The following is a 67,100-nucleotide window of genomic DNA, read 5'->3' as shown; positions in this document are numbered from 1 at the left end:
ACGCCTCCTTCCTGCACAGCACATCCCTGGCAGTGACATTTTTATCCCTCGCTTAAGTGACGTGACCTTTCGATGGCACATGTTCTTAGGTCACCTGCAGAACTTTTGATGATGATGATGATTACTACTGTTATTTATTTGACCATCATTATGATGTAGTATTTATTGGAAGAGCACTGCTGAAAGCATACACATGTCCCTTGCTCCCAGGGGCTGGTAAATGAAATTACTTTAGCTGTTGTAGCACCTGGCATGCTGCCCACCTTGCCCATAGGATAGCTTCAGAGAGGTGAGCAGACAGATCTGTATTGTGGCCATGGAGCAAGGTACATGAGCAGCAGCAAGAGTTGCAGCCTGGCAAGAGCTGCCAGTGGGGTCAAAGGCAGCAGGTTTCCAGTGAGCTTGGTGGGGTGCTGCTGACGGTAATGATGCTTTGTGGTCCACACTGGTTCCTTTCTCCCCTTGAAGATGTGGATGGCATCCCGTAGCCTAGCAGCTTGTCCTAGACAGAGAATAGTGATGTAAATCAGGCACTTTGCTGAGTGATCCTGCTGAAAGCTTATTTTTTTACACTTGAGAGAGAAAGCCTGAGGCTTTCCCCTGGTACCTTATTGGGCTTGGTGTTCTCTGGGACAGTGAACCCAGTCTGCACCCCCAGCACTTCAGCAGTAACCCAGGTTGCTGAGCCAAACAGGGCTGTGTGCTGGGAATTCAGCATCGTGGTGGGCAGCATCAGCAGGCATCAGCTCATACCTGTGGGGCAAGCTCTTCAGAAAAGAGCAGGCAGGCCTGGATCCTGCAGCCACTCTGGAAAGCTGTGGACCCTGTTCAGCAGCAATGGTGCCAGCAGCTGTGTGGGTGGGTGCTGGGGAGCCCACAGGTGTCCTGCACTGGGACATAGGGAATGTGTTATCAGCACCAGTCCCTCCTGAGACGGCCTGGGGCTGCCACATGTGCTTCCATTCACCCCTAAACACCAAGCCTGGAGGTGCTCCTGCTGGCACCCAGCCCTTCCTGAGAAAACCACCTTTTGCCCCGCTGAGCAGCAGCTGGAGCGCAGCATTGCTCGGGCTTTCCGCGGCTGCTGCCGCAGAGCAAGGGACCAAGGACCAGTCTGGGGGTGTTACGGTGAGTCCTCTTCCAGCGTCCTCACCCCGGTTCTACCTCCGAGTCTCAGCGGGTCCTGGCTGTGTTTACAGGGAAGCTGTGGTTGTTTTCCTATTTATTGTCACAACTGGAGCCCTCTTGGCTGTCACCGGAGTGAATGGCTGCAGGGCTCCCTGCCGCGGCCAGCGGAGCGTCGTCCTTGCCAAATAAAGTGCCAAGAGGAACCTCCCCTGACAGTCTGCTGCTTCTGCCTCTTAGGTCTAACTTGCATCACCTGCAAAGCACGCCCAAGCAAACTGCTAGCATTGGGTGGCTTGAGGGGCACCTGCGTTGAAAGTTGCAGTGTCAAGGAAGGGGAAGCAGCTGCTTTACTGAAGGGAACTCAACAGTTCACAGCAGGAGTGGCAGGACAAAGGCAATGGGTGGAAGCTGAGACAAGGGAGGTTCTTCTGCCCCTGTGCTCAGCGCTGCTCAGGCCACCCCTGGAGTGCTGTGTCCAGTTCTGGGCTCCTCCATTCAAGAGAGATGCTGAGGTGCTGGAAGGTGTCCAGAGAAGGGCAGCAAGGCTGGAGAGGGGCCTGGAGCACAGCCCTGTGAGGAGAGGCTGAGGGAGCTGGGGGTGTGCAGCCTGCAGCAGAGGAGGCTCAGGGCAGAGCTCATTGATGTCTGCAGCTCCCTGAAGGGAGGCTGTAGCCAGGTGGGGTTAGGCTCTGCTGCCAGGCAAGCAGCAACAGAAGAAGGGGACACAGCCTCAAGCTGTGCCAGGGCAGGTCTAGGCTGGATGTTAGGAGGAAGTTGTTGGCAGAGAGAGTGATTGGCATTGGAATGGGCTGCCCAGGGAGGTGGTGGAGTCACTGTGGCTGGAGGTGTTGAAGCCAAGCCTGGCTGGGGCACTTAGTGCCGTGGTCTGGTTGGTTAGGCAGGGCTGGGTGCTAGGTTGGGCTGGATGAGCTTGGAGGTCTCTTTCAGCCTGGCTGATTCTGTGATAGGAAGTTTCATGGAAACATGAAGAGGAATTTTTTCCCTGTGAGGGTGACAGAGCCCTGGAAGAGGCTGCCCAGGGGTGTGTGTGGAATCTCCCTCTCTGGAGATACTCAAGACCCACCTAGATGTGTTCCTGTGTGATCTGCTATAGATGATCCTGCTCTGGCAGGGCCTTTGGACTGGATAATCTTTCGAGGTCCCATCCAGCCCCTGACATTCTGTGATTCTGTGAATGAAAGCAGGAGTTAAGTTCTGAATACATAACTATATAACCTGGAAAGATTTCAGGTTAGGTTGAACAGGGCACTGAGCAACCTGCTCCAGTTGAAGATGTCCCGGCTCACTGCAGGGGTGCTGTACTAAATGACTTTTAAAGGCTTCTCCCCACCCCAACCAGTCTGTGACTCCATGATACAAGTTTCTAACAGCACTGCCAGGGTGTTTGATGCTGTTTGCATCCCTTGCCATTTGCTGAGTACTTCGCAAGAGTGCAGTTCCCAATACCTGTGTGGTAAGCCCCTTGTGTCCTAAAAGCATGGCAGGCTTCAAGCAAGGGCTGTTGATTGTCAGGGCTGCTTTTGGCTCCCTGCCATCAACACCATTCGATTTCTATCAACAGCTCAGCTGATGACTGAATTCTTTTACAAGGCGGAAAGTATCTGGTATTAGAGGGGTGGCAGAAAAGCCCCCACCTCTGCTGCAGCATGTGCTACCTTCAGGGGCTGGGCAGTCCTCCTGGCCCCTGAGGGATGCTCTGGGAGAGCAGAGGGAGAGTGTGTGGCATGTGTGCACCCCCAGGGACCACAAGAGGGCTGCCTGCAGCACCAGCAGGGGAGGGCAGCTCAGAGATGACAGCGCTCCGACTAGACGCCGAGCTGAGCAGGTTTGTAAGTAGCCTCCTTTCTATCAATGACGTGTCTTGGAAGAGAACGCCAACTGCCCTGCGTCAGCCAGGAGAACGGGAGCCGACTGCTGAGGAGCACTTAGCATCACAGGTGCCTGTAGCTCAGGAGCACTCAGCTCCCCAGGGGTTAGCACAAGACAGCCTCTGCCACCGAGAAGCCTTTCAGAAGCCACTGTATCTGCAACAACATCTCCCATCTCTCCCAGCACAGCCCTGCAGAATGCAAGGATCATTGTTCATTGTGAAATACACCCACTTTGCTCCATCCCTGCTCCCTAGGGGGGAAACTTTCCTCCCACCCACCTAACTGGAGGCAGAGAGTTTCAACTCCACTGAATCTGTTATTTGCTAGACAGAGCACTGGAAGAGGCTGCCCAGGGTGTGTGTGGAATCTCCCTCTCTGGAAATGCTCAAGAGCTGCCTGGGTGTGTTCTAGTGTGATCTGGTACAGGTGATCTTGCTCTGGCAGGGGAGTTGGACTGAATGAGCTTTGGAGGTCTCTTCCTGCTCCTAACCTTCTGTGGTTCTGTGAAACTGATGTTGAGCATTCTTTAGGAGGCAGTTTGGGGCTGTATCTGTCTTGATGCATCATGCATGGTAACAGATGGCCCAGCTGGCAGTGCTCAGCCTTCACCACTGAGACCAGTGTCCCATTCCCACTGTAGCTTCATCTCTACAAGTCTGGGATGCTTCACAAGGACAAAGCTTGGTCATCAAAACCTCTGCAACTGCTGGCAAAGCCCAGTGCTAACAGATCAAAAGCTTTAAAGCCTTTTGTGGGGGTTGGAACCCAATTCATAGAATCACAGAATCAGTCAGGGTTGGAAGGCACCACAAGGAGCAGCCAGTTCCAACCCCACTGCCATGCCCAGGGACACCCTACCCTAGAGCAGGTTGCTCACAGCCTCAGCCAGCCTGGCCTCAAACACCTCCAGCCATGGGGCCTCAAACACCTCCCTGGGCAGCCCATGCCAGCCTCTCACCACTCTCATGGTGAAAAATTTCCTCCTCTCATCCCCTCTGACTCTCCCCACCTCCAGCTTTGCTCCATTCCCCCCAGTCCTGTCACTTCCTGACAGCCTCAAAAGTCCCTCCCCAGCTTTTTTGTAGCCCCCTTCAGATCCTGGCAGGCCACAAGAAGGTCCCCTGGGAGCTTCCTCTGCTCCAGACTGAGCAGCCCCAACTCTTCCAGTCTGTCCTCATAGGAGAGGTGCTCCAATCCACAAAACCACGTTGAGAAAGAGGAGCCAAAGCTTCCCGGTCCCGCCCGCGGGCACAGCCACTTGTGGTTGCCTCCAGCAAACCACAAGCCAAGTTTCCCAGGGAGGAGGCTGTGAATTTGGAAGCAGCAGAGCTTTGAGCTCGAGGGAGCACAGGCAGGGGCTGCTGCTCGCCCCCCTTCCCAGCCCTCGCACATACTTGCTCCGGGGCCAGGTTTCCATGAGCGGGGACGCAGGCTGCATTAGCTTGGTGGAAAACCTCACCCGCTCTCCTCCGCCCTGCAGCCCGGCGCCTTCCCAGCAGTGGCTCGGGGGGGCGGCATCGTTACTCAGCTCCTCTGGCCGGGGGGCCCTGCTCTGGCAGGAGCAAGCAGCCTGTAGGGCGGCCTTGGGGCACGAGTGAGCCCACAAAGGCATGTATTTGGGCAGGAGAATGTGGGCGCAGATGAGTGGGTGCCGAGCTCGCTGGGATGTGCGCCACAGCAGGTACAAACAGGCTGGAAGGAGCCTGGAAGCGAGGAATCTTTTGTTGGTTGTTTAGTTTTGACCAGGGCCTCTTGTGACAGCACACGGGGTGATGCTTTGAAAGTAAAAGAGGGAGATTCAGGTGAGGTAGAAGGAAGAAAAGTTTTATGGTGAGGGTGATAGAGCACTGGCACAAGGTGCCCAGAGAGAGTGGTAGATGCCCCAGAGCCATTCCAGATCAGGTTGGATAGGGCTCTGAGCAGCCTGACCTGGTTGAAGATGCCCCTGCTGACTGCAGGGGGTTGGACTAGATGACCTTTAAAGGTCCAACCCACATCAGTCTGTGATAACAACACACATGTGCAGGCAAATTCATAGCCATGTGTGTACATCCATGACTGACTTCTTTTAACGCCAGACTACAAATGAATGCTATCAGCTGTAGTGTGAATGTGTTTGAAGGAGGCTGCCCAGCAAAGGGGATGCCCTGAGCCATTCTGAACACTACAAGCCCCTTGCCCAGCATTCTGCCTGCCCCTGTGCCAGCTGGTGGGGAGGGCACAGTGCTCCATGCTCTATAGCTTTCACTGCATGGCTTTTGCTTGAATAAAGTATGAGAGATCTTGTGAGATGTGTTCCCAGGACCAGGGCACCACTTGTCCCCTTGTGCTCCGCACTGGAGAGGCTGCACCTCGAGCACTAGGTTCAGCTTAGGGCTCCTCACTCCAGGAAGGTCACTGAGGTGCTGGAGCATGCCCAGAGAAGGCCAAACAAGCTGGTGAAGGGTTGTGAGTATAAGTCCTGTGAGGAGAGGCTAAGTGAAGTAGGGCTGTGGAGAAAAGGAGGCTGAGGGGAGACCTCATTGCTTTCCACAGCTCCCTGAAAAGAGGCTGAAGTGAGGTGGGGGTCAGCATCTTCTCCCCAGTAATAAGTGACAGGAAAAGAGGAGGTGGCCTCAGGTTGCACCAGGAGAGGTTTAGGTTGGATATCAAGAAAACTTCCTTTCACCCAAAGGGTCATTGGGCCCTGGCACAGGCTGCCCAGGGAAGTGGTGGAGTCACCACTCCTGCAGGGGTTCAAAAGACATTTGATGAGGTGCTGAGGGTCATGGTCTAACAGTCGTGTACAGGCAGATGTTTGGCTATGGTGGGACTCTGTGACCCTGAGGTCTTTTCCAAGCAGACAATCCTGTGATTACACAGGGCTCATGTCCCTCTTTCAGTACAGGCACTTCAACCCAAAGCTGCCAGCCTGGTCCATCTCTGTGCAGCATTTCTGACCTTTGAGGTGCCTTGGGAACTGACAAAAACCCAATGCCAATATTCATGCTTTCTGACACTGAGGGCAATGCCAGGCTCTGGAGCCCTCCTGCCTCCCCAGGGCTGGGCTGATGGTGCTGGAGGGCAACTCTGACATGGTGCAACTGCATCCTGGGCTTACTCGGTGGGGAGAAGCTGGGGATGAGAAACAGGTGGAGCAATGCTGCTGGGTCTTGGGAACAAGCCTTATAAGAAGCAGCTGAGGGAGCTGGGGTTGTTTAGTCTGAAGAAAAGGAGGCTGAGAGGAGACCTTCTTGCTCTCCACAGCTACATACATGAAAGACGGTTGGAGTCAGGTAGTGTTGGTCTCTTCTTAATTTGCAACTGATAAGACAAGAGCAAATGGCCTCAAGTTACGCCAGGGGAGGTTTAGGGTGAGCATGAGGGAAAACTTCTACACCTAAAGTGTTATCAAAGACTGGAACAGGCTGCCCAGGGAAGGGGTTGAATCCCCACCCATGGATGTATTTAAGAGCTGGCTGCATACGGTGCTCAAGGCTCTGGTGCGGTAGCGGCTCTGGCGGAGTTAGGTAATGGTTGGACTTGCTGATCTTAAAGGTGTGTTACAGCTGTAGTGCTTCTGTGAAGTGCTGCTGCTGCTTGGCAGCATTAGGAGCCAGGTCTCCACCCAGGTCCTTGTGTGAGCCCTTGTAGCTAATCCAGGACGTTTTCGGCAGGCCTGCTCCGCTGCGTGCCCAGCGCTCGGGATGCGGTGCCTCCCTCGGTGGGCTCCCTCGCTTGCCTGCCGCCCTCGCTGCTCCTTCCAGCCCCCTTCTGCTGGAAGCTGTGCTGCTCTTTTTTCTGTTCGTGGTGCTGAGGCTCGAGCAGCAGGCTAAAAAGATGGCAAATGTAAAAATACTCCGTGGTGAAGTGAAACGTGGGTGATGCTCCTGAGTGGATGGCATCACCTGTCAGGGCTTAAGTCCCGTCCTTCTGGGGAGGATTTTCCAGGGCTGTGTTCCAGCATGGCCAAGCACATAAACCCTGGGATATTCCCATTTGGAAAGATAACAGGGAAGCAAGTGCAGGGAACATGAAGGAAAAAAGGCACCCTGCTATTCATAGCTACTTTAAAAGTGATTTTGTCTTTGGCAGGCAGCTTTTGTTGCCGTGTTTTAGCTCATGTTTATTTGTGGCTAGTGGATGCTCACAGCATCCGGGGCGTGGATGCTCAGGGACGTTACCTCAGGGGCAAGGTTCCCAAATAGATGTAGGTCCATCAGGGTGGAGGAAAAGGAAGATTTGCCTGATTCTGCCCTCCACTTCCCTGCTGGCTGTGTCTCAGGAGCTCACCTCCTGAGTCTCTGTGTGAGTGGAGGCAAATAAGGACTCTGCAGAACTGCAAATGCAGGAGGAAATACATAGCTCAGAGGCTACAGGGATGGCTGTGGAGAGGAGCTCTGTGACTCCCATGCTCTAGAAAACCCTTGAGGCTCTTCTGTTCCCCATAAACTGCCTGCCACAGGGACTAGAGATTTTTAACTGATGACTCTATGGAGAGCAATTTCGATCAGGGATGAGAGATGAGGACGATGTTAGCAGCAAATCTTTCTTTGCTGAGGTCCAGGCACAAGGCACTTCTCCGTTTCTACTTGCTTGCTGCAGACACTTCATTCTTACCGTCCTGGGACTGGGGGTCCTATCATCCAAGAGCTAGGGTCCCTATCACCCTGGGGCTGGGGTTCCTACCATCCTAGGGGTTTTTATCTTCCCACCACAAGACAACAAACTGCTATAATTACACCAGGGAGCCGAAGAAGGCTTTTGCTTTCGGGTGGCTGAGTGACAGGGCACTGTAATGCTGACTCTGTATCTTTTTTACTGGATGACTTTATTGTCCTGAGCCTGTGCTGTGTCCCTGCTCTCTTTGTTTGTCTCTCTTCCAGCCTGCAAATGGATAGTTAAGCACCAGCAATCAAAGCCCAGCTCCGGTTAAAGTGGGGCTTGATGCCGTTGAGTTCCACAGATTTCTGTGAATTCAAATGGCATCTCCAGAGTCATTTGAAGTCATTCCTTGAGTTCTCACAGGTTTTGTCCCTGGAGGACTGTGTCAAGGTTATGCGGTCCTCGAAGTAAAGACTATCAACAAAGTAACGCGGGGAGAAGCTAATGCCAGCAAAAGGCAGATCGCCTCCTGGCCAGGTGGATGGGAGGAGAAGTGAGAGTGCCTGAAGGTAACCTAAGGTGAGCTAAGACTAATTAGCATGGTAAAAGAGCACCCCTGGGAGGACAACCCTAGATGCCAAGGTAATGAACCAGCCACTAATCGCAGCAGGCACTGAAGGTTACACCTGTTAAGTAACCAAAGGGGACAGATGAACCAAGTTGTGAAACTCTTCCTTTGTTGTAACCTGTGCAAAGCTTTACAGCCTCTCTGAGCCCGAGATTCACAGAATCTCAACTTGGGTTGGAAAGGACCTTTAAGATCATTGAGTCCAACCAATAACTAACTCTGCCAAGCCTGATACCAAACCATGTCCCTCAGCAACACATCTCTGCCTCTTTTAAACACCTCCAGGGATGGGGATTCAACCACCTCCCTGGGCAGCCTGTTTCAGTCTTTGCGAACTCTTTTTGTGAGGAAGCCTTTTCTAATATCCCTTCTACACCTCTCCTAGTGCCACTTGATGCTATTTCCTCTCCTCCTGTCACTTGTTACTAAGAAGGGTGCTGGGTCGAGCCCCTGCCTGGCACCCTCTTCTGTACAGGGCTGCCTTAAAGGTTAGGGGGTGAATTTTGACTCCTTGTGCTCATTGTCTCCTGTGCACCAAGTACAAACCTAAATCACGACTGAGGAAACCCAAAAGTCTCCTGTGGCAACACAAACTCCATCCAGAGTTCACGGGTGTGCTGCACGCTGTGCAAAGCAGGTTGCTCGCTGGGGCAGCTGGCTACAGAGGTGACTCCTGGACAGACAGAGCTATTGTGACAGCTGGCATGCAGATGTCAGCAAGCAACACAGGCACAGGTAAGGACTTGGCTACACGTGGAAAACATGCAGGAATGCAGCCAGGCACCCCTTCTAGGGGAGCTGTTCTGCATCCACAGCCCTGTATTTGCACCCAGCCACGTCTCCAGGCACAGATGTGGATGCCCACGTTGTGCGTGTACCAACCCTTCCCCCCCCCGGAAAGCCAGGTGTGGGTTCAGTGCTGTGATCACAGCCCCATTTCAGGCGTGAGCTGGATCCTGCAGCTGGCACAGTTTGCTGGGGAGTTTGTGTGGTCTCTGCACGCTGGAGAGCTCATGGCACAAGCCAGGGCAGTGGTGGGAACTGGGCAGCCTGGGCTCCCGACGTGTTCCCTGCATGCAGACTGCAGGCAGACGGGAAGGGCTGGCTCCCCCGGGCAGCAGCACGGCATCACACAGCCACGGAGTTGGTCTGGTTGGAAGAGCCCTCTAAGATCGTTGAGTTCAACCAGCAACCAAGCACCAGCATGGCCATGAAATCATGTCCTAAAGTGCCACCTGCACAATTCTTCTGAAAACCTCCACACACACACACCCCACCCCCGGCAGCCTGTCCCAGTGCCTCACCATTCTTTCTGTGAAGAAACTTGTCCTAATCTCCAACCCAAACCTCCCCTGGCACCACTTGAGGCCATTTCCTCTTGTCCTATCACTTGACACCAGAGAGAAGAGACCAACGCCCACCATGCCTACCCAGGAGGAAGCTGGTGCCAGGGCAGTGGGCAGCTTGCCACTGTGGGTGTGGTTAAGGGCACGCCAGCTGTGGCACAAACAGCCCTGGAGCTCAGTGGTTCCTGGGGAACGTCAAGCAGCAAGCAGGGTCACCTTCCTCCTGTGGCTGGATTTACCACAAGGTGAGAAAAAGCTTAAACCAAGCCAGTGCTCCAAACCCCAGATCCCTGCTCCCCCCTCAACACCAGCACTGGTGCATTTGATGTCTCTGTGGTGCCAGCTCCTGCAACACTGCTGACCATGGTTGAAACTGCTGAAGTTGTTTGTCTCTGGAGGCTTTCAAGGCTGATCTGGACTTGTTCCTATGTGATCTGCTTTAGGTGATCCTGCTCCAGCAGGAGGTTGGGACTCAATGATCTTCAGATACCTAGGATAAGGTAGAGGCGTGGAAGCAGGGGGAAGGGTGTTTGGGAGCCCCTCCTGGGCACTCTGGTTGCTGGGAGGGCTGTTGTGTTTCTGCATTACCTTTCTCACTTGTCTGTTTCTGTCTATAGCTGTAGATGTTGCAAATACCTGCTTGGATCTTGTGCTGAGCTGTGAATGCAAAGCTCCATTCTAATTCCCAGCTGGGCTGAGCCTGGTCTGGGTGATTTTCACAAGAGCGGGGGGACAGGTAACACCCAAACCATCACATCTGTCCCTGGACGTGTTCAAGACAAGACTGGATGGGGCATTTAGTGCCATGGTCTGGTTGAGTGGCTGGGAGCTAGGTTGGACTGGCTGAGCTTGGAGGTCTCTCCCACCCTGGTTTATTCTATGATTCTCACCTCGGGCTGATGCCTGCGCTGCAGCTCCTGGGCAAAGGTCACTGGGCTGGGATGAATATTTCCTAGGGTAGGTGCCTGTGGCTCTGCTGCCTGGTGAAGAAGACACACAGCCCCTGCCTTCCCCCTCCCTGGGCTTCTGCCTTCCTGATGGGAACCCCACCGTGCCCAGGGGGTGCTATGCTGCTTTTCCATAAAGGAAAGCAACGTTTTGGGTTATCTTAATGGTGTGGCAAAAGGCACAGAAGTTACTAGAAGGAAATGAAATGCATTTAACTCGGTGAAAGAAGGTACTAATTTCCTGCTGGGTGGGGGCAGAAACAACACATATAATGGTTCTTGGCTTTCCAGAAGGTGAATTCAGCTGAATTTGTACTTTGGCTTTTGCACCTTAAGACTTCTTTGTCCCTTTCCTGATTTGCTTAGACAATTTATTCCCAGTCCAGCTGATCAGGCAGTGGCTCCTAAAAGCACTGGTCACTTGAACTGGGCTTTGCTGTCAGGAAAATGGGTATTGGAATTCCAGCTTTTCCAGATAATAGATATGGACAGATCAGATCCCACCTGATTAACATCTTACTGTCATGGAAAGCTTAGGAAAGGCTTCTGGTCAGGCAGAGTCTCCTAAGTGCCTGTGGAAGCAGGAGGAGTTAAGATTGGCTTTCTGTCTCATTCCAGGCATTGGATCAGGGGCTTTCTGGGACAGTGTGTGTGGCTGCCACCCAAAACTGAAGGGCAATGCCTGTTTCTGCCTACCCACTGCCTTCTCCACCTGGAAACATTGCTGGAGTTTGGCTTATTAGGTAACTTATAGCAGATCTGAGATAACACCCTGGATTCTTGCCCATGCTGTCAGCCAGGTGCCCCAGGGGACACCTGCCTGGCTTGTGATTAGTGCTGAGTTGGGCAAGCAAACCTGATGAGTATTTGGGCAGTGCTACAGTCATGGTTCTTGCCAAGCTGGCACTGGCTTCTTGGCTGGCACTGGCATTGCTGTCCTTACCTGTCCCTCACATAGACCTGCAGGACACTAAATGCAAATGGGAAGTCTAAGAAACCAAGATTTTCTGTTTGTTGATTAGGTGAAGACATTGAAGCTCTTGAAGCAGCAGCCTGTCTTTCCCAGCCTGTTTCATCAGCCAAACCCAGAGCATCCCCCACAATGAAGGCATTGAGCACTGCACCTCTCCCATCCTTCAGTGGCCTGAAGTGAGGAACATCAGAGGTACTCTCTCTGACCGTCATGGAACCCAAAGCCCCTGCTCAGCAGGAGTCCTCCATCCCTTCCAGCATGGAGACAGCAGAAGACCTTGCCTCCAAGTTAAACATTGCTCTGAGGAACAGCAACAGAAAAGCTGTGCTGGAGCTGCTGGAGAAAGGGGCAGACGTGAACTCCAAAGCAGAATATGGCTGGACACCACTGCAGAGCGCTGTGCAAGCTGGGGATGAAGACCTGGTCCGACTTCTGCTGGATAAGGGCGCTTGTCCGCGCGCCAGGAAGGACAACGGCGGCACTGCGTTTACTGAGGCAGCCATGGTGGGCAAGGTGACTATACTGGAGCTCCTCCTTGATCAGGGGTTGAACATTGATGACCATGATGATAATGGCTTCACGGCATTCATGGAGGCTGCTTGGTACGGGAACGAAGAAGCTTTGAGGTTCCTGTTTCGCAGAGGAGCAAATGTGAACTTGAGGAGGGAAGTGAATGAGGAGAAGGCAAGACTGCATAAGGGAGGTGAGACGGCGCTGATGGATGCTAGTAAAAGGGGACACCTCTCAGTTGTGAAGGCTCTTGTGCAAGAGATGGGGGCTGATGTAAACATCTGTGACAACAAGGACAGGAATGCCTTGATCCACGCCCTCAAGGAGGGTTGTGCCCAGTCAGCTGTCCCCATAGGTCATTTCCTGCTGGACCACGGTGCCAATGTGAAGAGCAAAGATGAATGTGGAAAAACTGCCCTCATCCTCGCTGCCGAAATGAAGAGCTTGGATTTGGTGGAAGCCTTGCTGAAGAAGGGCAACATAGACATCGATGACGCAGATGAGGAGGGCAACACGGCCCTGATGGTGGCCGTAGAGAAAAACGCTTACGAAATAGCCAAGGTGCTGTGCGAAAAGGGAGCGAGGACTGACGTTGGGAACCTCATTGCGGTTGCCAACAGGAACCGTGCCCACGAGATGGGGCGGCTCCTGCGGCGCCACAACGCCAGCTTCGCGCCGGACACCCTGCCCGACTGGCAGCCCAGCAGCGCGCGCTGGAGCCAGCAGCTGAAACACCTCCACAGCACCTACCGCCCCATGGTCGGCAAGCTGAAGACGTTTCCCTACATCAAGCAGAGAATCCTGAACACTTCCCAGGGTGGCATCTACCTGGGGCTGCACGGCGGGGTGGAGGTGGCAGTAAGAATGAGGCGCGGTGAGGCGGCCAAGGAGGAGAAAAGGTTCCTCGAAAGCTGTGGTGGCTGCAAACATCTACTGAAGCTCTTCCAGTTCGAGAAGCACAAGGACGACATGTATCTGTGCTTCCCTCTCTGGGAGAGAAGCCTTGAAGAAGGCCTGCAAGAACCAGCAGACCAAAAGGGTCACAAAGATACTCTGAGGATGATCTTCCAGGCAGTGGCGGAGCTGCACTCCCTTGGATTTGCTCACCAGGATCTACATCCCAGGAACTTCTTGATAGGTTATTCCTGGCTTGCTCAGTGCTTTCATTTTCCTCTCCTGCTGCCTGTAGTTCAGAGATGTCTCATAGCTGTCTGTTTAGACCCCTTCATGCATTATGGGATGACTGTGGCTTTAGCTCTCCTCTTGGAGTAAGGATAGATATGTTCACAGGACTGAACAGAGCAACTTTACATCTCTCATTAGCCCTGCCCTCCTGTCTGGTTGCACTCAATAACCCTGAAGTTCTTTCCCAACCAAAATGATGTGCCCAGAGAAGGGCAGCAAGGCTGGGGAGGGGTCTGGAACACAGTCTGTGAGGAGAGGATGAGGGAGCTGGGGGTGTGCAGCCTGCAGAAGAGGAGGCTCAGGGTAGACCTCATTGCTGTCTACAGCTACCTGAAGGGAGGTTGTAGCCTCAAGTTATGCCAAGGCAGGTTCAGGCTGGCTGTTAGGAGGAAGTTGTTGGCAGAAAGAGTGATTGGCATTGGAATGGGCTGCCCAGGGAGGTGGTGGAGTCACCATCCCTGGAGGTGTTGGAGCCAAGCCTGGATGAGGCACTGAGTGCCATGGTCTGGCTGATTGGACAGGGCTGGGTTCTAGATTGGGCTGGATGAGCTTGGAGCTCTCTTCCAACCTGGTTGATTCTATGACTTTGGGGCTTTGCAGAAAGATCAACCCACAGCAGATCGCTTCCAAGAGTCACGCTCTAAAGAAGGGGCTGTTCAGAAGTCAGTATCAGACTGTATCAAGCTTTTCCATCATTTTTTGTTAACAGTTTCTCTTGTTTCCACAGACTTAGATGGCAAAATATACTTGGCAGACTTTGATAACAGCAGAAAGTTGATTGATGGCCAAGAGGACCTCATAAACTCAGATTTAGAGGTAACTCCCCTGAGAATCAATGTCCAGTTTAAAATTTCAGGCTCTCTCTGGTACTTTCTACTGCTGTCAATCCTAGGGGGGAGCCTCCCTGCATCCTTAACTAGAATAAGGTTGGGGGGAAGCCCCTATGAAAATAGCTGCTGTGTAAGAATGATATGCATGCGAGGCTGAGGGTAGCCACAGCCAGGCTCTGAGCATGACTTTGAAGCTGTGTGCCCAGAGACAGAGGAGACAGCCACAACAAAGCTTGTGTTTGTGTTTGCACATCCACACACACCTACAGGAACGTGCTCACTGAGACCTGGGCAGAGAGGATAGGTGGGCAAAGGGAAACCTAATGAGGCTCCACAACAAGAAGTGTAGAGTCCCGCACCTGGGGAGGAGCCACACTGTGCACCAGTACAGATTAGAGGTTGACCTGCTGGAAATTAGCTTCATGGAGAAGGACCCTGGGGCTCCTTGATCTGTTGGAGTGTAGGAGAGCCCTGCAGAGGGACCTGGCCAGGCTGCATGGGTGGGCAGAGGCCAATGGGATGAGATTGAACAAGGCCAAGTGCAGGGTTCTACACTTTGGCCACAACAACCCCAAGCAGCACTACAGGCTGGGGACAGAATGGCTGAGAGCAGCCAAGTAGAGAGGGGCCTTGGGGTGCTGGGAGAGAGGAGTTGAAGATGAGGCAGCAGTGTGCCCAGGTGGGCAGCAGAGCCAATGGCATCCTGGCCTGGCTCAGGAACCTGGACCTGGCTTCAGGTAGTTGTAGACCTCATTGCTGGCTACAACTACCTGAAGGGAGGCTGTAGACAGGTGGGGTTGGGCTCTGCTGCCAGGCAAGCAGCAACAGAACAAGGGGACACAGTCTGGAGCTGTGCTAGGGCAGGTCTAGGCTGGATGTTAGGAGGAAGCTCTTGGCAGAGAGAGTGATTGGCATTGGAATGGGCTGCCCAGGGAGGTGGTGGAGTGGCTGTGCCTGGAGGTGTTGAAGCCAAGCCTGGCTGGGGCACTTAGTGCCATGGTCTGGTTGGTTAGGCAGGGCTGGGTGCTAGGTTGGCCTGGGTGAGCTTGGAGGTCTCTGCAGCCTGCTTGATTCGATGATTCTGGTGGAGAGTAAATGATCTGTGGAACAGCAATGTGCCCTTGTGGCCAAGAAGGCCAATGGTATCCTGGAGTACATTAATAAGACTGTAGCCAGCAAGATAAGAGAGGTTCTCCTTCCCCTCTACTCTGCCCTGGTGAGACCACATTTGGAATATTGTCTCCAGTTTTGTGCTGCTCAGTTGAAGAGTGATGGGAATATACTACAGTGTCCAACAGAGAGCTAGGAGGATAAGGGACTGGAAGATCTGTCTTAGGAGGAAAGGCTGAGAGACCTGGGGCTGTTTAGTCTGGAAAAGAGAAGACTGAGGAGATTTTATTCATGTTTACAAATACCTGAGGGGTGAGTGTCAAAAAGATAGGGACACTCTCTTTCCAGTGTCTTCCTGTGAGTGGATATAAACTGCAACACAGCAAAACCTTCTTTCCTGTACTGGTGCTGGAGCACTGGGACAGGCTGCCCCGAGGAGCTGTGGCTCCTTCTCTAGAGACATTCCAGACCCTCCTGGACGTGTTCCAGTGTGATCCTGCTTTGGCAGCAGGGTTGGACACAGTGATCTCCAGAGGCCCCTTGCAGCCCCTGCTGTTCTGTGATCCTGCCTGAGTGCCCAGAGGCAGAGTAGCTGCCTTCTCCCCTCTGGCAAGGAGGTGCCACGCACCTGGCACACAAGCAGCGATGCCTTTCCTTGCAGGCTCTCGGCCAGCTCGTGCTGTATGTTTTAACGGGGGGTAGGAAACCCCTCGAGCAGGTCAGCACTGAGGATTTGGCTCCTGATTCCCTAGACTATGAGGAGGCTCTGGACCTTGTGAGAAGCCTGGTCTGTCCTGATGAACGAGGCTTGGAAGGTTTGAGTAACCATCCCTATTTCTGGAACAAACAGTGGTAAGTCCTGGGGGCATGAAGGAAAAGTCCTCACTGTGGGATTTGCCTGTGCTGCTGGGAGCAGTGATGCTGAGGGGCCTGGAGCACCTCCCTTTTGAGGAGAGGCTGAGAGACCTTGGGCCTGCTTTAGGGTAGGGTGTTCCTGCCTGTGGCAGGGGGATTGGAACTAGATGATCCTTGTGGTCCCTTCCAACCCTGACTGATGCTATGATTCCACGGCTCTCTCGACTGGGAAAGGGAAAACTGAGTGGGGATCCTACAAATGCACATAACTACCTAAGAGTGGGGGCATGAGGATGGGGCTGGGCTCTGCTCAGTGGTGCCCAGTGGCAGGGCAAGGGGCAATGGACACAATCTGGTTTCATTTTAACTTAAGGAGAAACTCCTTTACTTTGAGTGTGGGGATGCTGGACCAGGCTGCCCAGAGAGGCTGTGCAGTTTCCTCCTCTGGAGACTTTCAAAAGCCAGTTGGATGCATTCCTGTGCAGCCTGCTCTAGATGGAGCTGCTCTAGCAGGGGGTTGGACTGGATCTCCAGAGATTCCTTCCAGCCCCTACCATTGTGGGATTCTGTCCTGGTGCAGCTAATGAAGCTCCTCGTTCCACAGCAGGCTTGATTTCCTGAAGAGAGTGTGGAACAACATCAAGATCCTCCCTGACAGAAGAGCTGTCTCCCAAGCTCTCAGTGCCGCTGAGCCTGTTCCTTACCCACAGTGGACCACACAGGTAATCTTCTTTTTTTTGCGCTGGGGCAAGGGCATTTAGGCAGAAGTTGTTCCCAGGTGTTTCACAGACCCTGTTTAAATCCATAACTCAGAAAAGAAGCCCCCCCAAACACAGGCAACTGGGGGGAAACAATTAAATCTAAACCATGTAGTCAAAATCCTCCAGACTGAAGACATTGCTCCTAAAGGGAGCTTTGTTGCCTGGGGTGGTAGTAAGGGATGGTCAGAGAATCATGGAATCATTAAGGTTGGAAAGGATGTCTAAGGTCATCAAGTCCAATCACTACCCCAACACCACCATGCCCACAAACCCATGTTCCACAGTGCCATGCCTACATGTTCTTGAACACCTCTGGGGATGGGGACTCCACCATTTCCCTGGCCAGCCTGCTTCAGCCATTGCAGAATCAGCTGCTGAGCCTCCAAATGCCTTTGTTGGTGAGCCCCTGAGCCAAGCCCTGGTTAGCAGCCAAGTTCTGGCTAAAGGTGTTTGTTAGGTTGGCTCAATGGCAGCGAAGTCAGGCTTGCTTTTGCTGGCAACACCCTGCAAAGGTGTGCTAGCTTGAGCCTAGCTGGGATATTCTGGTGGGGAGAATGAGATGCTACGCTTTGAAAAGGAAACAGTGCTGATGTCTGCTGCACTCACAGGCTTGCTGAGATGGATAAGAACAAGAACACAAACATAGATGACAGTCTCTCTCTGGGCTCTGGCTGCCTCCCTTCTCTCTCTAACCTGCTGTCTGTGTAACTAACCCCGCTGCTTCCTAACCCCCCTGGCCCATTCTCCAAACTCACCTTGAACGTAAGGCAAAGTCTGGGATAAGGTAGAGGGGTGGAAGGGAGGTGTTAGGGTGGTTGGGAGCTCCTCCTGGGCACTCTGGTTGCTGGGAGGGCTGCTGTGTTTCTGCATTACTTTTCTCACTTGTCTGTTTCTGTCTATAGCTGTGGAGGTTGTAAATACCTGCTTGGATCTTGTGCTGAGCTGTGAATACAAAGCTCCATTCTAGTTTCCAGCTGGGCTGAGTCTAGTCTGGGTGATTCTCTTGGGGGGAGTCAGGTAACACCCAAACCATCACAAAAGGCATGCTGCCTCCTTTGAGATCTGACTCTTGTGCTTCAACATGGCAGCCTGTGTGGTCTTCTGAACAGTGGAACAGTTGGGCCAAGCCTCCTGAGTCACTCCTTCCCTACAGGCATGCAGGAAAAATCTGTTGTGCCATGTTAGCAGTCCTGATACGAGTGCCACACCTTGGCCATGAAGGGGAAGAAACACTTGGCAGAATCAAGGGGTCTGCTTGGTGCATGTCACAGAACCATAGAATCAACCAGGCTGGAAGAGAGCTCCAAGCTCACCCAGCCCTGGCCAATCAACCAGACCATGGCACTAAGTGCCCCAGCCAGGCTTGGCTTCAACACCTCCAGCCACAGCGACTCCACCACCTCCCTGGGCAGCCCATTCCAATGCCAATCACTCTCTCTGCCAACAACTTCCTCCTAACATCCAGCCTAGACCTGCCCTGGCACAGCTTGAGACTGTGTCCCCTTGTTCTGTTGCAGACTGAGCTCTGCCCACGCTGGGAAATGCGCTGTCAGGGGTCGCAGGATCCACCCATGCAAGACGCCAGCCCTGCAGAGTGGAGGCAGATGTGCTGCTTTTGTGGTGTGTGCTAAGCAGAGATTGATGTCTGTGCTTTCTCTTTTTCCCCAGATTGACCAAGGTGTTCTGAATGACATGAAGCATCCTCCCAGAGCAAAGCCGATCCACTACAGCAACAGCATCATCGACCTGCTGAGGTTCATCAGGAACCTGGATGAACATGCCAATAATAAGTGCGTGTTCATGTCCTCACCCCTGGCACTACTGCACTGCAGGGAGCACCCGGGCATTTGCAAGCACCAGTGAGACTGAGAGTAACATCTTCTTCAGGTGGTTCTCCAGAAGGGAGAGAACCAGGAGGTGGGAGAGAGTCTGTTAGAGATCATCTCGTGACAGGGGCTGCCTCCTCGGGGAGCACAATGGTGCATGGAAGATTGTGTGTCACAGCAGCAAGGGGTCTGGAGGCAGACCTCAAGATCACCTTCCTAAGGGGAAGAAAAATGAAGTTAGCTCACAGGATTAGGCCTCAGATTTTGAAGCCAGATCTGATTTCCAGCTCATCTCCCACAAGTGAATCACAGAATGGCAGGGGCTGGAAGGGACCCCTGGAGAGCAGCTTGTCCAACCTCCTGCCAAAGCAGCTTCACCTAGGGCAGGTCACACAGGGCCACATCCAGGTGTGCTTCAAAAGTCCCCAGAGAAAGAGACTCCACAACCTCTCTGGGCAGCCTGTTCAGTGCTCTGTCACCCTCACAGCAAAGAAGTCTTTCCTCATGTTGAAGTGGAACTTCCTGTGCTCCAGCTTGTGTCCATTGCTCCTTGTCCTGTCACTCGGTGCCAGTGAAAAGAGACTGCTCTTATCTTTTTGACAGCCATCCATCCTCAGCCAGAACATCCTCCCCCAGAGCTGTCACTCCAGAGGGACAGCAGCAGCTTCAGAGACTCGGTGACAGCTCCCTCTCCATCCTAGCTCTCGCAGGGCAAACCCACGGGTGGAGAGGTGTGCATGACAGCTAAGGCAGGACATGGCTCTGCAGCAGAAGACACCATAAACTTCTGGGCCATTGCTTTTGCTGCAGGCTGGTACTTGTTGCCAAAACACCAGGATGGGGTTTAGGTCACTCTTAAACATTTGTATCATCTTTTATACCTTCCAAAGCCTCCTTGTCTACCTTGCTAGCATTTCTTAAGTGCTGATGCTGACTGCACTGCAGTGCTTTGAGATATGGATCAGGCAGCACTGCTCCTGTTAGGAGCTCCTGACTCCTAAAGAGCTGCCAGAGCCTCCAACTCTCTACAGTTGTGGGTGCTTACAGGTAAGGTTAGAGGTGGTGTTGACTCCCAGTGATGGTTTCACTGATGCTGGTGCCTGGCACTGCCCTGCAGTGAAGATGCAGGTGGGATTAGGTAGATGGAAGTGTTGGAGGAGTTGTGAAAAACCCAGATTCAGCAGCCTGGGGAGGTACAGAACAGCTGCAGCTCAAGGATTTCTAGGAAACCTTCCTGCGTTTTCAGAAGGCTTCTGGAATGTTTTTGTCTCTAGAAGGGAGGAAGCAATGTACCTGGGACACTCAACTCCTTGGACAAGCTTTACAAATCCATTTGGGCTTTGTTGTCTTTCAGGATCACCAAGATAACAGGAGACCATGCTGAGTATTTCCTGAAGCTCTTCCCAGCTCTCACCATGTATATCTACAACTCTCTGCGCCAGCATCCCAGCTGCAGGCACTGGACAGAACCATAGAGCTGTGGCTGTTGGAAAAGACCTCTAAGGTCGTGGAGTACAACCAACAGCTAACTACCAATTCTGGTGCTAACTCAGGACCTTTGCAGACCTTCATGACTCTTCTCTGCAGGGAATCACTCATCTTCTCCTGCCCATTGCATCCTTCTCGTGCCCAGAACGCAGGAGGACACCCAGAGGTGTGTGTCCAGGTCTCAGCAGTGTGTTGAGGAGGGGTGCTATGGGCACTGTGATGGCTCCATACCATAGCAGGACGTTTCTGCTCTTGCACAAGCTGAGGTGAGGCTCCTCCAGCCTACAGTAAAACGCCACAGCAATGACCTGTGTGACCTTTGCATCTTCTTGAATTGCTCTGTTGTTTTGCTAAACAGCTGTGACTTGGCAGTTGTCAAAGGCTGTGGAAAGGCCTTCCTGAAAGTGGACAGCACTCAAAGATGTCCAAAGCAGAGCAAGGATTAAACCCACAGGGAGTGACTTGCATCCCTGGGGCAAACAGGCTGCTGGGAAGAATTTCCAGGGGAAGCTTGTGTGGACTACAAGGCCCTATCCTGCTTTGAGATGCCAGAGATGAAACCTGATCCATGCATGGCATCTGCAAAACTTACTGCTCACAGAGTATCAGGCCATGAGCAGTGGGGAGGCTGCAGGACTGGGACCAGGCTGCCCCTCCTCCTGGCAGGGCTTGGGAGGATGGATGAGTGCTCCTCCAGGCTGCCCCTCCTCCTGGCAGGGCTTGGGAGGATGGAAAGGCCACGCAGGATGGAAAAGCAGGGGCAAGGACAGCTGGGCAGTAGGGCAGCTGGGTGGTATGGCAGTGCCTGATGCCACAGCCTCACAATAACAGTGTTCTGGGCAGCCAAGGGCAAAGCCAGCTGCCAGGGTTAGTGCTGCTCGACGAGCTGCTGCCTTCCAGCGCCAGTGCCCATGGGTGAGGTGCTGCCTGCCTTTGTCTCTCTCAGGCCTGCAGACCGTGCCTGATGCCCAAGGGCACGCTGATTTGGCCCTCCTGCTGCCGTGTCTGTACTCTGCTGTGCCTCTGCCTCTTGCCTCTGCCCCTGCTGGGTGACCCCATGGGCGGCTGGCTCCAGCCAGAGTGCTGGGATCAGGTGCTCTGCATCCTGTCGCTTGCGTGCTGTGGTGTGATGCTTACGTGCACAGGGATGGCCTCGGGTCAGTGTGGCTTGCCTGCTGCGCTGAGGCAAGAACCAAAAAGGTTCACAGAAGCAGTGGAGTGAAGATGACTTTTAGCTATGGTTTTGCTGTGTTGAGTTTAAGGCACATCTGTGAAGCATTCTAGGGACCAGGCTCAGCTGGGCTCAGAGGCTAAAGAGTTAGTGCAAAGCGTGCAAAAATGCAGCTAGTTTTTGGGGCTGGGAGCATCAAGTTATAGCACAAGGGCAATGTTGAGGTGCTGGTCATGGTTCAGGTTGTGGGAGCAGCATCAGCTTCCAGAGTCCTTCATTTATGGCTTTGGGTTGATTTGCTGACCCTCTGGAAGTGGAGTGTTGAGAATCACTGAATCAGTCAGGCTGGAAAAGGCCTTCAAGTTCATCCTATCACCTAACATAATCTAATCAATTCAATCATGGCACCAAGTGCCACATCCAGTCTCTTTTTAAGCACTTCCAGGGATGGTGACACCACCACCTCTCTGGGCAGCCCATTCCAATGACCAATCACTCCTCCTGTGAAGAACTTCCTCCTAATATCCAGGCTAAACTTCCCCTGTTGCAGCTTGAGATTGTGTCCCCTTGTTCTGTCACTGGGTGCCTGGGAGAAGAGACCAACCCCTGGCTGGCCACAACCTCCTTTCAGCTAGTTGTAAACAGTGGTGAGGTCCCCCCTGAACCTCCTCTCCAGGATGATCGTAAGTGACACATATGAAACGTGTTGTTGTCTGCCTTAAATGCACCTGTGCTATTCCCAGGATGCAGTCCTTTGGGAACTGAGGGTTAAAAAGTAACTGAAAATAGGTTCAAATGGGAGCTATGGCAGGAGGGATGTGATTAAAGTTCATGGCCTTTTCTGTGGCTTTGTGGGGACCTGAAGGGCTTTGATCTGTTTTGGTTCCTGCTCTGTCAACAGTCCTGGCTTTTGGAAAAAATCATGCTGAAGCCCTGAGTCAGGCAGGAGCTGATCTGGGCTGGAAAATCAGGCCCTGGCCAGACAGGCACCACCTCACCACCCAGGCACAGCTGAGCAGGAAACCAGGTGTGCTCTCTTTAGCCTCCCCACTCTCAGGAGGGGTTTCCTTTGTGTGCAGGGACAAAGAGCTGGGCTGAGGCTGTAGGGCATACTGAGCAGAGCAGTTCCAGACCTCGGTAAGAAGCACAGGTCTGTGCAGCAGGGCTGGAGAAGCTTCTAGGCTTGAGTGGTCTTTGAGGAGCTCCATATGAAGTATTTTCTGTGAGTACTTTGTGGCTTTAAGCACCTTCCAGACCTGTGGGGAAGGCCCTTGGCGGCGGTGTGCTGCACACCCACTGCGGGTTGTTGCACTGCCGCTGGCCCCCAGCTATGGGCACTGCAATCTCTCCCAGGTATGTGCGAGGAAGCAGACTGTTAGGTGGCCAAGGGTATGTCCTTGGGCAGAAACGAGCCACAGTATGTCCCTGCTGTAGCTGCAGAGGTGCAGGCTGCTGTGCTGTCACCAAGCAAACGTCAGGATGCTGCGAGCTGCTTTATTTTTAGGTCTTTGTGCTGATCAAGTGCAAGCTTTGCAGTGTGCCTGAGCTGCTCAGCTTCCCTGGAGCACATCCCCATCCTGCTTAGCATAGCTGGGTTTGGAGTGTCTGCTGTGCCTTAGAGGTTGCCTTCTGGCCCTTGGTGCCTTCAGAGAAAGGAGAGGTGTTGCATCAGTGGTTGCTGCTGATGGAGGCAGGGTCTGGGTGATGGGAGATGAGCAATAAGGACGTGTGCTCCTGGTTGGGGGTGTTCAGGGTGTAGAGGGGGGCTGCAGCTGGGGATTTTACTAGAGAATGGGGGGTGACCAGCAATCTGCATAGCCCCACAGTGCTTGGGTCAGAGCTCTGCTGCTCTGGGTGTTTGTGCTGGTGTGGTTTGAGGGAGGTAGGTGGCCTCTGCAATGGCCTATCTGCTCTGCAGGAGAGGTGGCAGAGCTCTCGGGTGAGCACTTTTTTCTCTAGACTCTCCTCTGCATCTAAGAAAACAACACAGGCATTAACTTCCCATCAGAGACTGATGCAGGGAGTCCTAAAGCCTCCCACCCCAGCAGCTGCAGCCAGAATGGTCCTTCCTGTACTGGCTCACCTTCCTTCTCCTCTGAGGAGTCAGTTTCCTTCTGGGGCTTTGGCAGCAGGATCCGGATCCCTTTCTGGAGTGAGAAGGTGATGACTGTGTGGTCGCCTGGAGAGGGAGAGGAGATGGAGTGGCACTGTGCTCTCTGAAGGCAAATATGGGAGGGCAACACAACCCAACAGGCAGAATGGTTGAGCAGAGATGCGAGATCTTGACTTTGGAGGGCTGCAGGGCAAGGGTTATGTGCCCAACCCCACTCTGCTGCAGGGTTGGAGAGTCCTCGGTTGGAGGCTTTAGGAGGAGGCATTTGCAGAGATGGGGAGGGAGCTGTGGACACTGGCACAGGTTGTCCAGGGAGGTGGTGGAAGTCACATCCCTGGAGGTTTTTAAGGCCAGGCTGGATGTAGCTCTGAGCTACCTGATCTAGTGTGAGGTATCCCTGGCCATGTCAGGGGGATGGGAACTGGATGATCTTTGAGGTCCCTTCCAACTCTCACAATTTTGTGACTCTGTAATAAATAATACTGATAAATTGTTATCTTCTCAGGGCACATTTGGCCTCTGCATGATCCCTCATGAGAAGATTTGAGCCCATCCTTTAAAGGAAGTGCTTTTCATCCCCCAGAGCAATCTAATCTGCTGTGTTAGGAAGGCTGGTATTCCTGGGCTTCCAGCTCTAGGGTGGGGATTGGCTTCTTTCTTTTCCACAGAATTCAATTCCCTGGCAAGTTTGGCTCTTCTGGTCATTGCAGGTGTGACAGGATGAGAGGTGTTGACTTGGGCTCCTCGATTCAAGAGAGATGTTGAGGTGCTGGAAGGTGTCCAGAGAAGGACAGCAAGGCTGGGGAGGGGCCTGGAGCACAGCCCTGTGAGGAGAGGCTGAGGGAGCTGGGGGTGTGCAGCCTGCAGAAGAGGAGGCTCAGGGCAGAGCTCATTGCTGTCTGCAGCTGCCTGCAGGGAGGCTGTAGCCAGGTGGGGTTGGGCTCTGCTGCCAGGCAGCCAGGGACAGAAGAAGGGGACACAGACTGAAGCTGTGGCAGGGCAGGTTGAGGCTGGATGTTGTTAGGAAGTTGTTGTCAGAGAGAGTGATTGGCATTGGAATGGGCTGCCCAGGGAGGTGGTGGAGTGGCTGTGGCTGGAGGTGTTGAAGCCAAGCCTGGCTGGGGCACTTAGTACCATGGTCTGGTTGACTGGGCAGGGCTGGGTGCTAGGTTGGGCTGGATGAGCTTGGAGCTCTCTTCCAAGCTGGTTGATTCTATGAAGTCTGATTTTTAGGTGAGAGAGGAGGAGGAAAGCCTTCCCCAGGAGGGTGGAGTGACACCGGAACAGTGCACGGCTGAAGTGCTCAGAGCCAGGCTGGATGGGCTCTGAGCAGCCTCCTGTAGCAGGGAGCGTTTCTGCCGACGGGAGAGCGCTTGGGACGAGACGATAAAGCCTCTAAGGTCTCTTCCGCCCCAGCGGCCCTGTGGTTCCGTGTGCCCCCACGCAGACGCGCCCGCGGCTTTGCGCCCGTGCGGTGTGCCCAGCGCAGCAGCAGTGCCCCCCCCGCCGTGCGCAGCGGTGCCACAGTGCCGCCTGCTGGCGGCAGACGGAGTGGGCTCCGCTACCCCCTGCGCGCATCGCGTCCGCGCAAAGAGCCACCCGCAAGAGCAGAAAAGCGAGGCGTGGGCCGGAGGAGGCTTTCCTGGCGTGGCCAGCATCTTCCCTAGCAAATGTGGTGCCTCTTAAAGGCAACGCCTTCCTCCCCCGCTGGAAAGCACGGCCCGCGGCCTGGGGTCAGCGGGTCACGGGGGAAGGGGGGATGAAGGCAGAGAAGCATCCCGAGCAGAAGGCAGCATGGGCATTAGCACAGCCCGAAAGGGCAGCTGGGCCCGGTTTGCAGACTGCCTTGCTTTGCTGTTCTTTGACAGTCGAGGCTGCCTGTGACTGACAGGTGCTGCCAGCCTGAGGTGCACCCTGTGGGTACAGCTCTGCCCTACCAAACCATGATGGCATCTGCCCTTCCTACTCAACCGGGCTGAATATGCCAGCCATGCAGGCTAGGGCAGGAGGGATGAGGCAGCTCTGGGAGATCATGCATCTCTTCCCAAGCTCACCACCCAAGATGAGGGATTTTATCTGCCCACCTCTGGTTATTTATCCCTATGAGGTGCTACTGGGAGCTGTAGCTTTGTCACAGTTGTCCCAGGGACAATCACTGCAGGATTTATGTCCACGTGAGAAGGATTGCAGTCTTTCCCACACCTCCCTGGCTGTCTTTCCAGAGCAGTAGCATCTCAGTGCAGTCTCACTCTGAGGCTACGTGTAGCAAGTATGGGCTGTGCTGCTTGGGCTGTGGTGGCACTGCCCTGACCATTAGAGAATCAACCAGGTTGGAAGAGACCTCCAAGCTCATCCAGTCCAACTTCTCACCCAGCCCTATCCAATCAACTAGACTATGGCACTAAGTGCCTCATCCGGTTTGGGTTAAAAAGGGCTTTTAGTGATCACTTGCAGTCAGCAGGGACATCTTCAACTAGACCAGGTTGCTCAGAGCCCACATCCAACCTGTCCTGGAATATTCCTAGGGATGAGGCATCTACCACCTCTCTGGTGGCAACCTGTGCCAGTGTTTCACTTCAGATGCTCTTTATCCATTTCCTGAAGACCTTAACCAAAACATCTTCATCCCAGATAACACAGCAGGTAGCTCCTGTGTGACACAACACTCCTGTCTGTTTCTAGCTGGGAATATACATGTGATGGGTTGGGGGATTGTCTGGTGTGGTTTTGTTTGATTGGTTTTGGGCTTGTGTGGTTGGTTGTGGTTGTTGTTGGTTGATTCTGGGGGTTTATTGTTTGTTTTGGTGGCAAGAGGCTTTTGGATTAAAACAACTATGCTTGAGAAGGCTCCATAACAAGTTAGAGATTCAAGCTGAATGTTTCATGTTTTCCAGGGGACTACCCGAGACTTGATGTGGCCCTGGACAGCCTGATCCAGTTGGAGGTGTCCCTACTAACTGCAGCAGGGCTGGACAAGATGACCTTTGAGGGTCCTTTCCAACCCAGTGCAATCTGTGAGTCTGCATGGGGTGGTTTGAGCTAACAGACGTGGCTTGGCAGACTGGGAGCACACCAGAACAGGGGTCTGGTAGCTCAGCTTGGTTGCAGAGCTGCAGCTCAAGCACCTGCCTTGTGGGTATCAAAATCCTAGAATTCTGCTGATTTTTAACCAGAACTTGACAGTGACAAGTGACAGGGAGCAGAACCGTGGCTTGCTGACACCCACTCGACCGTCAAAGCAAGATTAGTATGTGCCTATTTTGGTTCCCCTTTTAATCAAAAATCAATTAGGCAATTTCCAAATGAATATTCAGTCCAGGAACTGTGCTGTCAGGCAGACTGACAGCACTTAGCACCGATTTCTTTGTGCTTTTCAAGAGTTATTCAGGGTACTGAAACTAAACAAGTAGATGAGGAAGGAAAAATATCTTTTTCTTTCCCCAGAGGTGTCCCAGTGGCTGCTGTCTCAAACCCTGGTGAAGCTTATTCTCTACTTCAGGTGTGCAAAGTATCTTATCTGTAATGCCACTGAGCCTGGCATTGGGCTGCAAAGGTCTTCTCCTTCTGCCTACAAGGGCCTGTAGTAATAGATGGAGGGGCAATGGTTTCGAGCTAGAGAAGAGCAGATTGAGATTGGGTGTCAGGAATGAGTTCTTCAGCATAAGGGTGGTGGAACACTGGAACAGGTTGCCCAGGGAGGTGGTTGAGGCTTCATCCATGGAGATATTCAAGGTGATGCTCGGCAAGGCTCTGGGCAGCCTGATCTAGCTGAGGATGTCCCTGCTGACTGCAGAGGGGGTTGGACTGGATGACCTTTGGAGGTCCCTTCCAACCCAAACCATCCTATGATGCTCCTGCTCCCAACTGACTTTCAGCTCAACAGATGAGTTGCTTTGTTTCTGGCTTAGGGGGTGTGTGAGTACTTTTAACTTGGTTATTGATGTGAACACGAGTTATGCAACAGCTCTTTGCTCAGGAGGTCTCTGCATCTGCTTCCCTGTTCCCCAAAGAAAGATCTGAAAACTCACTGGGCAATTTTGGGTGAATGTGGTGAGATGCCTCCTTTTCCAAAGTGCCTGCACCACATACACCCTCAAGGCTGGGTGGAGGAAGAAGTTTGCTTCTTTCACAAGGAGAGCCCTGTGGGAGACCAAGACCCCAAGTCTGGGCATCTCTGTTTGGAATAACAAGCCTGAAGACAAATGTGGTGCTGAGGGACAGGCACTCTGCTTACCTGGACTGTACATGTCAGATGATTTGGAGGAGACTCTTGTGCTGGGCAAAGAGGTTGGCACCTTGTCTGTCGCAGACACCCTAAAGCTCCTCATCACCTTCCAGTGGCAGAACCTGCGTGAGACATATTGAAGATGGCAAACCTCCAAGCAGACATCTACAGCAGAGCTCCTGGGGAGTGTCTCAACTGCACTGTCTTCATCATGGCAGAGGAACGAGTGGATGGAAGGCAATGGATGGCATCCCCAGAGTCTCCCCTACCTTAGTGGGGCAATACAGACCTTCTCCAGAAGTGCATCAGGATGGGGAAGATGGTGACCTTGGCCCTATGGTAGAGGGCACGGTTCAGTATCCCTTTAGAAGATAAGCTCCAGATGAATTTTCTCTCTTCTTCAGAGATATTTACCTGGTCACAGAACAGACCATGCTTAACCAAAGCAGTTTGTGGTGCCCCTGGTGTGACCCAGTGGCTTGATCCTTCCCTGATCCTGCCTCGTGTTAGCAGTCTCTGAGGAGAGCTGCCAGTTACATGCTGGGTGGCCCAGGCAGAGGGTAGGATCTGCCCTGGATTTCTGTGGGAAACACTGTGCTTTCCAAACGGAGGACAGGCAGAGAGGGGGGTGCAGCAGGGAGGGGCTGGTAGTGATATTAACCTCTGCAGCGTGAAAGGACTGAATTGGTGATGAGCAGAACCCATTCTGGTCCTTCAGCCTGGCACTTCTCCAGCAGGTAGGGGTTTGCACCATCTCCCTGTCCACATATTTGCTCTCAGTCTATCTGTGTCAAGTGCTAGCATGGGCCTGGTGCTGGATCAAGTCCCATCCCATGGAGCCTAAGTGGAAGTCCCAAGCTCCAGAGCATACTCTGAAGCTTCACAGCATGCTTGGCTGGAGCAGATCCAAACCTTTGTCTGGTTGCCCTTTCCCCACAACCACTTGCAGCTGTGCTGCAAGGGCCTTGAGCAATGAGCAGCCTTCATCCTTCCTGGGAGGGTCCCAGCACCTTACCCGCAATCTGGGGGGAATGTCGGAGCTCAGGAAGAGTTTGCTGATGATGGCAGCTTTCTTTTTGAGGAAGGCAACTTGCTTCCCTGTCTGCATGTTGTGGGCTGCCTGAGCTTCAACTGAGTCAGCCAGACTGGAAAACCTGCAAAGGCAGCAGGGGTCCTGCTCTGAGACAAAGCTGCTAAACTAGACAGTCACTGTCCTCTCTTAGCTCCACCTTTAGCTGGTCAGAAGTAGCAGTCCAGGAGGTGTGGAACAGTGAAACAGCTGTTATGGAAAGCCACTTCCCTCTTCTACTAGCCTCAAGGTCATGGCACTCAGGTGGGGTATGTGATGTTCAGCCTTCTTCAGGCCCCAGGTATGGGTGTGTGCTGATTGAAGGGCTGTTGTGCTTTGGGCATGGCTTGCCAGGTTGGCAGATTTGCCAGGGAATTGGACTAGGTCAGTTGAGAAATGTCAGAACTGGCATTGCAGGCACAATGTTAGATTGCTTCGGACTATCAAAACAAAAGTACTCGTAGGATACCCAAACCCTTGGCCAGGGAACTCTTTCAGGCTGCAGTGGAGGGGGCTGTGGGCTCCAGAAGTAGGTAACCATGAGTAGATTAGGTGTAGAGAGCTATGGGGTGAGACTTTGGTGCACTGTATGCTGTAGTGTGATGCCCAGATGCTGGCCTTGCACAGAGGTGCTGAGAGAAGGTCGGGGTGCCTGCACAGACCTTAGTCTGTGCTAATGAATCCATGGGCCAGGTTTTATCCCCTGCTGAGAAACGGGCACTGCTCACAGGATGGCAGACCGGTGGTCCCTGAGCGCCCCGCGGACAGGGAACTCACTTGTCAATCTCCAGGTAGAAGCGGAGGTCATCCACGAGGAAGTTAACGGTGACGAGCTGCCTGTTAAACATGAGGCGTCTCACTGGTGCCGCTTTGTCCGCTGGGCTGCTGAGGGTGGTGCTGCTGCTCTGCCTTGAGCCCACCGGCACATCTGAGAGAGAAGAGGAGCTGCTGTGTCCTGCTTCTGCCAGTGCTGCCAGCCGGCTGATGCTGAGCTGCACCCTGCTCCTTCCGCTCGCCTCTGCTTGCTCTACCTGCCTCTGAGGGTCTTTCTAACCACTTGGACTGTGCCCTTCCTGCAGCAGGGCTTTTCAGCAAATTCAGAGGCACCCAGCATGGGATGTGCCCCCGACTTGGCAACCTGCTCTGCACTCCTGGAGTGCCGATGGTGGCTGTTTGCACAGGGGAAGGCCACAGTGCGTGTAGCTGTTACCCTGTCTCTCACAGAGGCTGCCAGCAGAGAATCAGAGCAGGAAAGGTTTTCAAGTGATACTTTCCCACGTCAATAGTCTCCAGCTTTTGCCATTTTCATGCCCAGGAACTTCTTGATCTAGATGGGGTTTCTGTGTACTTGGGTTTCTTTTCTAACTGCTTTTCCAGACTCCTCTTGAACCTGTGAGTAAACTTGCAGGACACACATCCTTTGGCAAGGCTCTCTGTAGCTATCTCCCTCTTGTATAGCAAACAATTTTCCTTGCCTTATTTTCTTGGCCTGTGTCCCCTTAGCTTCATTTAATGCCTCCAGAGAGAGGAGATTCAGACTAGGTGCAAGGACAATGTTTTTTACACTGAGAGTGGTGAAACACTGGCCCAGGTTGTCTAGAGAGGTGCCCATCCCTGGTAACATTCCAGGTCAGGCTGGGTGTGGCTCTGATCTAGCTGCAGGTGTCCTTGCTCACTGCAGGTGTCTGGATGACTTTTAAAGGTTCCTTCCAACCCAAACCATTCCAGGATTCTGTTAACTCCAGTGCTCGTGTGCAGACTTCTGCACAGCACTACCTGGCACCCCGAGGTACCTGCTCTTGATATGCCTCCAGCTGAGAGAGCTGCGGCAGCGGCTGGGAGCTGACCCACAGCTTTGCTCCGTTTGCTTCTCTGCCTAAAGCTGGGGCTGGGCAGGCAGGAGAAGGGGCTGGCAGGGATCGAGCCGTACTTTCCTCCTCGTTTCCCAGTTCTCGGCGGAGAAAGTCCTCGAACTCGGCGCGGCGCTCGGCGCTGTGCATCTCCCTGCGGAACTTGCAGAGGCTCCTGATGAGGTCGCGAATGGCGCACCAGGCGCTCCGCTGCAGGGACGCGGCACGGCTCGCATCAGCCCCGGCTACAGCAGCGGCCTCCCTTCTGGGCCCACTGCTGCCAGCTGGGGCACCACAGCCTGGCCTTGCCCGAGGGGTTGGTGACCCAGTCATCCTTCTTTTCTACCAGCTCCCAGTTACAGGGGTGGCCGTAGCTGATAGAGTGAATCACTTGGCCAGTTGTGGCCACAGCTGGAGAGGTCTGCATGGAGCAGGACTCCAGAGCCTCTAGCAGTGAGCCTTTATCAGCTACCTTTTTACAGGTCTCCAGATCTGAGCCCCATCACTTCATTTCTGTGAGCACCACCTGACCCACAGCATCTCCTCAGCATCTCACAGTTCTCCAACACAGTTCAATCAAGCAACTCACAGTGCTCCAAGAGAACAAGGGGACACAGCCTCAAGCTGTGCCAGGGCAGGTCTAGGCTGGATGTTAGGAGGAACCTCTTGGCAGAGAGAGTGATTGGCATTGGAATGGGCTGCCCAGGGAGGTGGAGTTGCCGTGCCTGGAGGTGTTCAAGCAAAGCCTGGATGTGGCACTTAGCACCATGGTCTGGTTGATTGGCTAGGGCTGGGTGCTAGGTTGGACTGGATGAGCTTGGGGATCTCTTCAACCTGGTTGATTCTATGATTCCTTTCTTGCCTGGACAACATCCTGAGCCTGCCAGCAGGGAAAGGCTTTCCTTACCAGCTTGTCTGTCCTGAGTTTCTCCATCCTACGCCGCAGATGAAGGTTAGGCTTATGCGTCTCACTTGGGGGGAACAAGTCTTGGTACTCTTTAAACCTGCCTCGTGGGAGATCAGGGAGAGAGCATCAAGGGCAGCCAGATACATGAGGAGGGCAGTGGTTTGCTGGGAGTGTGGCTGAGGGGAGCAGCTGAAGGATGCTGAAGGAATGGAACATCTCTCTTACAAGGAGGGCCTGAGGGAGTTGGGACTCTTTAGCTTGGAGAGGAGGAGACTGGGAGGTGACCTTATCAATATGTAAAGGTGAGTGCCAGGAGGCTGGGGCCAGGCTCTGCTGGGTGATGCCCAATGACAGGACAAGGGGCAATGGGTGGGAGTTGAGGCATAGGAAGTTCCATGGAGACATGAGGAGGAATTTCTTCACAGTGAGGGTGACAGAACCCTAGCACAGGCTGCCCAGGGGGGTTGTGGAGTCTCCCTCTCTGGAGATGTTCAAGATTCATCTGGATGCATTCCTGTGTGATCTGGTACAGGTGATCCTGCTCTGGCAGGGGGGTTGGACTGGAGGAGCTTTGAGGTCCCTTCCAGCCCCTGCTGTTCTGTGATTCTGTGACAGGGGTGCCCCTGAGATTGGGGTCCCATTGGACAGAAGGTCCTGGAGGAGGTGGGAGAACAGGCTGGATTCCCCTTCTCTTGAGATTGTCCTGCCAATCTGCAGTGTGTTTGCTCCTCTAGTCCAGCACCCTGAAAGCCCTGTAGTGTTTTGGTCCCCAGGGCACAAGTCCTGCTGGCCTTGCCCAGGTGATTGCCTCAGCAGTCTTGCCAGGGCCAGGCTCTGGGAGGGATTTCCATGCACCACCTGATACTGCATCAGGAAATGTTTGTCAGCTTGGGGAGGGATGGTTGTTGGGAAAGATGTGTTTGTGTGAGCACTGGGCTCAAGGAGGCAGCTTGGCCCAGGTGCTCACCATCGTTTCTCCATTGCTTTCTGGACAAGGACCTGTGCTGTCATCACCAGGGAGGGGCTGACTGCTTCGGCCTCGCGTATTTCACTGATGATAGAGGAGTCACAGTCCAGCTGCTCCTCTGGAAGAGAAGTAAGGTCACTGCCAGCTCCTCTGAGCTGCCCCTGGGCTGCCATGGCATCTCCGTCTGCCCTCCTTGTCCCATCTCTGCCTGCCCTGTCTGCCGAATGTCTCAGCCCTTTTCCTTTCTGTACCGTGCTGATTCCATACCTTGCCAGGGAAACTGTGGCTCCAGAGGAGACAAATGGGCAAGAACTCTCTCTGCCATTGCCAGAACTACATGTTACAGAATCATGGAACCAGTCAGGGCTGGAAGGGACCACAAGGATCAGCCAGTTCCAACCCACCTGCCATGCCCAGGGACACCCTACGCTAGAGCAGGCTGCCCACAGCCTCAGCCAGCCTGGCCTCAAACACCTCCAGCCATGGGGCCTCAACCACCTCCCTGGGCAACCCCTGCCAGGCTCTCACCACTCTCATGCTCAACAGCTTCCTCCTCACCTCCAGCCTGACTCTCCCACCTCCAGCTTTGCTCCATTCCCCCAGTCCTGGCACTCCCTGGCAGTCTCAAAAGTCCCTCCCCAGCCTTTTTGTAGCCCCCTTCAGATCCTGGAAGGCCACAAGAAGGTCACCTGGGAGCCTTCTCTTCTGCAGCCTGCACAGCCCCAACTCTTTCAGTCTGTGCTCACAGCAGAGCTGCTGCAGCCCTCTCAGCATCCTCCTGGCCCTGCTCTGGACACTCTCCAGCATCTCCACAGCCCTATTGCAATAGAGGCTCCAGAACTGGATGCAGTACTGCAGGTGGGGTCTCAGCAGAGCTGAGTGAGAGAATCACCTCCCTGGCCCTGCTGGCCACACTGCTGCTGCTGCAGCCCAGGCTCTGCTTGGCTTTCTGGGCTGCAAGTGCACACTGCTGGCTCCTGTTGAGCTTCTCATCCAGCAGCACCCCCAAGTCCCTCTCCTCAGAGCTGCTCTCCAGCCACTCACTGCCCAGCCTGGATTTGTACTTGTTGCAGGTGCTGCATGTGTTGGTCAGTAGCTCCTGGCAAATTTAGATCACCACCTTCCGTGAGCGGCAGTGAAAGGCCTCAGCAAGTAAATGCTTCGCTGGATGAGAAAGGACAACGACAGGTCCTTGCAAGAGGGTGTAAGATCTGCAGCCAGCAGCAAGCCCAGGGGAAGGAGGCTTTCACTATGAATGAAGTGCAGGGTCGGAGGGCACCTACCAGCTGGGATTTCACCATGGAAATAATTCTGGATGATGCTGCTGAGCAGGAATCTCTTTCTCTCGGGGCTGGTGTCTCTGACCAGCTTCTCCACAGCCATCCAGAAGCGCAGCGGTTTGTCTGCACCACGCTCCTCCAGGAACTGCTTGAAGTACTGCAGGTGGGCAGGGTTGTGCAGTACTTTCACAAAGTGCCTGCAGAGGAGGAGACAGCAGGAGATGTGGCATCTGTGCCACCTGTGGCTGGAACATAGCACAGCTGGGACCTGTGTGCTTGCTTCTCCAGCAAGAGTGATGATTGGGTGATTGGGGACTTGAGCATCTTCCCTGCAAAGAGAGACTGAGAGGAGATGTGACCAGTATGTACAAATACCTGAGGGGTGGGGGTCAAGGGGCTGGGGCCAAGCTGTCTTTGCTGGTCAGCAGCAATAAGCCAAGCAGCAACAGCTACAAACCGGGACAGAGCAGGTTTCACCTCGACATGAGGAGAAACTGCTTTAGAGTGAGGGTGACAGAGCCCTGGAGCAGGCTGCCCAGAGAGGTTGTGGAGTCTCCTCTTCTGGAGACTTTCCAAACCTGCCTGGATGCATTCCTCTGTGGACTGCCCTGGGTGATCCTGCCTTGGCAGGGGGACTGGACTTGATCTCTGGAGGTTGCTTCCAACCTCTAAAGCTCTGTGGTTCTGTGAGTGAAGCAGAGCCAGAAGCACGCAGATGAGTGGGGTGTGGGGCATGGGGTCTGCGCAGCAGATGGATCTGTGAGGGCACTGGTGGAGCACAGCCTCCCTTGTCTGTCTTGCCTATAGAATCCTAGAACAGGTTAGGCTGGAAAACCATCATCCACCAAGCCACTGGGAACCCGGGGGGGTTCTCCTGACGAGTTGTTTGCTTTCTGCTGTAGGTGCACCTGCCGAGCAGCTTCAGTGCTGTACATCCACAGCAACTGCTTTTGGCTGAAGAGGAGGCTTCATCTAGGGACTTAAGAAGGAAATAGGTCTTTGGGTCTGGCATGGAGACCTCAGAACCTGCAGGTGGCTTGGCCAGCCCCATAGAGGCCAGGGGAGAGAGGCAGGTAAGGATGAGGCCCCCGGGAGGACTTGTGGAAGGAGGAGGCTGTGAATGAACGATTTGCCACTGGATGGCAGAAGGCTTCATGCATTTGGCTGACGAGAGGCTGTTCTGGAGCAGGAAGCCCTCTGCAGCTGGCAGCTCAGGGAATTAGTGGTTAGTTGTAAAGCCAGAGGATGTTTGCACTGAAAGACCCAGCAGAGCTTTGGAAAGCCAGAGCTGGGAGCAGGCTGGGACTCGGGGTCATGTCTGAGGTCTCTCCAAGTGTAGCTCCTGAAAGTGGCATTCGCAATGAACACACAGTAAGAGCTCACGAGAGGCACACACTAAGAGCTGCTCCTGCTCAGAACTCATGTCCTGATTACCACTTATATCCCAAAGTGGAGCCGTGAGGACTTGCCTCACCTCCTGGGAACACTCCTGACATGCATTGGCTCAGTGAGCACACAGAGGTGGTCAGGGGTTAGTTGAGGATGAAGAGCATGCAGCGTGCACAAGCTGTGAGGAGTAGATCTCAGCCGTGGGGTTAGGTTAAAACGTTTTGCACCTCCCCTCAGCAGTTCAGACCCAGAGGCTGCCCATCCTAACACCTGAGAGGACCCAAGGATGAAGCAGGGAGCAGTGGCACTGCAGGGCAGCTCTGGGGAAAACCTGCTCCCTGAAGATGCGAAGGTAGCAAAGCCCAGCGAAGCCTTGTGCTGCAGTGCCAGACCTGGGTCTTGTAGAGGGCTTCTCTACTGGAACAGGGGCTGGTTCTCCCACAGGAACAGTCCTCCTCTTGCTCTTCTCAGGTTCAGTGGCTGTAGGGATAGAACAGGGTTGGCCTCCCCCTCAGGTGACAGAAGGAGTCTGCTCACAGGTGTTCTGAAGACAAAGGAGCCCAAAGAACCCCGAGCTGTGCCCAGAACCACCCTGCTGATGGTGAGCCTGGCTTAGGAGATGCTGGCTGCTATGGGTGCAGTGTGATTTCATGCCCTTGGCATCTGCTTCACAGTAGTCTTCCCACTTCCAACTTCCCTGGCTGGATCAACACCCTGAAACATGCCTTTCAGAGGTGGCTTGGCCTCTCCCTCCCAGAGATGTTCTGCTGCATGAAGGGCTGCAAGCAGGGAAGATCCCTGCTTGTCCAGCGGCCCAAAGCTGTGCTGCAGCACCTTCGAGACCGTGAAAGCTGTGGAGCCATTGTGCTTCTAGCCTGCTGGGGCTGAACTCACCGAGTGCTGGGCTTTGGAGACCCAGATGCTCCTCCTCTTTGCCTGGGCTATCCACATCCAGTGAGGGTTTCTGAAGAGCCAGCACATCTGGATGGAGTGAGGATGCCACCTTCTGGGAGTCTGCATCAGAAGTCAGGTCTGATAATGTGTCCACTCCTCCTGGCTCTCACAGCCCCTCAGCACTTTAAGTGCTCTGTGGTGGTTGCCAGTCCCCTTGCCCTGTCCCTTCTCTGCCCTGTTCCCATAACACTGCACTTCCAGGTGCAACTGAGGCCCCACGAGCTACCACTGGTTGCTACAAGTGGGAGTTGTCACTGTCAGCAGGTGCTGAAAGACCTGAATGTCTCTCAAAAGAGAAGACAAAACTGAGGTTTTTGCACCAGCAGGGCCAGTCCTAGTGCCCACGGGGGAAGGTCAAGGCGTGGAATAGGACTGACTGTGGCAGTTGCTGGTTTTGAGGTTCAGTTGCTCTGCTGCAGCAAAGTCTGGTGAGCCAACCCAGTGCAGGGACCACAGAATCATTAAGATTGGAAGAGACCTTCAAGATCAAGTCCAGCTGTGACCCAACTACCATGACCACTAAACTACATCCTGAAGTGCCACATCTCCACGCTTCTTGAGTTCTACCTCCCTGGGCAACCTGTTCCAACCTGTGGCATTGGGTTCCTCTGGTACTGGCAGGAGGGAATTTGGCCCACAAGTCACTGCCAGTGCTTGGGTTACAGCTCATGGCTCCCAGACACCTTGCCCAAGCTGCTCCACGATGGCCATGTGCTGTCAGCCATAGAGCAACATACCAAAGCCAGTGGCCACCACCGGTGCAGGATGTGTGCTGTGTCGCTGTGAGCCCTGGCAGAAAGGCAGAGCTGCCTCTTACCTGTCCTGCAGAGAACTTCCACCTCTGCCAGGAGGAAGCCCCCTTTACTGAGGTCCTGAGTGGCCAATAATTGCCAGTGCTCAGAGGAGAGACCCTCCAAGTCCCTTGTGCCATGCAAGGCCTGGCTCAGCTTCAGGGACCCATTCAGTCGCTGGAAGAGGAGGAAATGTTCCTCTTTCCCAAGGGCATGGCCTTGCTCCTCAGGCGCTGGGGCACTGCTCTGTGGAGACTGCAGTGAGAAGAGCAGAGGGTGACTGCACAAAGCACACACTCCTGCACTCTGCCAGACAGGGTGGCTGCATGTTGTACTGTGTCTTGGGGCACAAACCTGCCCTGCTCTGCCTTAGATTTCACCCAGGTGGTTTAAAGCTCCATGAGCATGATGCTCAGCATAGACCTTAAGCCTCCCTGTGAAGCTGCCTGGCTCACATCTTCCTGCAGCTGGGAGGTACCAGGGATGTGCAGCAGGATCACAGGATGTTAGGAGTTGGAAGAGACATCCACAGATCATTCAGTCCAATCCCCTTGCCAGGGCAGGACCACAGAATGCAGTGCAGGTCACACAGGAACCCATCCAGATGGGTCTTGAAAGTCTCCAGAGCAGGAGACTCCACAACCCCTCTGGGCAGCCTGTGCCAGTGCTCCAAGACCCTTACAGTAAACAAGTTTCTCCTCACATTGAGGTGGAACTTCCTGTGGTGTAGTTTATATCCATTGCCCCTTGTCCTGTCACAGGGCACACCTGAGCAGAGCCTGTCCCATCCCTCCTGACACCCAACACTCAGCTATTTATAAAGGTTGATTAGATCCCCTCTAAGTCTTCTCTTCACCAGACCAAACATCCCCAGGTTCCCCAGGTGGCCTAGACAACAGCTTGGCAGCAAAGGTGGCAGCTTTCCTAAGAGGTCCACATCCACCCAGGAGGGCTGCAAACAACCCTGAAGGTGTCTTCAGCACTAAGGTAACCTTGTGTGCTGCCTTGGTTGGCTGCTATCCTTGGGAGCAAGCCCTGCCAATTTTCTGAGCAACTGGTGTCAGTGTGGTGAGACCTGAGAGGAGCTTGGCTTGAGGGATGATGCCTGTGGAGAGTGTGGCCTTGATGCCTGCTGAAGTGATAACTGCACTGCCAGACCAGGTCTGTGCCCTGAGGGATGATTTCCCTGATGAGATGCTTCAAGCCCTGGGCAGTTAACTCACAGCCCAGAGCATTTCACAGATTGAGGCCAAGATCTGCCAGGTGACTTCTCCCACACCAGCTCTTGCTGACTGAGCTGCTGGCATTTCCAGGAGCTAGGGTCTTTGGGGACAATATCCCTGACAGCCTCTCCTTGCTATCTCACGGCTGAGCTCCTGGTTTTATATTGCAGTCTGGGGGAAAGCCTAATGGTTGTTTGGAGTCCCATCTGTATTCATCAAGGTTGCATATGCAGGCTGTGCAGGAAGCCAAGCAGGTAGGATGCTTGGGGAGGGGGCGTTCAGTCCTTGAGGATGCTCCCAAGTGTAAAGCTTGTGAGGACACATTTGATGTGTTCATAAACAAGTGGGATTCCCACTGCCAGGAGGGATAATGCTTCTGGAAGATGACTCTGAAACCATCTCTTTACACAGTGGGGAAAGAACAGTGGAAAACTTGAGTTGGTTGAACCATAGAACGGCTTGGGCTGGGTGAGAAAGCACCGTGACACACCCCCCCCCAGCAGTCCTGCGGGGCTGGGGATGTGTGTGTGTGTCCCAGCAGGTCCTGCTGCAGGCAAGGAAAGAAAACAGGGCAGTTGATTCCCAGGAGGACTTTGCCCATGAGGCAGTGTGCTTGCCTGCTACTGGTCTCACCTCTGTCTCCCTTAATGATGACTCTGAAGTGTCTCCTTGGGTTTGGTTTTGCTCTCACAGGGCATGCCTGCAGTGTGACTGATTTAGGGGGTGCTGCAGTGGAGGTCCTGAGGATGGTGACTCTGGGTAGCTGGAGCATCATGCTGCAGCAGCACTGGTTGGAGGACACTGGGATGCTGGACCACTGCAGCTAATGCTGGACTTCTCCCTCCCTCTCTCTAGTTTTTCATATTTCCACTGCTTGAACACCCCTAAGGATGCCCAGAGCCTCTGTGCTCCTCCACATTACCATAAACTGAAGGAAGGTCCTGTCATCAGCAGCCAGGAATTCCTCATAGAAGCAGCAGAGCACCTGAGGAGGAACAGGAGTGAGTGCTCAGTTAGTGCTCCAGCAGCAGCCAGCACCCCTCAGACTGGCTGTGCCCTGAGGCTGCAGTGGTGATGGTAGAGGCAGGTCCCACCTCACTGAGATGCCCAGGACAGATCTGCCAGGAGATTTACACCCAGGCTGATCGATTGGGTCACTCAAGGGGTTGTAAATGTATTTTAGTCACATCGTGATGGAATCAGGGTCTGAGATGGCTACTGCCTTGCCATTCCATGGCCCTTGGCGTGTACATGTAACAACTGAGGCCACCAGCTGCTAGATAATTGCTCATCTCTGCTCCATTGGCCAGCAAGCCAGTGAGGATGCTCCTGTGCACTGATCTGGTGCAGCCTGGTCACAGGTTCCAGCAGCTGTGAGATTTTCCCCTTCCTAGTCTCTTTCCATCTTTATTTTCCAAATACCTCTCCTCTTAAACATGGCCAAAGCCCTCACACCAGCTCTGGAGAGTGCCTGTACCTTCCACCCTCACCACTTCCAGCACTGCTCTCTACCTTGCAAATCTCCCTCTGGGCTTTGAAGATGCAGGGGGAGAACTCTCCACACATCAGATGTTTCTGCAAGCTCCTGACAGTCCTGGTCCCCAGGGGAAGGTGCCCAGCAGTGCTCCCTTCCAGGTAGGTCTTGCATATCCTCTCCCCAATCAAATGCCGCAGGAAGAAGCTGTTTTCTTTGCTGGGGTCCAGCGCCACAGGCAGAAACTCCTCCAGGTCATGCCAGAGGTCCAGGAGAAGAGCCTCCACGTAGCAGTGCTGGTGCCACAAGAAGTGCCTGAAGGGCCGTCCTGCACAGCTGTCTGCACGAAGGGCCCAAGGAAGGAAGCTCCAGGTCTTGGCTGACTTCCTCGGGGATGGCAGCTGGACAAGGGGTGCAGAGGAATGCAGATTACAGAGGATTCTCCCTTCATGGAGGCCTTTCAGATGAGGGACCCACTCTGCACCGGGTTCAGGGCCATTGGGAGAGGCTGCCCCTCGGTTGTGTCCAAAGGCAGCTGATTTAGTTGGAGCAGTGCTTGCAGGGTGCTCTGGCTGCTGAGGAACCCATCCCAAAGCGTTCTTAACCAGCTGAGATTCCCCTGTGCTCCCAGCTGGCCCTGGCTGCCTTTCTGGCTGCACCCAAAAAGTGGGCATCTTCCTCTCTTGGAAGTCTCTTTCCTCCTTGAGCAGAGCCCAGATGTCTGCTTTGGCCTTCTTGCTGCAGTAGGGTCCTGACAATCCCTGGCTTCTTTTGATGTGCATGGTGAGGAGATCCTCTGCAGAGCCCGAGGGCTCCTGCCAGGTGCCCCACGATAAACGCTCCTGATACTCCCGCAGCAGAGGCTGGCACGATTTCTCTTTCTCCATGCTCATCTTGCAGTGGATGAAGAATTTAGGGAGCCAGTAACTCTGAATTGTAAAAAGAACCCGTTCCTGCATCTTGCTTAGGATCTCCCTCCTGGTGCTGATGGGCTGAACAAGTCCAGCTTTCAGCAGGGACCCTGAAATGGATGCAGGGGATTTTGATGAGGAGATGGCTCCATGTGGATCGTTTCCTAGCCAAACAAAGCTGCTGATGGTGTTTCATCTCACTCAGAGCACCCAGGAAAGCCCACCTTGCTGGAAGAGCACTGCTCATCCCCAGCTCCCATGCTTCTTACCAACGATGGTCCTGCAGAGTGTGATGACACTGGAGCCTTCACGCAGGTGAGTGGCTTTCAGCTTGTGCAGTAAGGACAGGTGGAGGTCCCTCTGCCTTGCATCTGACTCATCAAGCTCCAGGAGCCTTTCGGTGGTGAGCCAGAAGTTGGTCAGCTCCTCACCTATGGATCAAAGAAGGGACAGGAGTCAGACTCCACGAAAGCCCTACTGCTGAGTGGAGCAGCCTGCTTTTAAAAGGCAGCAAGAAGGGAAGATTGCCCAGATGGAGTGAGGGTACAGTGCAGAGAAGAGGCAGAGTAGTGCCCTTTCTGGGGCTCATCTTCCACAGCTCTAGCTGGGACTGCAGTATCCACTGTCCCTCTGCTGCTTACCCGCATGCCCAGCTCAGTGCTGCTGTCCCACTGGCCAGCTTGCCCCAGGCTGGCTGAGAAGGGGCTGCAGTGTGTCCTGTGCCCACCTGCTGTTCCTTGGATGAAGGCTCGAAAGTGCCACATGCCCTGGCTCCCACTGATGCACTTCTCCAGCAGCCACTGGTCTGCACTTTGCCAGTTGAGCAGTTTTGCTGTCAAAAAGAGTGCAGAGCATGACACTGGGAGGTGCATGCAAGAGTGGTCCTCCAGACCCCACTAGCATTCCCCAGCCTTCTTGACAGAGCCTGCAGATGACAGCCATGCTGTGAGCCAGGAGACCAACAAACCACACTGAAATGGGAGTTTTGGGCAGGGCTGGAGGAGGCACACGTGGTGTTGGCAGGGACAACCTGCACAGGCTGGTGGCAGCCTGCCCAGCTGTTGTGCTCTTCCCCTGTTCTTCCCCTTGTGGTACATCTTTTTGTCTCCTTCTGCCTGCGTTTGGAGCTTGGCCTCAGTCTCCTTCAGCTGAAAGTTCAACCCACTGGAGAAGCAGCAGCAGTGCTCTCGGGAACAGCAGTGGAGCAAGCCCTGAACTGCTTATTCTGGGGCAATGAAAACCTGCCACAGCTTTCCTTCCAGTGGCCTTCCCTTGTGCTGAAACGTGGGTTGACAAAGCAGTTGGCTAGGCTGAGATGACTCATTTGAGGGGGAAACTGAGCACAGCTCACACTTGCTGCTGCTGAGACTGACCACAGCACAGCCCTGTTTTTGCAGTCTGAAATGCATCAGACAAGGAACCTACGGCAATACACCGAGAGAGCTCTGGGCACCCTGCATAGCTACAGACCCAAACACCAGGACCTTGGTTTAGCATGCCTGAGGATGCTCTCCAGCCCTGCTCGACCCCTGACCTGCATGGAAAGCCTTGCTAAGCAGCTTCTTTCAGCTCAACGCCACGGAGGCAGCGAGCCTGTGCTACCAGAGCTGTGCCTTAAAGCCCCACTTGCCCTGTGAAAAGCCCAGGATCTGCTGCATCCCTACAGACAGGACCTTCAGCGCCTTTTTAGCCCGGAGCAGAGGCAGGCACCCAGGTGGTGACAGCCCCAGCCAGAGGAAGCAAAGCCACTCTGATTCCCTCTATGCTGAGATGACTCACCTGCTTCCCCCGACCGAATGAAACCCAGCAGCTTCTGGCAGAGGACGAGGTGGAGGCACAAGCTGGATTTGCAGAAGGGAGGCAGGCGGTGCTTTTCCAGCCAAGCCAGCAGAGCCGCGGGGCTGGCATCCTGCGAGGCAAGCCCCACCACCCACGAGAGGATCAGGCTGTGAGCAAGGAGCCATCTCTCGCCTGGGGATTAGGGTGAGTAGTGGGACCCTGCTATGGGAGGTGGAGAAGGCACCCTGGTGCTAGATGGTGAGGAAAACCATCTCCACGCTGGGAAAGAAGGGAGGATGCTGGAGCTATGTAGCTCCTGCCTGCATCCCTGCAAGCCCTGCATGCAAACCTGGGAGAGATAGTGCTGCATGGCTGCTTCTCCTCACAGCCTGCCTGCTATCCTGGAGCCCAGGCAGGAAGGCATGGCAGCTTGCTGACAGCACCGAGAAGAGCAGGTTCCCTTTTGCTATGGGACCTGAACACTGAGAGGAGCAGGTTCCCTGTTGTGATGGGATCTGAGCACCGAGAGGAGCAGGCTCCCTGTTGTTGTGATGGGATCTGAGCACCGAGAGGAGCAGGCTCCCTGTTGTTGTGATGGGATCTGAGCACCGAGAGGAGCAGGCTCCCTGTTGTTGTGATGGGATCTGAGCACCACAAATGGCACTCACAGATGTGGAGAGGGGGAGAGATGGGCCAATTTGAGGACCAACAGGACTTCATGCCTGGTGAATTCAGAAGGAATACAGGGCACAAAGGACTGATGTTCATATCCTACTTCTCTGCCACCACCTCCAAATATGAGGGCTGAATGGATCCCTTGAGCTGTATCAGGACTTTAAATAGCTTATGATCGTCCCAGGGCCTAAACCCAAAATGACACCTGTTTGAAATAACTCCCCAGCTGCAGGGACAGCAGAGGAGAGCAGCCTTGGCAATGAGAAATGGACTCTTTCCCTCCCCTGCCCTGCTCTCTTCCTCCCTTGCCACCCTCTTTGCAAGGGGCATTTTCTCACCAGGTGGCTTGGTAGCTCTGGCCAGAGGTCCCACTGGCCTGTGCTGCTGAAATAAATGGGTGTCTGGCCAAAAACCTGGAACAAAAGGAAAGGGGAGAGCTGAAAGAAAGGAAGGATGGCAGGGGAGCCCAGAGCTCAAGTGTCCTGGTTAGTCCTCACTATGGAGGAGGACAAAGTTTTCCCTTTCAGAGCTCTGTCTCCAAGATGAGTGTGCTCAAGTCTCCCTCATTTTCCAGCCTGAGTGTGGCATATTCCCAGTTTCCTGGGGCCTCAGGAAGTTCCTGGGCTTTTATGATGCAGAGCAGACTTACAGGAAGGTTCAGAAATACGTTGAAAAAGTCGACAAAAACCTCATCTCTCAGCAGAAGCCTCAGCTCCGTGGAGGCTATGGCTGCTGCAAAGGGAGACAAGAAAGTGACCTGGGCGTCACATTGCTGAGGGTGATGGCAGTGTGAATGAGAGGATGAGCTTGGAGAGAGACAGCTCTAGAGGACCTGTGGCATGTGCACAAGCAGGAGGGACAGTTAATGGAGTCTGGGTGCTCCCAGGTGCTCTGGGTGAGTGGCACAGGAAAGCAGCAGGTTCAGCTGCAGACAGGAGCTGGAAGGCAGCTCCTTTAAAAGCTAAGGTTTGTGGTAGCATCTGCAGGGCAGGAAAAGGAAGGTGTGGCTGGAGGGGCCCAGCTGTGGTCCTCTGCCTTCCCCAGAAACCAGGCACAAGCCTGCTGCCAGTGGCTGGAGCTGTGTGCTCCAGCCCCACTGCCTTGGTGTCCTCTCAGCTCGCTCACTCAGGTTCTGGTTGCACATTACCCCAAACTGGCAGGCACCATCAGGTTAGAGGCAGGCTGTGGCTCTGAGCAGAGTGACAACCATTGCAGGCCCCCACCCCACCCACCCAGGACATCGAGGCCATGTGCCACAGTCCTGTGAAGTTTTATTCGTGTCTGAAAGGTCTGGGTGCAGCAGAGGGAGATGGCACCAGCCTTCCAATGGGTGGATGCCCTTGGGAATGTCCACTCGTGTGAAAGCACAGCTGTGTCATAGGGAGGAGCCACAGTTCAGAAGCCTAACAGGACACCCCCTGCTGTCCTATTTGGGGTGTGCTTAACGGGGCTGAAGCCCTCAGCAAAGGTAACTCACCAGTGGCCATCATGCTGCTGTGTGCCGGGGATGCGTTCTGGAGTGTCCCGTTGCTTGTGACACGGTTGTCATGGTGAGCCCTCGGGATGGCTCGCAGAGCTTCCCTGCAGTCCTTCAGGGAAAAGTCACCTTTTAAAGTGCCACACTTAGTGAAACAAAGCCCCTCCCTCTTCCCCCACTTAGGTAAACTTCTTGCTTTCAATCCAGGTTCAGGTGGTGATGGAAACCTCATAGGAGATTGTTCTGCCTCAGCTAGAGCAACCTGAGACTTCTGGTTATCTGCCCTGCTTCATCAGAGCTTGCCTTGACAGCGAGCCTTGGAGACTCTCCAGGGGGAAGAGGAGAAAAAGAAGGAACCACAACTCTCTCTCTTGCAGCAGTGACCTGTTTGCCTGGCAGGAGGAGAAGTCTGCTCCCCAGGTAGGTATTTGATTCCCCTGTCCCTAATGCCATGGTGTCAGACCTGCCAGGGCTGCTGGTGCCCTCCAGGTTGAGGGCACTACTGCACCTGGAGTCTCTGATGTGCCTTGTAGTAGGGAATTGGGTCTGCTTCTCTGTAGTGGGAGGGGGAAGGGTTTTGTGGCCTGCTAAGAGTGTGGAGCAGAGGTTTTGTGGCTTCTCCTGCACCGGACATCTCTTCTATGCTTACCTAAGGTGGGGCTGCAGGGTGGACGCTGCCAGCCTTGCATTGGTAAGAAGCTCTGAGCTGTCTTGTTGTGGCCATCGACAGAAGGCAGCTGTGCTGTGCTGGGTGTCGTGGGCCCTCGATGTCGCTGCGGCCGCATCCCATCACCCGCACGGCAGGCTAAAGCGCACGCAGCGGTGCGCAGCGCGGAGCCGGTGCGGGCAGCGGAGGGGCAGAGAGCTGCCCGCGCCCAGCACGCCGCAGCAGCGGGGCCGCCGCACCAGGTGGCGCTGTCCGACCAGCAGCGGGAGCTGGCAGCGGCGGCAGCAGCGGGGCCGCGCATCTCCGCCGTGGGCTGGCCCCTTCGCGAACGGCCCCAAAGGACTGCTGGAGCTGGTGCGGGGGAGCTCAGGGTGACAGTGCTGTGCCGCTGGCCCCGGCTCACTCCGTCACCCCGAGCAAGCGAGCTCGGTTCTGTGCTGTCCTGCGCAAGGAGGGTGAGCGGTGCTACACGACAGGGCGGGAAAGCATGTTAGGGTCATGGAACTACTCGGGCTGGAAAAGACCTCGAAGATCATCAAGTCCAACGTTTAACTCAGCACTGCCAGGTCACCGCTGAACCATACCCCTCAGCATCATGTCTGTGTGCCAGAGATGGTGACTCCACCGCTCCCCTGGCAGCCTGTTCCAGGGCTCTTTTGCAGCAGAAATGGTTCCTAATATCCCACCTGATCTTCTCCCAGAGCAACTTGAAGCCACTTCCTCTTGTCCTGTTGCTTTGTTACTTGTGAGAAGAGACTGACCACCACCTGGCTGCAGCCTCCTCTCAGGGAACTGTAGGGAGTGAGGAGGTCTCCCCTCAGGCTCCTTTTCTCCAGACTAAACACCCCCAGTTCCCTCAGCTGCTCCTCACCAGCCCTGTTCTCCAGACCCTTCACCAGCTTTGTTGCCCTCTCTAGACCAGCTTCAGTCCCTATATGTCCTTCTGGGAGCGAGAGGCCCAAAACTGATCCCAGTATTCCAAGGAGTGGCCTCACTAGTGCTGAGTACAGGGGCACAATCCCTGCCCTGGTCCTGCTGGCCACACTACTTCTGATCCAAGCCAGCATGCTGCTGGCCTTCTTGGGCACCTAGGCACTCTCCTGGGTCATGTTCAGCTGGCTGCCAACCAACACCTCCAGGTCCTATTCTGCCAGGCAGCTTTCCAGCCACTTTTCCCCAAGCCTTTAGCTTTGCTTGAGGTTGTTGTGTCCCAGCTATAGGGTCCAGCACCTGGCCCTGTTAGAGATGCTGCCTGCACTGTCCCTGCACACAGGTGTGCTCTGGACAAGCCATGTCCTGCCATGCTGCAAGGTGCCAGTCATGCTGTGATATCTAAGGCTGTTGAAGCTGTTTGGCTTAGCAGTGGTGTGCATGAACTTGTGATGCACATAGGATGTGCATCCTCACGGTGACAACAAAGGCAGGCTTTGCTTTTGGGAGGTGGTGGCAAGGACTGAATTGGCACCCTGCTGCCCTATGGCTTAGTGGTGCCTGCCCTGGGACAGGGTCAAGCATAGTCCTGTAGGAAGAACTCACAGCATGGGCATTTTGGCTGGTCGTTATGCCAAACCCCAAGCTGGCATAGGGAAGGAGCAGGCACGAGCTGCAAAACATTTGCTTGCCTATTGGCACCAGACAGAGGCAGTTACGGAAGGGTCTGGAGGGGGGTAGCTCCAATCACAGATTCATGAGGTGCTGCTAAGCCAGAGGGAAATGCAGAGAGGAGCTGGTGTGGTAGCTGTATCACACAGGAGAGGCTCAGACGTCCTCAGGGAAGGACTGCAACTGTCATATATGTGTGTGTGTCTGTCTGTCTATATGTGTGTGTGTGTATGTGTGTATTTCTGGCTGGCAACTGAGCAAATGCTCAGCGACCTCCTCAGGGGCTGCTGTAGCTCTGATAATGCCTGTCCAGCTGTGCCTGACCTCAGTGGGACTGTGATGCCAGGAAAGGTCCACGGCTGTGAGCAAGAGCAGGCCAGCAGGATCGCTGTGGCAGTGGAGAGGACTATTTCCATGGAGTGTCTCTCCACAAGGAGACCCTAAGAAATCAGTCAGGGTGAAGGTCCATTCAGCTCAGCTGCAGCTTCCTGGGGGTCTGCTCGATGCATGCGTGGGCACACCTGCCCTGTGTGTCTCACTGCAGTGGCTCCTCACAAGAGCAGCTCCTGTGAGCTGTGTGGCTACTTAAAAAAAAACACAAAAGGTGGACACATAAGTCCAGCCCAGATTTAGAAGGGGGCTTGGAGTGGACAGCAGAGTGGCAGGACTCTTTGTACAAAGATAAGGACATGGTTGCAACACCAAACACGTCAGAAGGGCTTCTCTCCCTCTCTGTCTGAGCCCAAATTACCTGCGTTGGAAGCAGCCCACTCTGAGCAGACCTGAAGCAACTTTTGCCACTGGCAGAGCCTTGCACTCTTGGGGTGGCAGAGGGGACAGGGTTGGGTTTCTAATCCTTGACTAACGTAACCTGGCATGGCTTAATGTGCCAGTGAAGTCCAAGGCTGCCCAATTGCAGGGTCATCTTCCCTGCCTGCAGTCACTTGCCACTTGCAGCCTCCCCAAGCTGCCCAACCTGCCACTTTCAGTGCCATGGGGAGGGTAGAAGTCGCTTCCCCATCGACCCACAGACCCACAGCAACCCCAAACACTTTTGACCTCAGGTGATGGTCTACAGCCCCTACAGGCTGGGAAACACCAGCATGAGGGAGCAGTGCAAGCACCTTGCTGCACAAACCCACTCTCTAAGTATTTGTATGCCCAGAGTGACCTTTTTGGGGGAGGAGGGGGTAAGATTGGAGGTTTTTCCTCCCACAGCCTCAGCCTGTTCTCATGGAAGTAGTTTAGGATGCCTCACAGGCTGTCAACGATGGGTGCCATCCTTCTGGACCCAGGGCACCTGAAAACTGGCATTGTCTGAGGTCCCAGGTGTGCCAGTTCAGCCTTAAATGTTAATTCTTTCCTTGAACATAGTAGGATTATTAGGTTTTCTAAAACATGTGATTTTTGTGCTTGGTTTCCTGCGTGCATGAGACTTGTTTGCTCAGGCAAGGAATCGTAGAATCAACCAGGTTGGAAGAGAGCTCCAAGCTCATCCAGTCCAACCTAGCACCCAGCCCTGGCCAATCAACCAGACCATGGCACTAAGTGCCCCAGCCAGGCTTGGCTTCAACACCTCCACCACCTCCCTGGGCAGCCCATTCCAATGCCAATCACTCTCTCTGACAACAATTTCCTCCTCACCTCCAGCCTAGACCTGCCCTGGCACAGCTTGAGACTCTGTCCCCTTCTTCTGTTGCTGCTTGCCTGGCAGCAGAGCCCAACCCCACCTGGCTCCTTATGTTAACTAGAAGTTAACTAGAAGTTGTGAGCCTGTTGCCATCTGTCTGTAGCTTCCTTACTTGGGACTGACTGGGTTCTGACCCACTACACCTGACAGGCCCCCAGCAAGCTCTGTGCTCACTTGTCTTGTCTCCAGCTACAGCAGAATTGCTTGGGTAACCTTAGATGAGTGTTTGGGTCTGTTGACTTCACGGGTCCGGGTTAAGCATGTGTCATGGCAGGACGTGGACCTAATTCAGCCATGAGGAAGGGCCACAGGCAACAGCACTTTGCAGTTACCTTTGCTAATTACCAATGTTGGGCATGGATCCTGCTATTTAATCCACTTGGGCAGTGCTGAGAGGCTTTCTGCTCTCTCACTTACGGTGCTGGGAAGTACATTAGGCTGAAGTTAATCTGCCAGCCACAGCTAACACAGCCCTGACTTAGCTGGGACTGCATTTACCAGCACGAACAGTGCTAATAAAAGGAAAAAAAGAAACCCAACACAAACCCAACCACCCCGACAAAAACAGCCCTGCCAAGGCACCCTGCCACCAGTTCCCAAGCACAGGGAAAGGCATGTGCTGAGAGCTCCCTGGGATATTCTCCACCCTTGTACAGAGCAAACCGAGCCAAGCAATTCGTAGGTCTCAAATCCTGCCTGCCCCTGACGTTCTCATCTTCCAGCTTGCCCCGGTGCTGCTGAAGGCCAGCACGTGCTCCTCGGCCGCCCCTGCCTGCGGAAGACACTCGGCCCCTGCGCAGGGTCTGAGCCTGCAGGGCAGCACAGCTGGTCAGAGGTAGGTGCTACCTGCTGGGGTCGCTGGCAGAAGCAGTGCCTCTTCTGCAGAGAGCCCTCCCTGGGGGGAGCCAGGGAACGGGGCTGCTGGGGCAGGAAGCAATGCCATGTTAGGAGTGGCAAGGTGGGTGTTGGGCATGGCAGCCAGGGGGGCTGAGAAAGGGGTGGAGAGAGAGGTTAAGCAGCTGGGGGGTTTGCACAAGGTTTTCCTGGCCGTGGTGGTTCAAGGCCCTCTTTATCCCACATGCATCATGCTGAGCTACCTGAGGAGGGAGGTGGAGCTTTTTTACATGTGCCCCTGCACGTTTCTCTTTATTAATTTGCTTTCCTAAATTGCCCTTTTGTGCAGCCCAGCTCTGCCTCTGACATCCCTCTGGTCACCAGCCCTCGGCTACCCTTGACCCTGGCAGCACCTTCAAAGGGAGCATGGTCCTGCTGCGGAGCCTGCAATGTTTGCTCACCTCTCGGGCAAGCAGCTACCGCCTCCCTGCCCTGGGGGGTTTCGTCAGCCTCCCGCAGCACTCCAGGGGAGATCGGTCAGCCGCTGCTGCTTGCACAAGGTCAGTCCCCCCCACTCAGTGCAGATAATTCTCCTGCCCCACGGCAAGGTCCCTGTCCTCAGCTGGTGACTGCTGTTGTGGTCTTAGTGGGGTAACTCATTAATGAAGTGCTCACTACGGTGTTAGGTTCATTCTTCCAGTTCTTGCTAATCGTGGGCCAAAGGGGCTGCTCCTCCAGTTCCTCCAGCATCTTGAGCTCCTCCAGAGCCCAGTGGCAGTGGGCATGCTGTCATGAGTGTAAATAGAGGCAGCTGTGCCCAGTGGCGGGCAGAGATAGAAGCAATGCTCCATCAGGCCTATGTCTGCTCTCACCTTGGCATGTTTCAGGTTTATGCAGGACCTTGCAGCCCAAAGTGCTTTCTTGGATGGGTCTGGAAATGATGTGCCTGCATCTGGGAATGTCTTAGGTGCTCAGCAGAGGGGGAGGAGAAATGCTGAAGATGTCCATGTCATTGCAGGGGTGGGGTTGGACTTAGGTGATCTTTAAAGGTCATTTCAGACTCAAACCATTCCATGATTAAATGATTCTGTGCTTGCCAGCTGTGCCAGTGGCTGGAGGCTGGGGCACTTCAGGTGCATCAGGCCTCCTCCTAGGATCCAACCAGTCAACAAAATGGACCATTCCTCCTCCCTGTGTGACATCTCTGTCCAAATAAAAAAAAAAAAAAAGAAATCATTAATTAAGTTATTAATTAACTTCCAGTGCTAGCAAAAGACAAATGGTTACCTGGGCTTAGGGGACAGGTCTGCATCTTGCTGGGGTTATTATCCCAGGGGTGACCAGCTCTCCAGCTGCAGGTTCTGCATTGAGGGCTCACCCCTGGAGATGGCCCTAGGGTGTTGGGAAAGAGCTCCAGAGCTGCAGGAGCAAAGCCAACAGCCACCTGCCCCAGGGCCTGACCCACAGGAAAGTTCCATATCCTGCATTTTTAGCCTTTGAATTGCCCATCCCACCCACCTTTTGGGTTGTTTTCCTGCAGTGTCACATTTCTGCATTTTAAGGCATTCCCAAATTCACAAGGATGCACTTCCAGGGGTTCTAATCAGCCAGACAGGGATACAGGGCCCCTGTGCCATGAGCTAACAACTGCCTAGGGCAGCTGTAGGGAACATGAAGACAAGGTGGAGCAGGTGGGGGTGGGACATGTAGGCAGGGATGGATGGTGGTTGGGAAAGCCACGACCCCTTGGCTGGGGTTGGAAACAGAGGTTCCAGGGTGATTTTGAGCAGGGCACACACAGGAGTGGGCACATCTCATGCTAACCATCCCGGTCCCCAGACCTCTCCAGGAGCGGTGGGTGACCTGCAGTGCCCTGTTCCCGCTGGGTTTGCCTTGGAAGCAGAGGGCTGCAAAGTCCAGCCCTGACTGACCCTCCCAGCTCACCAGGAGGTTTCCAAGCCTGGCAGTTCTCTCAGGATATAACCGTGCCGGAGGGAAGTGCCGGGGCAGGCAAATAAAGGTGTTCCCACGAATTAACAGGAGGAAAAAAGAGAAACATGTGCCAGTCGAGACTCGCCCCGGAGCGCTGCATTGTCTGTGGCAGGCTCGCTGCGCGGCCGGAGCGGGGCCCTTTGAAGACGGATTTAAATCCACTCCTGGGAGGTGTCACCTGTTGGCATCGTGCCCTCCCCGGCTCCCCTGTGAGCTTTTTGTCTGGCTGAACGCTGGCGACAATAAGGGTCACTGGAGCATGCAGCTGGGCGAAGGCATAGCCGGAGCAGTGTTTCCAAAAACAACAACCCAGGCCGGCAGCATGCAAGGGGAGGAGGAGGAGGCGGGGGGGGGAAGGCAGGCTGTAAACAAGCTGTGCCTTCAGCTCTGCTTCCCAGGCTGGCTTCCCGGGAGAGGGCGCAGAGCTCCGCCGGGGGCTTGTAAACATGTTGTGCAGGACGAGGGCACGGGTACGGCACTGCCGCCGAGTCTCCCCCGTCCCAGTCCAGCTGTGAGGGCGCCGAGGGTCTGCCCCAGGCTGGGGGCTGCTGGCTGCCGTGTGCTTGTTGGGTGGAGAGATGCTTATACTGCAAGCTGCCCTCGCTGCCCGCTTCCCTTTTGGGAAGAGTGAAGAGAGGAGCTGCCCAGCTCCGAGGCTCAGCTGGCATGAGGGTCACCCCACGCCACAAAGACCTCCAGCCATAAACACCCTGGGCTTGTTTGCAGCCGGCCAAAGTTTCTGTGAAGTCCGCGGGTGAGCCAAGCGCGTTTCCAAGAACTCGGAGCTATCAGCGCTGTCACTGTCCCCACTAAGCAAACCCTCCGCAAACGCGCAGAAAGGCTGGGCAGGGCTTTACGTTGCCTGCGGCTTGACAGTTCCTCTTTATGGGAGCTATTTTGGGTCCCTCCTGGCTTCACTGGGTCTCGGCACCACCTCCTGCCTCCTCCTGTTTCAGCGGAGCCGTTAGACTCAGGTGACCACGGCTGAACTCGGTCTGGATAGGAGATACTGAGCCGGAGCCTGCGGCTGAAACACAGCAGCTGCTTCTGTGCTGAAAACCTGTGCTCGATGTAGAGGGTGCAGGGAGGGGGATTCAGGGAAGGCACTTTCTGTTGCAGTGTTTGGAGGCTCAAGCAATGCAAGGAAGTGACAAGCATCTGAATTTCACCTTAGATTTGGATAGCCTGAGGGGATTAACACACACTTGTGGCTGCTGCAGTGTGGTGGTAAAGAATGAGCTGGCTTGTCCCAGGAGGGAGGGTGGGGTTGTGGCTCTTGAGATGGAAAATAAACCAAGGCGAGGCCTTAGCCGGTTCTTGACCTCCTCCCAGCTGGGGATTCAGCTCCCCTTGGTCCCTGCAGCGACTCTGGATGGGCAGAGGCTGGGGGTCTTCAGTGGGCTGGCTGTGACGGGTCAGGAGGGTCCAGCTTCTGAAGAGAGAGAAATTTTCATGTCACCTCACCAAGGCTGGCATGGAACCTGTTGCCCTGAGGCAGGCGTGCGGCTGGCATGTGCCCAGCCTGCTGCCCGTGTGTGTGTGTGCAGTTGTGTGCACACATGTGCAGCTCCTTCTGCTAGTGCTGGCATCGCCCTCTCCCATCTGGGCTAGGATGAGGGGAAGCTGGGATGGGACAGTGAGCAAGCTGCCGCGGTGGAAAAATACTGGCCAGTGCCTACAGTTTCCTGGGTGTCCCCTTAACACCCTGGGTGCCTCTGAAGTGGGCATTCCCCCCACCCAACGGTGGGACTGGAGGATTTCTCCTCCTTCGTGTGCGGGGGTCTTGGCTGGAAATCCAGCTGCTGGAAGATGTTCCTGCCCCAAAGAGCAAAGAGGGGCATTGAGCAGACGCTGCCTGTTTCCCCCTACCCTCAAATCTGAGCACCAAGCCAGAGGCTGATGCCAGGGTTCGAGAGGGGGTCCGGCTCCTCCCTGCCCGCTGCCCTGTTTACCCAGCGCGGCCGCTTGCCGCCCCTGCTGAGTTATGCAAAAGCCGCCGCTAATGTAAACGCCGCGGACAGCCCCGGATCCGCTCCCTTCCCACAACCAGCGCTGGCCAAGGCTCGTTTTAACAGGGCCGGGGCGGTCGCAAAAGGAACCCAAACCGCACATCCCTACCCCTGCTTTCTGGGCTCCCCTAGCCCTCGGTGCGGGGCGAAGCGGGGGACTTCCCCTCCATCCCGGGGGACAGGGGCAGCCCGGCCGAGGAGGAGAAGGGAAGGAGGGAGGTGGGCCCTTGTTTCCCCCCCGCCCTTCCCGGCCCCGTCCTGCCCCCGCCCCGCCCGCCGCTGCCCAATCAGTGCGGCGGGGCCGGCGCTGCGGCGCCATTAAAGCGGCGGCGGCGGGCGCGGCCCCGGGACCGAGCGTGGGAGCCCCGCGCCCGGCAGCAGACGCAGGCACTCGGCGCAGGTAACGGCCCCCGGTGGGCAGGGGGGTGTCCGCGTCCTCCCCGCACCGCTCCCTGGGGCTCTGCGGTGGTGGTGGGCACAGCTCTGCCTTGTAGCGAGGCTCCCCGGAGGTTGCTTGGCCGGCGGCGATCAGACCGTGTAGGGGAAACTCCGTCCTCGCCGGGGTTTTGTTCCTGGAGCGGAGAGGCAGCTCCAGTTTCCTCTCGAAAACAGATGGCTTGGGCTGGTTTTTCTTCGCAAGGTGTCTGTGGACTTGGCAGCGTTTGTTTACCGGTTGGACTCGAGGGTCTTAAGGGTCTTTTCCGACCTAAACGATTTTACTTGGGGGGTGACATTCCTCGTAGTGGAGTGGGTCCGGTGGGCCCCGCGCCCCGGGCGAGCGGAGCCTCCCCAAAGCCATCAGAGGCTCTTCCGGGGCGAGCAGAAGAGTCACCGAAAGCCGGAGGGTGGGCTAGCGGACCCCCGCCACAGCAGGGCGGTCTGGGCAGCCCCAGCCTGCCTGCTGAAGGGCAGTAGGGTGTCGGGACCGACTGTCCAGACAACAATTAAATTACAGTCGTTGGTATTCTGGGGCTCCCGCGAACGTGCCTGGGCTCCAGCTGCCGCGGTCCTGGGCTGCTTGGCCCTGGCCGTCCAGCTTCAGGCTGCCTTGGGCTTTCTGGGATGCCGCAGCTCTGGGGGCCTCCTCAGTGCTGCTTGGGTCGCTCAGGTGTTCCGCACGCTGCCTGTTGCTCTCCTTTGAGCTTTCCTGCCCTGCATGAGCCTCGTCTAACTTCAGCTGATGGGAGAAGGTGGCTGGGGCTGGCCAGGCCTCCTACTGAATCAAGTAGATTGAGAAAGCCTCAGCCAAGTTTTCCCAGGCCTTAGTCTTGCTCCGAAGTGGTGGTGAACACAGCTGAGGAGCGGTTTTGAAGGGCTTACCCGCTGCTTGGCGGGTAAGACCTGCTTTATTGGCAGGTTGTGGGAAGGAGTTTGGTTATTACTGGGACACTTTGAAGGCACTGCTTCTTGAGTGAGGTTTTTCTAGTGGCTTGCAGAATGGCATGGGACCACTGGAGCTGGCAGCCAGCCCTGCGGCCAAGCTGTCTTGTGCTCCTCCCTGGCTGCAGGTGTGTGGACAAATCGGGGAATGCAGGAAGGGCTGACGGCTGGGGTTGTTTTTTGCATCCCTCCTGCAGGAACCCCTTTGCCCGGTCTGCAGCCATGGCCACCTCGGCGAGCTCCCACCTGAGCAAAGCTATCAAGCACATGTACATGAAGCTGCCGCAGGGTGAGAAGGTCCAAGCCATGTACATCTGGATCGATGGGACAGGGGAGCACCTCCGCTGCAAAACCCGCACTCTGGACCATGAGCCCAAGAGCATCGAAGGTGAGAAGGCAGGTGGAGGATTTGCAGCCCTTCACTGGGTGGAGAGTGCTTGGCTGCTCTGGAGAATGTTTGCCAGAGCTCCCTTCATGGCAGAAGGATGATGTCTGGGGAAGATTCTTCATCTCCTCCCAGACACCTCTTTTCCCAGATACCCTTGGGGAGATGTTCCCAGCTCTGCAGATGTGGAGTTCCACTGAGATGCCCGGGGTTGGGAGGCTGCCCCTGGCACTGCCCCTGCTGCGGAGGGGGCTGTTGGCAGGGGTTTGGCAGCCCATTGACTCCCTGAGCACTCGTTTTGGCCGGAAGTAGTTTGGCAGAAGAAAGTGGAGGGGAAAGAATGGAGCTATCCGGTGTAATTAAGAGCTTGTGTCCCTCAGAACAAACAGTCCCAGCTTACACAATAATAGCATTAGGATTTTCCCCAGGTTGCCATGGTGCTGGCTGGAGGCAGTTATGAAATGAAAATACTCTGTGTGACTGAGCAGAATTATCTTTTTTTTTCTTCTTTTTTTTCCTTTTTGTTCTTTTCCCTTCTCCTTTCCCCTTTTCTCGCTAAGGGAGTGGTTGGCACAGATCCTCGGCGATCTTTGTGCTTCCCATCCTCCCTCTTTCCCCCCAGGATATGGAGGAGATAACATTGCCCGGGTGGAGTTCCCGCTGTGCTTTGACCTGGAGGGCAGTGTGCAGCCCTGAGGGGTGGGCAAGGGGGCCAAGCTGGCCTGGCTTCTCCGTGTGAGACTCCACCTAAATGTGGTTTGCTTACCCACCTTTTCCTGGCCATGCATGGTATCTCACGGCTCCCCGTGTCCCTGTAGCCTGAGGATGTCTTATAGTCGCTGCAAGCAGACTGGATGCTCTGCTCATCCCTGTGGTTCTTGCAACATGGGAAACAGCCTTAGTGCTGCTCAGTTCACTTGGGCTTGGCCAGCAGCCCAGCTCCTTGTGTTTCTCAGGGTGGCTGAGGAGTTGTGTTCCCCTGTTTTCTGCTGGGTTTGGATTTTTGCTGTTGTGTTTTTTTAATTCCCTCAGTTGGAACAAAATCAGCTGAGCTGGTATTAAACCTAATGCAGGCCAGTCCTCTGTGAGCATCTTCACCTCTGCCACCCTGGAGGGTGGTGGGAAGCCCGTGCCCTGGTGACTGGGGACCCTGGGTCACTGTGGCTTGTTTCTCTTTCTGCTCCAGATCTCCCCGAGTGGAATTTCGACGGCTCCAGCACTTACCAGTCCGAAGGCTCCAACAGTGACATGTACCTGCGACCTGCTGCCATGTTTCGAGACCCCTTTCGCAAGGATCCCAACAAACTCGTTCTCTGCGAGGTCTTCAAATACAACCGCCAGTCTGCAGGTGAATGGACCTTCTCCAGGGGGTGGTGGTTCTGGGGAGGGGAAAGGGAGACCTGCCCAAATGCTGCTCATGCCCCTGGTGTCATGCATCACATAGAAATGATCGTCGAATTATAGAACCAGTCAGGGTTGGAAGGGGCCACAAGGATCATCTAGTTCCAACCCCCCTGCCGTGGGCAGGGACGCCCTACCCTAGATCATGATCCCTGCTCTGAAAGTAAAAAAGGCAAAGTGCTGGTGGTGGAGGAGGGGCTGGTGCTGGGGTTCTTCACAAAAGCTGCTGGGACTCAGCCTATCAATAAGAGGGAGATGAGGGAATGGAGGTGGAGATGCCAATAAGCCTTGTGTTGCTTTTCCGTTCTAGAGTCCAATCTCCGACACACCTGCAGGCGGATTATGGATATGGTGTCCAACCAGCACCCCTGGTTTGGAATGGAGCAAGAGTACACTCTTCTGGGCACAGATGGGCATCCCTTTGGCTGGCCTTCCAACGGTTTCCCTGGGCCTCAAGGTAATCCTTTGGGAGCCTGCACTGGAGCAACTTCATGCCGTGTTTGACCCTGTAATCTGTGTGATGCATCTTAAGTGCTTCAGGCCAGCTGAAAGATCTTAGACCTTTTTAGAACTGAAGGTGGGCAGCAGCAAGGAGGATGTTGGCATGAGTTAACCTATGAAATTCAGGTCATTGCAGAAGGGTCGAGATGGTGCTGGGCCACACCTAAATTTGCTGCGTGGTCTGTTAGTCTGTGGGTGCCTTAAACTCTTGCCCAGTGTGGCAGAGAATAGAATAGAATCAATCAGGTTGGAAAAGACCTCCAAGATCATCCAGTCCAACCTATTGCCCAGCCCTATCCAATCAGCAAGCACAAGAGCACAAGCCTGTGCTATTGGAGTGCTCTGCCAGTACTTCCACGAGAAAGATCTTGGGGGTTTCCACACATCCTGTGCCTCTGGAGAGTTCTCTCTGTGTGGTCTGTCTTCATTGAGTTTGAGCCTTTCTCCTTTCTGGAAACTCAGCATTGTCCTGCTGTTCACCTGTGCTGTTGCAGGTCCATACTATTGTGGTGTAGGGGCAGACAAGGCCTATGGCAGAGACATTGTGGAGGCCCACTACCGAGCGTGCCTCTATGCTGGGGTGAAGATTGGAGGAACCAATGCAGAAGTGATGCCAGCCCAGGTAAATCGTGTTGAGATGCCTGGTGGAGTGAGCTAGTAGGGAAGAGTCCCAGGCAGCGGGAGCTTTGGCTGTGAGCCATGTGGCTCTATCAACACTCAGAGCGTAAGGGGGTGGGAAGTGCCTCGCAGTGAATGTCTCTGCACCACTGAGCTGGTGACTCCTCCTCCTTGTAGTGGGAGTTCCAGGTGGGACCATGCGAAGGGATCGAGATGGGGGATCACCTCTGGATTGCGCGCTTCATCCTTCATCGGGTGTGTGAAGACTTTGGTGTCATTGTGTCCTTTGATCCCAAACCCATTCCTGGGAACTGGAACGGTGCTGGCTGCCACACCAACTTCAGCACCAAGAGCATGAGGGAAGACGGAGGTCTCAAGTAAGTCTGGAGAGATGGGCCAGTAGCATCTGTTTGGCGGGCAGCAGGCTGGGCTTGCTTACTGCAGCAAGCTTTCCGCGGAGCTTTTGATGAGATGAGAGGTGTCACTGTGGTGCTCGGCGGTGTGCGCGAACCTTTCTTCTGCACCTGTGTTCTATCTGTTGGATTGGCCTCCGATGACTCTGTGATAACACCCTCACCTTGGTGCTGGGTGGGAAATTCAGCCAGCAGTACAGCTCCACCAGTGTTGATGGAAGAATGGGGGGCCAAGATGCAGCTATTCCTAACAGGCTGCTCCCCGGCTCTCGATCAGCCAGTGCTGCACACAAGCTTGGTGAAGACCTTTTTGGCGTAACCATGATGAAAGAGAAAGGAAGGCTGTTTGCTTCTGTCTAGACTGGGCTCTGGTAGCTGATGACACATTTTCTTAAGCAGCAAGATCTGGAAATGTAAAACCCCAAGTTTCCTTATGGGATGGGTGTGTTCAGTGCCAGTAGGGACCTTTCAGCACTGGGTCGCAATGAAGCTCTATGAAGGGGCTCCTCCTGGCAGCTGTGTTTTCTTGCCTTAATCTTGGTGGTGCCCTGAGGTAATGAGCCAGCCAACGACTGTGTGAGCTCCCCAGATAGATGCTTGCGCGTTAAGAAATCTCCCCTCTGAGAGCAGGTTCCCCCGTGGGGTTTGGCTGTGGTTTGAACTGGTGGTGTCTCATGCACAGCACCACTGAGAGACCCTGAGGTTTGGCTGTGGGTTGAACTGGTGGTGTCTCACACACAGCACCACGGAGAAACTTGGGTTTGGCTGAGGGGATCCTGTTCCAAGAGCCAGCCTGGGTCAGCAGTGGGAGTGAAGAGAAGCCCTGTGGTGTGGTGATATGAAAAGTGGGTTGTAGGGCATAAGGCTTCGTTGTGAAGTGGCTTGGGGACAGCCATGAATCCATCATGGCTCAGATGCAGCAGTTGAGTGGCTCAGCTCGCACCCGTCCATCTGACGAGTCGCTGCACCTTCTCCTCTTCCTTGCTCCCTTTGCAGGCATATTGAAGAGGCCATTGAGAAGCTGAGCAAGCGCCACCAGTACCACATCCGTGCCTATGACCCCAAAGGAGGGCTGGACAATGCCAGGCGCCTGACGGGTTTCCACGAGACCTCCAACATCAACGAGTTCTCTGCCGGCGTGGCCAACCGCGGCGCCAGCATCCGCATCCCCAGGAATGTGGGCCACGAGAAGAAGGGCTACTTCGAGGACCGCCGACCCTCCGCCAACTGCGACCCCTACGCCGTGACGGAGGCCCTGGTCCGCACGTGTCTGCTCAACGAAACCGGGGACGAGCCTTTTGAGTACAAGAACTAAGCAGACTGCGCCCGCAGACGCCGCCCTCCCCCCGCGCTCCCCGCACCCCTAAACTTCCCTTCTAGATGTAATCCTGAGGGTACAAGATAACACCTTTTGTGTCTCGGTAACTCTTGTTGTCTTGAGGTGGGGGAGGAGGGCAAACTTAGTTTTCTCGATGTCTGTTTGTCATTGACTCTTCAGAAGCCAAGAGGAGGAGAGGGCGTTAGAGAACTTTTAACCACTGTTTTATTTTTTTTGTCTAATTCATGTGTACATCTGATGGGATCCAGTGGCTTCCAGGGACACACTGCACACAAAAAGCCAGCAGGCGAGTGGAGAGCTTAAAACTAGAGCTGCCTTCCCCAGGTGCCAGCCAGGCACCGCTGACTCTTCTGTGAGCTGCTGGTCCTCTTAAGTCGGTGCCCTTCTGTGGAGAAGGGAAGACGAGAGGCTATGATGGAGCCCTCTTTGCTCCTGCCTGTGTGATGGGGAGATCTTCAGCCCCTGGCCACGCTGAGAATCTTCTGGCATTTGAGCTCAGCACGGGAGCAGCTGAGGAGAACTGGTTCTGTCACTGGAAGCCACATGGTCTCTGGATCATAACAGAGTGAAGTAGTATTTTTCTATTTAAATATAAAAAATCAAGAAAAAAAATCTATATGAAAGTGGTTTTTGTTTAAGGAGAGCTGAAGGTCCAATGACTCACCTGGCCAGAGCAGGCAGAGCTCCTGAGGATGCTGCCAGAGGGCCTCCAGGTGGGACTGAGGGTGAGCTTGTAGGGCTCGGTGGAGGAGACTTGGATGAGATTTGTTTCAGTGTGGAGCTTGCAGGAGGTGGTTCCCAGGCCAGGGACGCCTGCAGCAGCGCTCCTTGCTGTAAGTCGAGCAGCAGCCACAGGCTCGGGAGCGTCTGGATCGGCAGCAGGAAGGTGTCCTGGACTGGAAGTTGACAGGTCAACTTAGCCGTGTTCCGGGCAGAGCCGTGGTGCCCTGCCTTTGCCGTGGGGCTCGCATGTCACTAAAGCAGGGCTTTGATAAAGGAGAAAACAAAAGTTTTAGATTTCCTATTATTTTTTTCACAATGTTCTTAGTTCCTGAAGCAGGAAGGTTTTAGAGACTGCTGATGGCACTGTTGTGTCCTGGCTCTTAGGCTGCTGAGATGGGGGCTAGGGGAGGCCTCCCGGCCAGCCCTGCCACCTCCCGGCTCATGCTGCTGGGTGCAGGGAGGTTTGCAAAGGTTGCAGGGTTTTACACTTGGGTATCTTAGGCCGTGCCAGTTCTGTTCCTCTGCATTTGGACTTCTTCCAAATAGTTTTGTCTTTTTCTTTTTTGTAATAAAAAAAGAGAAAAAAGAACAAAGCCTCAACTCTGACTTCGGTCTCCTCTCTGTGGTTCACCTGGGCAGCTTCTTCCCTGCCTCTGCTGCCTTCAGTTGAAGGTGGCTGGACTCTGATAGTGCATAGACTTTTTGGCTTTTCATTTGGGAGGTGAGGTTTTGGGGGGCAGCTGGATTGCAGTCCATGGTGCTCCCCAGAAAATGGAGGGTTGTAGGTGGCTCTTGGTGCTCCTGTGAGCAGAAGTGCAGCTGCGACTGGAGTGTGCTTCTCTTGGTATGAGGAAAGGACTGGACTTGGGAGTGTCGTGGGGTATGTACAGATGTGTGTGCATTTCCTCAGCCTCCTGCATGCAAGTCCTACAGGGAGTAGAAATTGCACAGCAAACATCCTGGGGGACAAAAAAAAAAGAGGGCTTTCTGGGGAAGGACTTTCCCAATGGAAAAAGTGCTGCTCCTCCACCTTTGGTATGAACCCAGGCATCCAGAAAAGTAAGCAAGGTAGTAGAGATGTGTCACACTGCTCCCACAACTCTTCACCTGGCTTGTGCTGTTTGCCAGACCCCCAAGAGGCACTGTCTCCAGGAGTGGATGATTTAACCATGCTTAACTCCAAAAGGTGGATTGATTACAGAGCAGCATTCTGACAAATCCCTTCCTGACACCACATTTTTCTAGACTAAGTGGTCTGCATCTCCCTTCTGGGAGGCATGCAAGGCAGCCCCTTCCTCACCATGGTCCCCAAATTACCTTATCTCTGGGTGGTGAATGGGGTGGAATGCCACAGGAGCTGAGAGAAAACAGCTTCTCTCTAGTCATGATGTGACCATGAGGCCTCTGTCTGGGCTGTGGCAGGGGTACTGCAGCCAGAAGGGGTTGATGCTGCTCTGGAATAAGAAGCCCAGAAACATTGGAGCTTTCTGCTGATCTGGGGGCAGGTGGGGGGCAGCTGCTGTGCTCCCTGCCTTCTGAGAAAATGTTAGAGAGGAAAAAAAATGGATGGCGTCTAAATTAAGCAAAGTTCTGTGAGGGCATTTGCAAGGAGGGAGGGGCAAGACACAGCAAGGCTTTTCTTGATCTTTCTCTCCCTCCAAATGTTCTGCATCCTTAAGGCTGGAGCCCTGTCCCTCCAGGGATCCTCCTCTCCTGGAGAAGGAACGAATTGGGAAAAGGAGACATGGCTTAGTTTTGTCCCTTTGCCATTGGAATGGGCTGCCCAGGGAGGTAGTGGAGGCACCATCCCTGGAGGTGTTCAGGAAAAGCTCTAGTGCCATGGTCTGGTTGGACAGAGCTGGGTGCTAGGTTGGACTGGATGAGCTTGAAGGTCTCTTCCAACCTGGTTGATTCTATGATGACCAGCAGCCAAGGCAGTAGCTGAGGGGCAGGCAGGTTTTGTCCTGAAGGCAGACAGCATCTCCCTGTGTGTCTGAGAGCACTAAGAGTGCAGAGACATGGTGTGCTATTCGTGTGTCTCTGCAGCGGCTGCCACCTCCAGGCTGGCCATCAGGGCGATAAGAGGAGCAGGCATCAGTCCTTTGCTTCTCCAGCTGCCTTGAACGTAAATTAAGGACAGGAGCTTGAAGCCTAATGGCTTCTCTTGCTCTCAGCTGAGAAAGCATTTATCCACTCGCTTCACAATTACCCAGCTGAAAACAAGGTCGAAGACAACACTGTGCTGCAAAATGGCTGTTCAGATGAGCATTAACATCTATAAAGGTAAGAAAGGATCATGATGAGTCGGAAGGACCTTGAAAAAAAGCCCTCATTTCCTCCTGACATTGTTTTTGTTTTGCTTGAAGCCTCGCTGCTGGGTCAGCTTGCAGCTACCAAAACACATTTCCCAGCTATGCAGGACAGGGAGGACTCCCCTTAAGGCTGTGGAGCCCCAAACCTTCAGAGGCTGAAGCTTCTGCTTTATGCACTGACAGCAAACTTCTCAGCCTCTCAGGGGGAAGAGATCCCTTTGCTCTCCTCACTCAGCCTTAAAACGCACGCAGTGGTGCAGCCAAGTTTCACTGAGTGCAAGACGTGCGTATGGGTCCCGAAGGGCTCGCAAGGCACATCAGGGCATCAGGAACCGCTGCCAACCGGGCAGGCAAAAATAGCTCCAGCTTTCTGAAGTGCCTGTTGCTTGTGCTCCCTTCTAATCAAGCACCAGTGCAGGAGACAAGGCTGCTCCAAGATGATTAATGTGTATCTGCTCACATGCCAGGCTTCTCCCTGCAACCGAATTTGAGGGCAAGCAAAATAAGATTAGCCACAGCTCCCTCCAGATGCAGCCTGAGGCAGAAGAGCTAATCAAGATGGCACTTGTAGCATCGGTGAGCACTGGCCTGTGCCAGCCCAGTCACTGTGCCCTCCCAGGCACAGGAGGGCCTTTCTCTTCCCAAGGAGAATCAGGTATGTCTGCTTGGGTTCTTTCTCCCCTCTCAAGCTGTCAGAATGCCCTGATGCTACCCCAGTAGCCACATGCCCCTTCACTCATTTCTTGTGTGTTTTCAGGGTTATTGGATCTTCCTAGATGGCTATTTGGCAGATCAGCCTCTGCACCCACGGAATGGTAGGGGGCTGAAAAGCAACTCTTGGAGATCCTCTAGGCCAACCTCCCTCCTTACTCAGGTATGCCTAGATCAGGTTGCCCAAGATCACAATGTCCAGATGGGTTTGGAATCTGCAGAGGAGGAGCCTCCACAACCTCTCTGGGCAGCCTGTTCCAGGGCTCTGTCACCCTCACGGTGAGGGATTGTTTCCTTATGTTCAAATGAAGCCCCTTGTCCTGTCACTGAGCACCGCTGGAAAGAACTCAGCCCCATCCTCGTGACCTCCACCCTTTAGCTATTGATAAGCATTGATAAGATCAGCCTTCTCTTTTGCAGGTTGAAGAGCCTGGAAGGAGATGAAACCTGTATGCAGCACTCTGGCCACTTTTCCCTTCCTGCGTGCACCTTCTGGAGGAGAAATCAGCCAGACTTGGGTGGGTAACATTTTGCTGAGCTGTCTTTTGGATGCCTTTTCCTGGGTGGGAGGCAGACACTTCTTGCTGCTAAACAAAATTACTTCTCCAAGTCCACGGTTTTCCTTTCTTCTGGGTTGTTGATACTGGCCTGTGTGGCTGTCCTGCATCTCTTTCTGCTTGTGGATTGATGGGATGGTCCCAGGAAGGGAGCCAGAAAGGGTGAGCTGCAGGGCTGCTGCAAGAGCTTCTGCTCGTGCTTAAAGCTGAAGTTATCAGAGCAGCCCTGTGCTGCTCTCTCGAAGCACTCAGTTACTGATTACACTGAGGACAGCTGCTTAGGAAACAAGAGGACGCTTTTGAAAGGGAAGATCTCCTTAGGCCTCCCCAGCCAGCTGGATGCAGAGTCAAGCCTGAGGTGGCTCATGAGTGGGTCCTCCATCTGGGAGTGGTTGTCCCAGCTCTCCATCTGGGACTTCTAAAGTGAGTCCTGACTCTCTTCACTGGCTGATTAAAGGGCCAGGTTGTCTAAGACTTGTAGTGTGGAGAGAAGAGCTCTCCCTGAGGTCACACTGATAGATCACAGGAGGTGTCAGTCACTGTGTAATGACCCATCTGGATGCTTCGAGGTGTCACTTGCTAATTGCCTGGTTCGTGAGGAAATGGTGATCTCAGTTGGCTCCTTGTGGCTCTGCTCTGAGCCCCTGCTGGGTGTTCTGGGACTGTCTCCCTCTCTTGTGCCATGACTTTTGATGAGAACAGGCAGAAAAGGGCTCTGGACAAACCCAGTTCAGCTGCTCTCTGCACCAAAACGTCTCCCGAGTCTCTGTCCTCCAGCTGCTGCTGGAGGTGTATGGCTTCTGTCTGGAAGCAACAAGATCTGGTGTTGGGAGATTCTTGTGAGGCTGTCTCCCCAGACCTGCAGTGGCCTTGCACACAGAGCATGCAGCGGTTGACCTCAGTGAGAGAGAACCTGTCTGGCTGGGGAGAAACACAGGCTCAGAAGAGAGAAAATCTCCCTTCTGTGACTCCAGGATGAGCACCAGCCCAGGGCTTCAGCTCTTCACAGTCAGGCGGTAGTGCTGAGCCCTTTGCCTTTCCTAATCGCTCTCCTCTGCTCCTTTCCTCCCTCCCCCGGTGAGCCGGTGTGGGAGTGCTGCATGTGCTGGGACAGTAGTGCGAGAGGCAGATAGGCTTCACCTCCACGCAAAAAGTTGTTTGGGTTCTTTTGGCCCCTGTTTCTTCTCCACCCCAGGCTGCCCGCAGGCTGGCACGGCCGGGCTGGGCTGTTTTCATAAGCTGCATTATGTAAGCCGTGTCTTGAGTGGGGATGCGGTGCCAACTTGGACTCCGCAGCGGGAAGGAGGCAGCATTCCTCTGCTGCTGGGTTTAATCCCTGCCTCCAGCCACGGGTGGCTTGCTGGGAGGAATCAGAGGGTTGTGCCGAGGTTTCTAATCCCTTGCCCCAGGTGGAGCCAGCTCGTTTCAGTGGGAATCCTGCTTTCCTTTGTCAACAGGTTGTCCCCTTGACTCCTTTTAGCGAGTCCTTTCTTGGGCTGCTGGGAGGGCTGGCGCAGGCACGAACACCACACCTCGGGACCTTCCTCTCCTCCCCTCGTTGGTCGAACTCTTGATACTCTGCGGCTTAGATTGCACTTGCTCGGGAAGGCTGATGGGGGAGGAAAATGGGAGTGGAAACTTCTACAGTTCTAGCCCAAAACGCAGTGGCAAGGGTAGGCTTCAGGCTGGCATGGAAAGCAGGCACCACACTGGTGCCAACAGCTCCTCCACCTGTTCCACCACTGACTGCCCTCCCAGGGTGACATGCCTGTAAAAGGTGACTCTTGTTCCTCTAAGGATCTGGGAACGCCCTGGAAACCCTGCAGCCTGGGGTCCTGTGGCAGTGGCCTGACTGGGTGTCCAGTGCAGTGTGTGGCAGGGGGCTTGCTGGCTCCCCGAAAGCATGACATGGTTTAGCATCAGACTCGGTAGACAGAGATAATGGTTGGACTTGATGATCTTGGAGTTCTTTTCCAGTCAGAAGGATTATGTGATTGTGAGCCTGCAGCCTTAAGCCTGGAGCTGGTGACCGGTGATGTTCAGGACCCCGTGTGGCTCCACACTGCTCGGAAGGAGAGGTCATCTGCCTTCGCCCAGGTTCAGGCGAAGCTGGCAGCAGTGGAGCCCTGCTGTGTGTGTTCATGTGCTGTGGGTGGATGAGGCACTAGACTCCACAGTTGTCACTGGCAGCTTTCCCCAGTGCCAAGCCTGCTGTCAGAGTGAGAATTATTATTCAGATGCAGGTTTAGGCTGCTTTTCCTCCTCGTGAGTCCAGGTGACTCCAGCCCACCCACGTGGCTTGTGGAGATGCTGACCAGCTGGATAAATTGCTCACCTGCTTGCCCTAAACGCTTCAAATACTGGGAGAGCACATGGGTAGGAACCTCCTCCCCACCCCGAGGGGAGCCTGCAGATCACGGCAGGCACACTGGCCAGCAGGTACTTGGTAAAATGCTGGGACCAACATTTACTTCAACCACAAAAAGGAACCTGCTCAACACCTTGCTGCATTTAGGGCACCCTGAACAAGCCACCAAGTCCAGAGTGGGAATAGCCATACCCAGGGCTATGCTGTCTGGGTGTTGTTTCCATTTAGGAAGCTGCCTGGGAACAGCTGGGCTTAGAGAGAGGCTTAGCATGTCTCTGAAGCTTGGAGGCCAGGGCTTCAGCTGGCTGAATCACCACTTGCTCTGAAATAGGAGGTATTTTCAGACTATTTTCCACCCAGACAGATCACACATGCAGGGTGATTAACTGGCTCCATTTGTTCTACCTCTCCTGGTGGCTGCCTCTCCTGGCAAGGTCTCCATCCGCCCTGTGAAACGCTGTCACTGGGGCATGGATACCTTCCCTCCTGGCCAACAACTGTGCCAGGGATCAGCAGGCTGCACTGCCACTGCAGGCTGTAGACCCATGAGGAAGCACTTCATTAAGAGAAGAAGGTGCTTTGATGTGGGAGTTTTTCATCTGTAATCTCTCTAGGATTGAACGGAGCTGCTTGTGAAGTTCCCTGGGGAAGAAGGTGGTCTCTGGCAAGGCCTCTGCACAGAGCTGGGGCTGTGCCTTGTGTACCAGGAGCCAGGGACACTCTATGGATGGAGGTTTGGGATCACAGAATCAACCAGGTTAGAAGAGACCTCCAAGGTCATCCAGTCCAACCTAGCACCCAGCCCTAAGGGCCCCATCCAGGCTTGTCTTGAACACCTCCAGGCATGGTGACTCTGTCACCTCCCTGGGCAGCCCATTCCAATGCCAATCACTCTCTCTGGCAAGAACTCCCTCCTAACATCCAGCCTATACGAAAGAGCATCCTAAAGATTCGTGACATGCTACCAGTCTGTGCCACAGAAACATCCTGAGCAGAGTGAGCTGCTTCATCTGGGTCATTTGGTCTCTGCTTTCATGGGGAGGGACAAGAGAGATGGCACTGTGCTGTCTCACCCCCGGAGTCTGAGTGGCAGAGCTCACGCGTGGCAAAGGCTGCTCACACCTCTCTGTGCAGGGTAGAGTGTCGCTTAGAGACATTGTGGGATGAAGTGCACTATCCAGGACCCCACAGCAGGTGTCTGCATGGTGTGTACAGGCAACAGAGAGCAGCAGGGATTGAATACAGCCTGAATGACTGTACTGCAGCACCTCTGTGCACCG

At 54.4% G+C, this 67,100-nt stretch overlaps 4 protein-coding genes and 1 long non-coding RNA gene across 11 annotated transcripts in view; 3 read left to right on the top strand and 2 right to left on the bottom strand.

Annotated features, from left to right (window-relative positions):
- LOC135177760 (regulator of G-protein signaling 16-like) overlaps positions 1-1,341 on the top strand; it is an 8,727-nt gene extending 7,386 nt beyond the window's left edge. For all 5 annotated transcript variants that reach the window (XM_064148200.1, XM_064148199.1, XM_064148201.1 and 2 more), the window contains one exon: positions 1-1,341. This exon is cut by the window's left edge and continues 784 nt beyond it. The gene's annotated coding sequence lies outside the window, so the exon portion shown is untranslated.
- Positions 1,342-9,767: 8,426 nt separating this feature from the next.
- On the top strand, positions 9,768-20,370 carry RNASEL (ribonuclease L). Of its 2 annotated transcripts, none has more exons than XM_064148196.1 (7): positions 9,768-9,823; positions 11,548-13,146; positions 13,921-14,009; positions 15,795-15,985; positions 16,593-16,710; positions 18,418-18,539; positions 19,930-20,370. In XM_064148196.1, the coding sequence occupies exons 2-7, from the start codon at positions 11,709-11,711 to the stop codon at positions 20,048-20,050; spliced, it is 2,079 nt and encodes a 692-aa protein (XP_064004266.1). In that variant the 5' UTR covers positions 9,768-9,823; positions 11,548-11,708; the 3' UTR covers positions 20,051-20,370. The 2 variants fall into 2 exon arrangements, with proteins under 2 accessions (XP_064004266.1, XP_064004265.1); XM_064148195.1 differs by lacking the exon at positions 9,768-9,823 and adding an exon at positions 11,188-11,268.
- A 2,532-nt stretch (positions 20,371-22,902) lies between these two features.
- Positions 22,903-45,286, bottom strand: RGSL1 (regulator of G protein signaling like 1). The gene is made up of 20 exons (XM_064148271.1): positions 44,968-45,286; positions 44,319-44,447; positions 43,491-43,573; positions 43,180-43,254; positions 42,167-42,296; positions 41,115-41,219; positions 40,657-40,818; positions 39,515-40,497; positions 38,925-38,987; positions 36,745-37,034; positions 33,649-33,842; positions 32,366-32,483; positions 31,399-31,495; positions 30,572-30,701; positions 29,419-29,569; positions 28,588-28,726; positions 27,862-27,986; positions 27,582-27,694; positions 23,318-23,413; positions 22,903-23,018 (listed from the first exon to the last, which is right to left on the bottom strand). The coding sequence occupies exons 1-20, from the start codon at positions 45,284-45,286 to the stop codon at positions 22,903-22,905; spliced, it is 3,618 nt and encodes a 1,205-aa protein (XP_064004341.1).
- A 4,185-nt stretch (positions 45,287-49,471) lies between these two features.
- GLUL (glutamate-ammonia ligase) lies at positions 49,472-60,472 on the top strand. Of its 2 annotated transcripts, none has more exons than XM_064148197.1 (7): positions 49,472-49,671; positions 54,690-54,880; positions 56,064-56,225; positions 56,589-56,735; positions 57,274-57,401; positions 57,575-57,774; positions 58,807-60,472. In XM_064148197.1, the coding sequence occupies exons 1-7, from the start codon at positions 49,538-49,540 to the stop codon at positions 59,123-59,125; spliced, it is 1,281 nt and encodes a 426-aa protein (XP_064004267.1). In that variant the 5' UTR covers positions 49,472-49,537; the 3' UTR covers positions 59,126-60,472. The 2 variants fall into 2 exon arrangements, with proteins under 2 accessions (XP_064004267.1, XP_064004268.1); XM_064148198.1 differs by lacking the exon at positions 49,472-49,671 and adding an exon at positions 53,408-53,512.
- On the bottom strand, positions 51,433-53,338 carry LOC135177758 (uncharacterized). The gene is made up of 2 exons (XR_010303149.1): positions 53,222-53,338; positions 51,433-52,535 (listed from the first exon to the last, which is right to left on the bottom strand). It is a non-coding gene; the product is annotated as an uncharacterized LOC135177758 (long non-coding RNA).
- Positions 60,473-67,100: the final 6,628 nt, after the last annotated feature.

Source organism: Pogoniulus pusillus, chromosome 8 (assembly GCF_015220805.1).
Source record: "Pogoniulus pusillus isolate bPogPus1 chromosome 8, bPogPus1.pri, whole genome shotgun sequence".
Taxonomy (NCBI): Eukaryota; Metazoa; Chordata; class Aves; order Piciformes; family Lybiidae; genus Pogoniulus; species Pogoniulus pusillus.
Note: the sequence above shows the minus strand (reverse complement) of the source record. Positions and strands in the feature narration are given on the sequence as shown.

Coding starts and splice junctions, on each gene's coding strand:
- RNASEL (XM_064148196.1), top strand. CDS start 11,709: ATGGAACCCAAAGCCCCTGCTCAGCAGGAGTCCTCCATCCCTTCCAGC. Junction 14,010..15,794: donor TCATAAACTCAGATTTAGAG/GTAACTCCCCTG, acceptor CTTTCCTTGCAG/GCTCTCGGCCAGCTCGTGCT. Junction 16,711..18,417: donor ACCCACAGTGGACCACACAG/GTAATCTTCTTT, acceptor CTTTTTCCCCAG/ATTGACCAAGGTGTTCTGAA.
- RGSL1 (XM_064148271.1), bottom strand. CDS start 45,286: ATGCGCGGCCCCGCTGCTGCCGCCGCTGCCAGCTCCCGCTGCTGGTCG. Junction 40,819..41,114: donor CTTCATCCAAGGAACAGCAG/GTGGGCACAGGA, acceptor TTTGATCCATAG/GTGAGGAGCTGACCAACTTC. Junction 29,570..30,571: donor ACTGGGAAACGAGGAGGAAA/GTACGGCTCGAT, acceptor CTTCTCTCTCAG/ATGTGCCGGTGGGCTCAAGG.
- GLUL (XM_064148197.1), top strand. CDS start 49,538: ATGGTCCTGCTGCGGAGCCTGCAATGTTTGCTCACCTCTCGGGCAAGC. Junction 49,672..54,689: donor GCCGCTGCTGCTTGCACAAG/GTCAGTCCCCCC, acceptor TCCCTCCTGCAG/GAACCCCTTTGCCCGGTCTG. Junction 54,881..56,063: donor TGAGCCCAAGAGCATCGAAG/GTGAGAAGGCAG, acceptor TTTCTGCTCCAG/ATCTCCCCGAGTGGAATTTC.